Source organism: Oryctolagus cuniculus, chromosome 1 (genome assembly GCF_964237555.1).
Source record: "Oryctolagus cuniculus chromosome 1, mOryCun1.1, whole genome shotgun sequence".
NCBI lineage: Eukaryota > Metazoa > Chordata > Mammalia > Lagomorpha > Leporidae > Oryctolagus > Oryctolagus cuniculus.
The window spans coordinates 117,787,267-117,853,088 of NC_091432.1; the positions used below are offsets into that span (position 1 = coordinate 117,787,267).

General features: G+C 42.9%; 1 protein-coding gene, 1 long non-coding RNA gene and 1 pseudogene across 2 annotated transcripts; 2 read left to right on the top strand and 1 right to left on the bottom strand.

Annotated features, from left to right (window-relative positions):
• Window positions 1-482: 482 nt before the first annotated feature.
• LOC100353399 (olfactory receptor 8A1) lies at window positions 483-1,473 on the top strand. Its single transcript, XM_002708756.3, has one exon. It carries the CDS (start codon window positions 483-485, stop codon window positions 1,410-1,412), a length of 930 nt encoding a protein of 309 aa, XP_002708802.2. The 3' UTR covers window positions 1,413-1,473.
• Window positions 1,474-20,502: 19,029 nt separating this feature from the next.
• LOC138843531 (uncharacterized) lies at window positions 20,503-35,354 on the bottom strand. The gene is made up of 2 exons (XR_011378342.1): window positions 34,821-35,354; window positions 20,503-28,451 (listed from the first exon to the last, which is right to left on the bottom strand). It is a non-coding gene; the product is annotated as an uncharacterized lncRNA (long non-coding RNA).
• A 14,371-nt stretch (window positions 35,355-49,725) lies between these two features.
• Window positions 49,726-50,786, top strand: LOC138843532 (tropomyosin beta chain pseudogene; annotated as a pseudogene).
• The last annotated feature ends 15,036 nt before the right edge of the window (window positions 50,787-65,822 follow it).

Consider the following 65,822-nt stretch of genomic DNA (forward strand, 5'->3'; position numbering starts at 1 on the left):
TCCCAGGCCACAGCAGAGAGCTGGACTGGAAGAGGAGCAACCAGGACATAACCAGCGCTCCATCCAGGACTAGAACCCGTGGTGCTGGCAACGCAGGCAGAGGATTAGCCTAGTGAGCCACGGCGCCGGCCTATATTTAAATTTATCAAGATGTCTTATCTATACAACTACCTATTACTAATTTTTACAACCTTCAGATATAGAAATTGACTTGTCACTCAATGATACAGCTTGTAACTAACATATATGCCCTGGTACTGCACTAATTTGAGATAGAATATCTAATTGTCATAATCAGGAATTATGCATATTTAGGAATTATGTAAATGATGGGAAATTTTCTGAGGAATTGTCCATCTCCAACAAAACTACAAAACTGAAGTTTACTAGATATCAGGTAGAGGTTCTAAATTCCTCAAGAAGTTCAAGACTTTCACAGGGTTCGACTCTCCCATCCCCACAGGGCTACCAGCTAGAGGAGAATGGCTGCAGGAAATCACTCTGCAGTGACGGAGTTCATTCTTGGGGGACTAACAAGCCGCCAAGACCTCCAGATCCCCCTCTTTCTCCTCTTCCTAGGGATCTACGTGGTCACCATGGTGGGCAACCTGGGCATGATCACTCTGATTGGCCTCAACTCTCAGCTTCACACCCCCATGTACTATTTCCTCAGCCATCTGGCCCTCGTGGATCTCTGCTACTCCTCTGTCATTACACCCAAGATGCTGGTGAACTTCGTGTCAGAGGAGAACATCATCTCCTATGCTGGGTGCATGTCCCAGCTCTACTTCTTCCTTGTTTTTGTCATTGCTGAGTGCTACATGCTCACGGTGATGGCCTACGACCGCTATGTGGCCATCTGCCACCCCTTGCTTTACACCATCATCATGTCTCACCCTGTCTGCTCCCTGCTGGTGGCTGCAGTCTACATCATGGGATTCATCGGCTCAACAATAGAGACTGGTCTTATATTAAACCTGTCCTATTGTGAGGCCCTCATCAGTCACTACTTCTGTGACATCCTCCCTCTCATGAAGCTCTCCTGCTCTAGCACCTATGATGTCGAGATGGCAGTCTTCCTTCTGGCTGGATTTGACATCATACTCACCAGTTTAACTGTCCTTGTTTCCTATGCCTTCATCCTGTCCAGCATCCTCAGCATCAGCACCACAGAGGGCAGGTCCAAAGCCTTCAACACCTGCAGCTCCCACCTGGCAGCTGTGGGGCTGTTCTATGGATCGACTGCCTTCATGTACTTAAAGCCATCCACAGCCAGCTCCCTGGCCCAGGAGAACGTGGCCTCTGTGTTCTACACCACAGTGATCCCCATGCTGAACCCCCTGATCTACAGCCTGAGGAACAAGGAGGTAAAGGCTGCCGTGCAGAGAACACTGAGGAGAAAACTGTATTGATGCAAATGCTATTGCTCTTTCTCACTTTGAAAATAAACACTAGAGGGAAGTCCTCTGAACACCAAGCTAACCATAAAAGAGAAACTACTACTTCTTCAAATGATTGGGAGATTGGCTTCTGCCTTCATTCTACCCTCTTCTCCCTTCCCTGCACTCATTTCTCTTTGAAACTAGCCAATTTCAACTTTGTGGTTTTCCTTCATTTGGGAACCATTTCTCCTATCAAGTCCTTTGGTAATTTTTTACTCTCTTAATTGTAATTGGACATCATTTTTTAGACTTTCAACATTGAATTCTAGAGCCATTCCTAGTTCTCAGATTTTATACACAGATAGCATCTCTCAACTAAATCCTTACTTATTACACTGGGAATGCATAAAACAAGGAGGTGAATTTAAAAGTCATCAAGAAGTGACATACAGTCCCTTTCTCATCCAGACATCTTCCTCTCCTGTCTGCTCTCTGCTTATTCATGCCCAAGAATGCCTACAGAATCCATTTATGTAATTTTCTTAGTCGTAGTATTAATAATGATAGCGACTGTGAGACTAATTGGAGATCCTCTGAAAATAATCTGGCACTTCTCTCATGCACATTTTAGAATCTTTTCTTTATGTTTTACTGTGGAAAGTTTGACTACAATGTGTTGTGGTGAAGATCTTTTCTGGTCATGCCTGTTAGGACTTCTATGTGCTTTCTCTACTTGGACGTCTCTTTCTTTCTCCAAATTGGGCAAGTTTTCTGTAATTATTTCACTAAACAGGCCATCTAGTCCATTCCCTCTTTCCACCCCTTCAGGAACTCCTAAGACCTGTATGTTGGGACTTTTGATAGTACCCCATAAATCTCCAACATTCCAACACTGTTTTTAGCTTTTCTATTTTCCTCTTGGGGTTTTTTTTTTTCTGTCTGACTGAAAGATTTCCAAAGATTGTCTTCTAGTTCAGATATTCTTTCTTCTGCCTCATTAAGTCTGCTGTTAAGGCTTTACATAGCATTTTTATCTGATCTATTGAATTCTTCATCTCTAATATTTCATTTTGACTTCTCTTTAAAATCTCAATTTCAGGAGAAAAATTTTCATTCATGTCATGTATGGTTTTCTTTAGTTCGTGGATTTGCTTCTGGTTGCTTTTGAATAATCCTATCATTAATTTTTTGTATTCCTTTTCCGACATTGCCTCAGTCTTCTCATCTTCTCATTCTAACATTGAAATGTTGTTGTGTTCCTTCGGGGCGGGGGGGTGTTATAATGTCTTCTTTATTCTTGTCTCTTGAATTTCTGCATTTATTTGTAGTTACTTGTGGAGGTTTTTTTCCCTCTGATGGCTTTTATCTTTGAGCTGTTCCTCTGTGGTTTAGTGGAATGTCTGCACTTTCAGTGAATACCAAGAGATGTGTGGTAGGTGTGGCCAGAGAGCTCTGGTCAGTGCTCCAGGATAGGGCGAGTATCCAGGGTAGCACCCAAGTTGGGAATGGTAGATCTCCTCTTGTTAACAGAAGGAAGGGAATGGTCACCTGTGTTGGTGTGATCACCCCCTCATCTCCTCTCCTCCAAACTTAGCAATGCCGAATGTTAGCCTCCAGTGTGTTCAACACTCATCCATGCCACAATATGAACTGCACAGTGCTCACTGTGAACACAGTTCCCCCTGTAATGACCTGCCCCCAGGCAGCCAAGTGAAATAAGCCAGTCCCAAAAAGATATCATAAGTTTTCTCTGATCCAAGGTAACTGATAGAGTACATAAAATGTAAAATATTGGAGTGAAATGGATAATTTGAGATTTGAAGATTGTTTACAGCTCATGTCTCTTCCATTGAGGAACAGTGTTTTTTTTTTCTTCATACTCTTTTACTTAGGGTAGGGTTAACTAGATAATCATTAAGTAAACTGTAAAAATTAAGAGTGGGAATGTGAGAGAGAGGAGGAAGAAGGGTTGGGGTGGGTGGGAGGGAGGCTGGGTGAGGGGCAGGGGAGTATCACTATGTTCCTAAATCTGTATATGTGAAATACATGAAACTTGTATAACTTAATTTTTTTAAAAAAGAAGAAAAACACCTGGAACATTACAAGCATACATCACTGTATAGTTATTCTCAACACCATCATCATCTCCACCATCATCCTTACCATATTATAATTCTTCTAAGTATATAAGTTTTTATATCTTTGTTGAGTATATGATACAAAGAGTAAATGAGTGAAAAAAAATTTTAAATAGTAATGATAGAAACTAATGCGATTTTGGACCCTTAATCTAAGCCATAAAACTGTTCTAAATGCTTTCTATCCTTCATTAATTGTATATCACTACTGATAGGTACTATTCCAATCTCATTGAACATATAGGAATTTGGCTTAATAACTCGCTCAGAGTAACACAGCTGATAAGTGAACAACACTATAACTCAAACCCTAGTCTCCGTGACCAAACCCTCATTCCCAGGCAGATCATGAAGATTTGTTACCCTCTGTTGCACATCTCTGCAGCATCTTTGCCCTGCCTAAATAACTGATCTACACCAACCCCACTCAGTAAATTCAACTGCCAAAGAATACAATTTCTCCTACCACCTGCTCCAACCACATCAAGGATATATGTTTTAGATGAAGGAACCTGATACAGTGTCACTTATAGCTATTATAGCTATTTTTGGCATAACATTATACCAATTAATGATTTAATATGAGAAACAGATAACTTGTTTTCTTTTGGAAGAGATTTATTTTAAAGCTTTTATTTAATGAATGCATATTTCATAGGTACAATTTTATGAATATAGTGGTTCTTTCGCCCTATACCTGCTTTCCCAACCTCACTCCTGTCCCACCTCCTACTCCCTCTGCCATTCCATTCTTCATTCTGATTCATTTTTGTTTAACTTTATATACAGAGGACCAACTCTATGCTAAGTAATAATTTCAACAGTTTGCACCCATACACACACACAACATATAAAGTACAGTTTGAGAACAAGTTTTTGCAGTTAATTCTCATAATATAACTCATTAAGGACAGAGGTCCTACATGGGGAGTAAGTGCACAGTGACACTCTCATTTATGACATCAGTGATCACCCGAGGCTCTTGCCATGAGCTGCCAAGGCTATGGAAGCCTTTTGTGACCACAGACTCCATCGGTATTTGGACAAGGCCATAAGCAAAGCGGAAGTTCTCTCCTCCCTTCAGAGAAAAGTACATCCTTCTTTGACGGCCCCTTCTTTCCACTGGGTTTACAGAGATCTAGGAAGAGATTTAATGCAGGGATTTATAGACTTAGAGTTTTGTAATTGACTGGAGAAGGGGTAAGGGAATGCCCATGTGACTGCAATAGACAGAAACCTGCATGCCAGGATGCTCCTGCTACCTCTGTCACTGCTGCCACTACAGAAGGGCCTTCTCACACCCCTGAACATCGTAAGCAAACCAAAAAACCATAGGCTAAGCATCACCCAGACCTACTGCATTACTGGCTGGGCCCAGCAATCTGCACTTTAACAACCCCTCAGCTGGCACTGATTAAACTGAAGAGCAAGAACCTTCTCACTCCCACCTTCCAAATATCACACAAGTGCATTTATTGGTGAAAATTAGTTGACACACAGAGTTCTACCTGGATATGTAGAAAGCATACTTTCTACCCATGTAATCTGGTTAGAAGCAAAATGGAATAGATATTGAGACGGCCGTTTCCAACTGGCTCCTTTACTCATTTAGGCCTGACCTTTCTCTACCTCTACAGATCTTCTCTAATTAGCATAAAGTATAGAAAAATATTTTTAAAGGTGGAAAAACATTGAAAAAATTAAAAAGTAAATTGTGACTATACAAAAGCTACAATTTTTGCTCAGTAACAAACAACAGAAATAGAGTTAATAGAAAAATAATAGATTGAGCAAATATATCCTAACAGCATATATAATAAACTCCAGCAAATCACAAGAAAAAGACATCGGCATCGACAGAAAAAAAAATGGGCAAGATCCATAGAACATTCAATTTGCAGGAAAGAAAACCTGATATACTACTGAGCATGTGAAGAGGTACTCAGACAGACTACTAAGTATAGAAGTGCAAATTTAAACAGTGACATATCTTTTTACAGCTCTAAGATTGGCAAACGTTAGAAAGCTAGATGGCACTGTGTGCTAGTGAGAGGTGGGGATTTGGGAACCTACATGCACTGCAGCTCTTCTGGAGAGCGCAAGGCTTTCCTTGGGAAAGATAAGAACATGCATCCACAGGACCTATCAATTCCATCCCATTCCCTCAGGACCTTAGGGGGGACATTCTCTATAGCACTATTTTCAGTGATGAGAAATTAGAGACAAGATTGAGAAAGTAAACAGATTGCTGAGGGAAAGATTAAGAAAATCACGTGGAACAAGAAGGCTGACTAGAGGTGCCTGGCACACTTCCCTTCACCACAAAGCACTAAAGGAAGAGAATACAACAGGTATTTCAGTGTAGTGTTTGAGGCAGAGCCCTGCAGTGCAGTGGGGATGGAGGAGTGGCATTGTGCGCACAGAGACACACGACCACATAAAGAAGGGAATTAAGCACACAGTATCTCCTGCCCATCTCTGGAGAGCAACTCTGAACCAAGAGTCGTGAAAAAGGTTAACAGGAGACCCCCTCCCCTACCACAGGCTGTCCCAGCTCACACCATCAACCCCTGAAGCATCAGCTGTTGGAGGAGCCTGCAGCTTCCCACAGGCCCTGTGCCCAAGTTTGGAAGTACAGGATTACCTGACTGCTGCACTGACCTGGAAAAACAGTCCAGCCCACGTGTGCTCTCCCCAACCCAAGATCCTGCTGCACAACACCATCTTGAGACTGAGCAGCTGCCCCCAGCAGCTCCACCAGCCCAGCCCTGTGAACCAGCTTCATGGCGCCACCCACACTCACCCAGCCCCAGAAGACACCTGGCAGCCCTCTCTGAGTAGGTAAGATCCCAGAGGCACTGGGAATCAGTTGAGATTCTCCTTCTATCCTCTCTCTGCCCCATCCACCCTGGGCCCTGGAAGCAGTCACTTGACGCTGTCTTCCCGTAAGTTATACCAGGCTAGCCCACCTACCCACATTCAGCTCCAGGAAGCAGCCAGACAGGCATTCCTGAGCAGCTCAGCCCACAGAAGATTAGGTAGACATTCTCACTCAAGGTCCTCAGGCCCAGAAATAGCCAGCAGCCTGCCCAAGCAACTCAAGAAGCAAAATGGTTGCCACCTACCCACCCTCAACACTGAGAAGCAGATAAGCACCTTGTCCTGAGATGCTCAGTCTACTGAAAGCCCTGGGTAGGTTAGTGCTCCCCAACCCTGCTGTTGCCCCAAGAAGCAGCAGGGCTGCCTCTTACCATAAGCTCAGTCCATAGAGGTCCTGAGATGAAATGAGGTAGCCTTTAAGGTAGCCTTATCCACTCACTCTCAGCCCCAGGAGGCAGCTGGACAGCTCACCATAAAAAAGTCAGTCCCCATGGGCCCTAAAAAAGTCATTTTCACAGCACTCAGACACTGATATTGCCCCATATAGGCTCACTGGTGTGGCCTAGCCACTATATGGCCCTCAAGACACTGACTGGCACCCTGACCCACTAGAATTCACATCCCTCTCCACACAACCCCTGAAACTGATGGGTACCACATTTCTGTTGCTTCACCTAACAGAGCAGCTCTACTCCCATATGACCCAAGAAAAATCATGAGTACCATTCACCCACAGATGAGAGCACCATACCCGGAGTGTACAGTGAACCTGCATTCCACCGTAAGGCAGCATCCCAGCTGGTAGTGAAATCCCACAACCTCTGCCTTCTAGGCCATGGACATACTTGCAGACACTTACAGACTGAGGAAGCCACATGAATACATTACTAAAGCAACCCGCTGGAGCCAAAGGCAAGACAGGCTATCCAAATGACACCTTGGGATACATCACTAGGAGAAACTCTTTTACGATGAAAAACCACCCTATAAAATCGGCAAAGGCAGGCTGGCATTGTGGGTTAAACTGCTGCTTGCCATGCTGGTGTCCCTCACTGCATTGTGTTTGAGTCCCAGTACTCTGATTCCAATCCAGCTCCCTGCTGATGAGCCAGGGAAGGCAGCAGAAGATTTTCTGAGTCCTTGGGCCCCTGCCATCCACATGGAGGACCTGAATAGAGTATCAGGCTCCTGGTTTCAGCCTGGACCAGCCCCAGCCATTGTGGCCATTTGAAGAGTGAACAAATAGGTGGAACATATTTCTCTCTGTCTCTCCCTCCCTTTCTCCCTCCCTCCCTCCTCTTCCTCCCTCCATCTCCCTCTCTCTCTCTCTCATCTCCCTCTCTATTATTCTAACTTTGAGCTAAAACAAGTAATTCTTAAAATAAAGTAAAATTGGTAGAGGCAACTGATCCACTGATCCACTAGATGCGCAAATATCAATGCAGGGACAGGAGAAGTATAACAGAAAAAAAAAGGTAACACAATGCCTCTAAAGGAACATAAAAACTCTCTAGCTATAGATCCAAAAAAAGAGAAAGTGATTATTGATTAATTGCTTGACAAATAATTATCTAAGGAAATATTTGACAAACAATCATTTTAAGGAAATCTGATGAGGCACAAGAGAGTACAGACAGAAAATTCAATAAAATCAAGAAGACAGTTCATAACATGAATGAAAAATCCAGTAGAGATAGAGATTATAAAAAATAAAAATACATAAAGATTGGAGCTAAAGATAAATCCATCAATCATGGATGGGACGATAGTATTGGAGAGAAATTTGTTGATATGTATGCAAAAAACAAGATTCAGAATTTTATCAGGGCTACACAGGAGGTTATCTAAAAGTGCTCATTTTCTGTCATCACTGAAAATTTGTAAGCTTGGAGCAGCAATAAAATTCTTCCTGAATAGAACAAAAAAACTCAATACATTAAATAAAAAGTACAATTGAGAGCCTCAACAGCAGCAGAAAAAATAATTTTTGAGCTTTAATTCAGAGTCTTTGAAATAACTGTTGGACAACAACAAAAAATCAAAGCCTACAAAACTTATTGGATACATTTATGGACAAATATTTGTATCGTGGGTGTTTCAGAAGGAGAAGACAAAAAGCAAAGGCAAAGAAAGACTATTCAATGAAATAATAACTGAAAACTTCCAAATCTTGGAATGAAATGAACACTCAGGTCCAGAACCTTAAAGGATCCCTAACAGAGTCAACCAAAAAGAGATTTTCTCTAAGGCATATTAAAGTCAAACCATTAAAAGTACCAAATGAAGAAAGAATTTAAAAACAACAAGCAAAGAAAATCAAACCACCTATAGGAGAATAACCATTCAACGAACAGCAAACTTCTCACAGAAACTGCACAGGCCAGAAGAGAATAGGATAATATATTCAAAGTTCTTAGAGAAAAACAACTGACCAGCAAAGCTAAGCTTCAGAAATAAAGGAAAATAGCGGCTAGTGCTGTGGCATAGCGGGTAAAGCCACCGCCTGCAGTGCCAGCATCCCATGTGGGTGCCAGTTCAAGTCCCAGCTGCTGTACTTCTGATCCAGCTCTCTGCTATGGCCGGGAAAGCAGCAGAAGATGGCCCAAGTCCTTGGGCCCGTGCACCCATGTGGGAGACCTGGAAGAAACTCCTGGCTCCTGGCTTCAGATTAGCACAGCTCCAGCTATTGCGGCCATCTGGGGAGTGAACCAGTGGATGGAAGAACTCTCTCACTCTCTCTCTCTCTCTCTCTCTCTGCCTCTCTTTCTCTCTCTGTGTAACTATGACCTATAAATAAATAAATAAATCTTTTTTTAAAAAAGGAAATGAAGGAAAATAAATTTTTCCAAGACAAGAAAAACTGATGGAATTCATCATCACTAGACTTCCTCTATAAGAAATTCATAAGGAAGTCCCTCTTTGAAAGCCAAAGGATGGAGGCAGGTGCTGTGGCATAGCGGGTAAAGCCGTCGCCTGCAATGCTGGCATCCCACATATGTGCTGGTCAGGTCCCATATGCTCCACTTTCAGTCCAGCTTTCTGCTATGACCCGAGAAAGCAGTAGAAGATGGCCCAAATCCTTGGGGCCCCTGCACCCATGTGGGAGACCAGAGGAAGTTCCTGGCTCCTGGCTCCTGGCTTTGGATCGGCACAGCTCCAGCCATTTTGGCCGACTGGGAGGTGAACCAGAAGATGGAAGTCTCTCTCTCTCTCTCTTTCTCTCTCTCTCTCTCTCTCTCTCTCTCTCTGCCTCTGCCTCTTTGTAACTCTGCTTTTCAAATAAATAAATAAATCTCTTTTTTTTTTTAAAAAAGCCAAAGGATGACAATTACCACCATGAAGGCATATGAAAATACAAAACTCACTTGTGGAGCAGACACACAAATGAGGAAGAGAATCGTGCTTTAACAAGATAGCAAATCACCAAACCACAAAGATTAAAAAAGAGTTAGGGAGAAGCAAGAATAAAAGATACACAAAATTACCAAGGGAAAAAAATAAACAAAATGGCATGAGTATGTTTCTGGTTATCAATCACAAGCTCATATGTACAGGTGATTAAATTACCCAATTAAAAGATATAGACTAGGCCACTGCCGTGGCTCACTAGGCTAATCCTCCGCCTTGTGGCACCGGCACACCGGGTTCTAGTCCCCGTCGGGGCGCCGGATTCTGTCCCGGTTGCCCCTCTTCCAGGCCAGCTCTCTGCTATGGCCAGGGAGTACAGTGGAGGATGGCCCAAGTACTTGGGCCCTGCACCCCATGGGAGACCAGGAGAAACACCTGGCTCCTGCCATTGGATCAGCGCAGTGCACCGGCCGCAGCGGCCATTGGAGGGTGAACCAACGGCAAAGGAAGACCTTTCTCTCTGTCTCTCTTTCACTGTCCACTCTGCCTGTCAAAAAAATAATAATAATAATAAAAAGAAAGAAAAGATATAGACTGGCTGAATGGATTTTTTAAAAATACCTAGTGATATGTTGCATACAAGTAACCTCTTCATTGGGAAAGAGATATAGAGTGAAGGAGAATATGGGGGAAAAACATATACCAGGCAAATGAAAACCAAAAAAAGGAGTAGCTCCACTTACATTAGATAAAATAGACTTCAAAAGCTATAAAAAGAGACAAACAAGGTCACTATATACATTAGATGGTTCAATTAAACAAAAGGAAATAACAATTATAAATATATATGCACCTATCAGTGAAGCACCAACTTATATAAAGCAAACATTATTAGATCTAAAAGGAGAAATAGACTCTAATACAATAATAGTTGTGGGTTCAGCACTCCACTTTAACCAATGGATAAATCATCCTAACAAAAAAATCAATAAGGAAACATAGAGTTAAATATATATTATAGATCAGAGATCAGCATTGTGGCCTTGCAGGCAAAGCTGCCACCTGCAATGCTGATTTACCATATGGGCACCAGTTCAGTTCCTGGATGCTCCACTTGCAATCCAGCTCCCCGCTAATGGCCTGGGGAAAACAGCAGCAGATGACCCAAGTTTTTTTGCCCCTGCTACCAATGTGGAAGACCCAAATGGAGCTCCTGGCTTCTGGCTAAGGCCACTTGGAGAGTGAACCAACAGATGGAAGACCTCTCTCTCACTGTCTCTCCCTCTTTCTCTGTAACACTGACTTTCAAATAAACAAATCTGTAAGATATATATATACACACATATATATAAGCTATACATATAATATATAAGCATATATATATCAAAGAAACCTCACAGACATTTACGAAGTATTTCATCCAACAGCTGCATAGTATGCATTCTTATCAGATTAATATTCTCAAGGATAGACCATATATTAAATCATCAAGAAAGTATCAACAAATTTTTTAAAGAATGAAATCATAGCATGTATCTTTTCTGACCATGATAGGATAAAAATATAAATTAACAACAAAAGAAACTTTAGAAAATGTACAAATAAGTGGAAATCAAAGAACATTTTCTTAAACTATCAATGAGTCAAAGAAATCAAGAGATTTAAAAGTTCCTTGGAAAAAAAAAAGTTCCTTGAAGCAAGTGAAAAAGAAAGCATATTATACCAAAACCTATGGGTTAAACCAAAACAGTGCTAAGAGATAAGTTGAGAGCAGTAAGTGCTCACATAAAAATAGAAAGATTTAAAAAGAAAAAAAAAAAGATGCAATCCAAGGAACTAGAAAAGCAAGTTATGCAGCTCAAGGAACTAGAAAAGAAAGAATTAGCTAAACCCAAAATTAGTAGCAGGAGAGAAATAACAATAATCAGAGTGGGAATAAAATGAGATAGGGAATAAAAAACACAGGTTCAGACGTTGTGGCACAGTAGGCCAAGCCACCATTGGGATGGTAACATCCCCTATCAGAGTGCTTGGTTCAAGGCCTGGCTACTGCATGCTTTTATCCAGCCTCCTGCTAATGTGCCTGGGAGGTATGTATGATATCCTAAGTACTTAGGTTCCTACCACCTACATGGAAGACCTAGATGGAGTTCATTGTTTCCGACTTTGGCCTGGCTTCATCCCTGCTGTTGCAGGCATCTGAGGAGTGAAACAGTGGGTGAAAGATTCTCTCTCTGAATTTTTTATCAAGCCTTTCTTTTTCATTGGAGACTGTTACTGAAGCATCATGTTCCTTTAGAGGAGTCCTGTTGCCTTGATTTTTCTTCCTTCTTCTGTTCCTGGGTTCATATTTGTGCACCTGGGTAAAATGTCTCTACCACTTTTAAAGCTTGATTTTCATGATAGAAGGACTTTTCCTGAAGGTGTGTCTCAGATATCAGTTTGGGAGGCTACTTTGGCTTCAGTCCCAGTTGGATGTTTGTAGAATAGTCTCCTTCTATCTTCTGCTGTGGTCAGTGGTAGTGCTGCTGGTGCTCTGAGAATCTCTGGGGCCCCGTGGGGTCGCTTTGGTCTCTGAAATGCAGTCCCCCAGTTACCACACAAGGGAGTAGCCAGAGACAGAGAAGCAGTACTGGGGCTGGGAGCAATCCAGTGTGCAAACTCCCAACCACCCCCCATGAGAGGAGCAGGAGTCTCGGGATTGGCGCCGATGCTCAAAGTGAGCTGGCAGGTGTAGTCCTGAGTGTGCACACAGTCCTGAGTGCCACTGATGGACAGCCAAGACAGGGACCATGGGAGCCCTGCCAGGTAATGCCCCAAGAGATGAGGGTGGAGGGTCAAAGTGAGAGAATGAGTACCACATTTGAAAGAGCAGGTGCCCCTACTTCCAGGTTCCTGGGGGCAGGATTCCTGTGCTATATTCTGCATCCCCTGTCCCTTGTAATGCAAAGCTCTGTGTGGCCTAAATTACAGTCACCCTTGCTCTGCTGAACCTAGTTGGATTTATGAGGCTGCAGGTTGTTTTTTTGTTTGTTTGTTTGTTTTGACAGGCAGAGTGGACAGTGAGAGAGAGAGACACAGAGAAAGGTCTTCCTTTGCTGTTGGTTCACCCTCCAGTGGCCGAGCTGCGGCCCGCGCATTGCGCTGATCCGAAGGCAGGAGCCAGGTGCTTCTCCTGGTCTCCCATGGGGTGCAGGGCCCAAGCACTTGGGCCATCTTCCACTGCACTCCCTGGCCACAGCAGAGAGCTGGCCTGGAAAAAGGGCAACCGGGACAGAATCCGGTGCCCCGACCGGGACTAGAACCCGGTGTGCCGGCGCCGAAAGGCGGAGAATTAGCCTACTGAGCCAGGGCGCCGGCCTGAGGCTGCAGTTCTTTTTCAATAGCGTTGTGGAATGTCAGTGGGACCCCAGGTGTGGCTTCCATTCCACAGGGCAATATGCATTCTGGTAGTCACTCTTTTCTCAAAATGACATCCCATTGCCACATTCTGTGCACTGGAGATTGGAAGTGATACAACGTGAGTTCCATCTCTAAGTCAGTGACCACCAGTTCTCCAGGTATCTCTCCTGATTGGGTTCCTAGACTGTGGTGACTGAATTCTGCCCATAGCTAGGTTTATCTGCCTAACACTTTCATGTACATGGAATATGAGGCTCTCCTTTTTACCCCTTCTCCTGCAAGGATTCTTCTTGTCCATGGGGGCAGGGCCTCAGTTGCCAGGAGTCTTTGTTCTTCATTTTATGTTGTCATCCCAGGTCTCTGAGTCCTATCAAGTTACCATTATTCTCTTTTTTCATGTTATTTTTTAAATGTTCTTTATGTATATATTTTTAAAGATCTATTTTAATTTTTTGAAAGAGTTACAGAGAGAGATAAAGACAGAGAGAGGTCTTCCATCTGCTAGTTCACTCCCCAAATGGCCACAATGGCTGGAGCTGAGCTGATCTGAAGCCAAGAGCCAGGTGCTTCATCAGAGTCTCCCACATGGGTGCAGGGGACCAAGAACTTGGGCCATCTTCCATTGCTTTTACAGGCCATAGCAGGGAGCTGGATCAGAAATGGAGAAGCCAGGGCTTGAACCAGCATCCATATGGGATGCTGACACTGCAGGCCAGGGCTTTAACCACTGCGCCAGAGAGCCAGCCTCTACCATTATTCTCTTATTTTCTGATACTCTTCCTCAATTACTCATCTAAAAGTGCAGCTATTTGTTGGGTTTTTTTGTTGTTGTTCTCTGTGGAGGAAGAGTTAAACACTTAATACCTCTATCCAGCCATTTTTTAGTGCATGATTTATATATTTTAAAGTTACATGCACACAAACCAAAAAAAAATTCAGGAATAAAAAACATAACATAAAGTACATACTAAATATGGTGTAATGGTTATAAAGAGACATGAGATGTATAGGAGTAGAGAGTAGGGGAACAGGAAACAGAAAACAAAAATAGATCATATTCTGAGCCACAAAACAAACATTAACAAGTATAAAAGAACAGAAATCATACAGTGTCTGCCTTCCGACAACATGAGACTAAACTTGAAGTCAATTTCTAAGCAACACATGAGTGGAAGAAGTCCCAGGAAAAATTTTAAAACATTCTGAACCAAGTAAAAATAAAAACACAACTTAGCAAAATGTGTAGGATGAGCAAAAGCAGGGAGAAATTTATAGCACTGAATGCAAATATTAGAAAAGAAGAAGGATAAAAACAATCATCCAACTTTTGAAGTGAGGAAATTAGAAAAGTAAGAGTAAATAATATCCTTGGGCTGGCATTTTGGCATTTCAGGCTAAGCCTCTGCCCTCTACACTGGCATCCCATACAGGCACCAGTTTGAGATCTGGGGCTCCACTTTCAATCCAGCCCCCTGCTAATGCGCCTGGGAAAGCAGCAGAAGACGGCCCAAGGGCTTGGGCTCCTGCACCCAAGTGAGAGACTGGGAAGAAGCTCTTGGCTCCTGGCTTCAGCCTTGCCCAGCCCTGGCTGTTGCAGCCATCTAGGGAGTGAACCAGCAGATGGAAGATCAATCAATTGATCAATCAATCTCTCTCTCTCTCTCTCTCTCTTCCTCCCTCCTACCTTCCTTCCCCTCCTCTCTAACTCTGCCTTTGAAATAAATTTTAAAAATCTTTAAAAAGGCAAATTATACCCAAAATAAGCAGAAGAAACAGAATAATAAATTTTAGAAAGCACCACTTGTTTATTTTTGCTTTAGTTGCCTGCACTTTTAGTGTCCTACCCAAAAAACTCAAAGCTAAGATGAATGTAAGATATTTTACAGTTCCAGGTCTTCATTTAGATCTTTAACTCATTTTAAGTTAATTTTTTGTGCCTAGTGTGAGATAAGGGCCTCATTGTATTTTTTTTTTTTTTTTTGACAGGCAGAGTGGACAGTGAGAGAGAGAGACACAGAGAAAGGTCTTCCTTTTTGCCGTTGGTTCACCCTCCAATGGCCTCCACGGCCGGCGCACTGCGGCCAGCACACCGCGTTGATCCGATGGCAGGAGCCAGGTACTTATCCTGGTCTCCCATGGGGTGCAGGGCCCAAGCACTTGGGCCATCCTCCACTGCACTCCCTGGCCATAGCAGAGAGCTGGCCTGGAAGAGGGGCAACCGGGACAGAATCCGGCGCCCCGACCGGGACTAGAACCCGATGTGCCGGCGCTGCAGGCGGAGGATTAGCCTAATGAGCCACGGCGCCGGCTATATTCTTTTGATGTAGTGTTTTCCCCAACATAATTTATTAAAGAAAGTATTCTTTCCCCATCATGTCTTCTTCCTGCCCTTGTTGAAAATTAGTTGATAGTCCATGCTTGGATTTATTTCTGGGCACTCCATTCTGTTTCTTGGTAAGTGTATCTCTTTACATGACCATGCTATACAGTTTTGATTATGATAAATTTATTTAGATTTTCAGATCAGGTACTGTGATGCCTCCAGCTTGGTTCTCTTTAAAAAAAAAGGTTTATTTTTATTTAAAAGGCAAAGTGACAGACAGAAGGAGAGAAAGAAAGGAAGATATCTTCCATTCACTGATTCACTCCCCAAATGGCCACAATAGCTGGGGCTGGGGCAGGCCAAAGCCAGGAGCCAAGAACTCTATCCAAGTCTCCCATGTGGGTGGCAGGGGCCCAAGCACCTGAGCCATTCTCTCTGCCTTCCCAGGTGTATTAGCAGGGATCTGGATCAGAAGCAGAGAAGCTAGGGTTCTAATGAGTGCTCTGTGATGTCAGCATCGCAAGTGGAAGCTTAACCCACTTCAGAATGCCAGCCTGAACTTTGTTCTCTTTGCCTAAGATTGCTTCTGCTTTTTTAGCATCTTTAATGAGTCCACATGGATTTTAAGGCTTTTTTTCCTATTTCTGTAAAGAATAGAATAGGTATTTCCATAAGGGTTACATTGGATTTATATGTTGCTTTAATAGTATTAGTACTTTCACATTACTGTAACTAAATAGCTGAGGAAGCTCATTTTATAAAGACAAGAGGTTTATTTAGTTCACAGCTTTGGAGGTTCAAAGTCAAAATGACGTAATGCAGGCTCTTTGGCAAGGACCACACCTTGACATCACTTCACAGCATGGAGAGTAACAGCAGAGTGCATGTGGGAACAAGCAAGTTAATACATCTCAAACCAAGAGCAAAGACAAAGTGAGGCCAAACTCTGGCTCTTATAACAGCCATTCACAACCATTTCATGAAGACTACCAAGATGTGCCATGAGAACTACCTTCTGAGGGCACACCCCCACTGACCTAAAAACCTCCCACCAGGCCCTAACTCCCACAAGTTCCACTGCCTCCCAGTAGGACCACCCTGGACACCAGAACCTTTGGGGACACTCAAACCACATCCAAACCATAGTAGGGAATATGGACATTGTAACAATATCAATTCTTTCAAAACAAAAACACAGAATATCTTTCCATTTTTTGTGTCTTCTTCAACTTCTAATATCAGTGTTTCAAGGTTTTTTTGTGTATAATCTTTCAATTCTTTCCTTAAATTTATTTTTAGCATTTTATTTCGTTAACACTGTTAGAAATGAATTCTTTTTCCTTTATTTCTTTTTCGAATAGTTTGCTATTAGTGTATATAAATAATACTGATATCTGTGTCCTCCAACTTTTCTGGGAATTTGTTTATTACTTTTACTAGTTTTGTAAAGATAGTCAACAAAATGGAAAGGCAATCTATAATTAAGTGAAAATAATTACAAATTATGTATCTGACAGGGGATTAATTTCCAAAATATATAAGGAATTCAGACAACTCAACAATTAAACACCTGATCAAAAATGGGCAAGGTACCTTAATGGACATTTCTCCAAAGAAGACATAAAAATGGCCAACGTGTATATGAAAAGGTGCCCAGCATCACTAATAATCAAGGAAATTAGCAGGAAATATTAAAGAGATATTACCTCATACATGCTAAGATTGCTTTTATCAAAAGGCAAGAGATATGTGCTGGCAAGAGTGTGAAAGAGAACCCTTGAACACTGTGAGAATGTAGGCTGGTGCAGCTTCTGTGAAAAATGGTATAAAAATTTCTTTAAAATTTAAAAATAGAACCACCTGTGACCCTGTAATCAATACCCTATAAAGATACTCACTTCATGTTAATAGCAACATTGTTCACAGTAGACAAAATATGTAAACTAGCTAAGTGTATACCAATCAATGAGTGAGGTATATAGATATATTTGTCTTATTCCATCTGCCAAACAAAGAAGATTCTACCACTTGAGGCAACATCAAAGAACCTAGAAAACATAATTAAGTTAGGCTAAATTAAATAAATCAGACACAAAAAAATTATGTATTATTTCACTTACATGTGGAATCTTTCCATTAAAAAGATCAAATAGATAGAGGAGTTAGAATGGAGGCACGGGAAAATGGAAGTTGTCAGAGGGCACAGAGTGTCAGTTACATGTTTGCTGATGACAGGATTATCTATTTGGAAAATCCAGAACTGATTTTTTAAAACTAGAACTAATAACTAAATACAGTAAAGTTGCAAGACACAAGGTTAATACACGAAAATCGATGATTTCTCTATTTCCCAACAAAGAACATAAACAATTTTGAATTAAAAATTCAATACTATTTTCATTAGCATCCCTAAAAGATGAAATACTTAGCTACAAATATAACAAAATATTTCCAAGCTCTATAGAGGGAAAACTACAAAACTCTAATGAAAGAAGTAGAAAGAAAACTAAACAGAAAGCTCTTTCTTGTTCATTAACAAGATGACTTAACATAGTCAAGATGTCAATTCTTCCCAATTTGGTCTATAGGTGAAATGCAATCCCAATCAAAATCTCAGCATGTTGTTTTGTAGATATCAACAAGTTGATTCTAATACATGGATAAGAAAAAAAGAATAGCCAACACAACATTGAAGGAAAAGAACAAAAGCAGAAGACTAAAACTATAGCTTTTTTATTTGTATAAGGTGAACAAATTTCATTTATTTTATATATACAGATTTAAGAGCATGGTGATACTTCCCACCCCACCTTCCCTGCTGCCCATCCTCTCACCAACCCCTCCTTCCTTTCTTATTTTTTCTTTTAATTTTTACAAAGATATATTTTCAGTTTATTTTATAATCATGTTTAACCCCCGCTAAGCACAGAAATCAACAAATAATAAGCAACAAATAGTAAGCAACAAAAAGAAAGTTCCTCAACAGTGGAGACAAGAGCTATAAACAATAATCAGGCTGGCGCCGCGGCTCACTAGGCTAATCCTCTGCCTGCAGTGCCGGCACACCGGGTTCTAGTCCTGGTCAGGGCGCTGGATTCTGTCCCGGTTGCCCCTCTTCCAGGCCAGCTCTCTGCTATGGCCAGGGAGTGCAGTGGAGGATGGCCCAAGTGCCTGGGCCCTGCACCCCATGGGAGACCAGGAGAAGCACCTGGCTCCTGCCTTCAGATAGGCGCGGTGTGCCAGCTGCAGCGCGCCGGCCGCGCCGGCCATTGGAGGGTGAACCAACAGCAAAGGAAGACCTTTCTCTCTGTCTCTCTCTCTCACTGTCCACTCTGCCTGTCAAAAAAAAAAATAAAAAAAAATCAGATCTCAGAATGAAACTGACACTTCTACACACAAAAACTTCCTGTGAAGCAGCAGTCTTCAAGAAGAGTGTTATTGTTCAAAGCACAGACAAATAGATCAGTGGAACAGAAGAGAGTCAAGAAATAGACCCACATAAATATAGTCAACTGATCTTTGAAAAAGGAGCAAAGGCAATACATTGCAGAAAATACCATCATTTCAGCAAATGATGCTAGGACGCTGAACATCTACAGGCAGAAATACGAATCTAAATACAGACCTTACACTCTCTGTAAAATGTAACTCAAAATTGACCACAAACTTCAATGTAAAATGCAACGCTATCATTCTTCTAGAATATAACATGAAAAAAATTTACATGACTTAGGGTTTGGCAATAATCTTTTATATACACCAAAGGCACATTCCATGAAAGCATTGGTAAGCTGGACTTCAGTAGAATTAAAAATCTCTGCTATGCTCTAGCCTCAGAATCAGCCCTTAAGGCATTCAGATCTGGCTAAAAAGCCCATGAGAGTTTCTTAAGCATGGAAAGCCAAGACACTGTGGCAAAAAAATGACCTATATGAAAGATCTCTGTGAGTGAAACCCCAGTGGAAAAAAGAGACCATCAAAGAAGGAGGTACCTTTCTCTGAAGGGAAGAGAGAACTTCTACTGACTACGGCCTTGTCTAAATAAGGTCAGAGTCTGTGAACTCAAGAGGCTTCCATAGCCTTGGCAGCTCATGACAAGAGCTTCGGGTGATCACTGACATCATAAATAAGAGTTTCAATTGTTAAATTAACAACGGGACTCACTGTGCACCTGCTCCCCATGTAGGATCTCTGTCCTTAATGTGTTGTACTATGAGAATTAACAGTAAAACTAGTCTTCAAACAGTACTTTATACTTTGTGTGTCTGCGTGGGTGCAATCTGTTGAATCTTAGTATAGAGTTGATCTTCTGTATATAAAGTTAATTAAAAATGAATCTTAATGAAGAATGGATGGCAGAGGGAGTAGGAGATTGTATGGTTTGCCAGTGGGAGGGTGGTTATGGGGAAAAAACCGCTATAATCCAAAAGTTGTACTTATGAAATTTATATCTATTAAATAAAAGTTTTCTGTTTAAAAATCTCTGCTATGAATAATAAACTGTCAGGAGAATAAAAAGAGAAGAAACAGACTGTGAGAAAACATTCATAGATGACATATCTGATAAAAGATTATTATCTAAAATAATTGAGTACAAAGAATTATTGAAACTCAATGATTGAAAAACAAACTACAAACAATCCAATTACACTGATGCCTTATAAATCAAGACAAGGGAATATTATTTGGTGCTAAAAAGAAATGAGATATTAGGATTGACATTATGACGTAACAGGTTAAGCCATTGCCTGTGACCCTGGCATCCCATATGGGTGCTGGTTCAAATTCTGGCTGCTCCACTTCCAATCCAGCTCCCTGATAATGTGCCTGGGAAAGTAGCTGAAGATGCCTCAACTCTTGGGCCCCTGCACCAACATAGGAAACTCTGAAGAAGCTCCTTGGTACTGGCTTTGGACTAGCCCAGTTCCAGCCATTGCAGCCATCTGGAAGTGAATAAGCAGATGGAAGATCAATTTCTCTCTCTTTCTCTCTCTCCTCTCCTCTCTCTCCTCACTCTCTCTCTCTCTCCTTTCTGTCTCTCTCCTCTCTCTCTCTCCTCGCTCTTTCTCTCCTCTCTCTTTCTCTCTCTGTAAAATTCTGCCTTTCAAATAAAACAAATCTTTAAAAAGAAATGAGATGTCAAGCATGAAAAGACATGAAGGAAACTTAAATACATATTACTAAGTTTAAAAATTCATCTGTAAGGATTACATACTGTATAATTCCAACTTTGACATGCTAGAAAAGGCAAAACTATGAGGACAGTTAAAAAAAATCACTGGTTTGACAATAAGTAGGAGGGGGAAGAAATGGTGGTGCACAGAGGAATTCTTAGAGCAGTGAAAACACTCTGAAACACTACAGGTACTATAATGGCAGATGCATGTCATTTATACATTTGCCCAAATCCCTACAAAGTACAACACCAATAGTAATATCTAATGTAAACTATTGGCTGTAGATGATAATGATGTATCCAGGTAAACTCATCAGTTTTAACAAATGTCTTACTCTGTTGGGGAATTTTAATGATGGAGGGATGGGTATGGTAGCACAGTTAGTTAAGCTGTCTCTTGGGATGCCCACATCCCATTTCAGAGTGTCTGGTACTGAGTCCTGCCTCTGCTTCCAATCTAGTTTCTTGTTAATGTACCTGAGAGGCAGAAGATGATAGCCCAACTACTTGGGTTCCTGTCACACATGTGGGAAACCTAAATGGAGTTTCAGACTCCTGACTTCAGTCTGGAAGTTATTGGAGAGTGAACTAGCAGATGGAAGATATATCAACCTCTCTTTCTGTCACTTCCTCTCTCTCTCTCTCTGTCATTCTGTTTTGTCAGGAAAATAAATACATTAAACTTCTTTTTTCAAATAATGGTGAAGGTTATACCTGTGTAGGGGCAGGGAATATGCAGGAAATCTCTGTATCTTCTGCTCAGTTATGCCATGAACATAAAACTGCTCTAAAACATAAAGTCTACTTTTGGAAAAGAAGAAACAGAAATACAGAGATAAAAACTCCTTTTCCTAGACCAACCTACGGGTATATTCAGATCAACACACCTGATGAGCCGTTGGTCACAGCTAATGACCACAGTATTGAATAGGGAGATAGACAGGAAGGCCCATATTTAACATTTATGGGCCCTAGGAATAAAACCACCTAAATATTTAAAGTTCATAAGTAAAGCTAGCAAAACATTAAGTATTTTCCTTATTCTTACCTTGACAACTATACCTTCATAACAAGATAGAAGGCTGGGCTATAATTTGGAAAATCCAGAATTCTAAGAGTCCCACGCTCCAATGTGGTACTGAGAAAGAGCTCTCCCTGGCCCTCAACATCCTTCCCACAGTGACATATGACCCCTCCACTTCCCTCTCCTCTTTCTGTCCCAATCCACATGGAGTTTAAGATACACATGTATGGACACACCTCAAGTCCACCCATACTCACTGCAAACAGGCCCTCCTTCTCCTCCCATACCAGGCCATTCCTCTGATCTAGGTGTGAACACCAGCAGTGTGATCTGCATTTAGGACACTGGCCTGGTGAGAAGCTTTATAAGCAGGTCCAGCATATGTAGGCAGGAAATCTGATATTACCAGTACTACAAAAGAATGCAGAGACTCTAGCTGGACACATCCACTTGGAATCATAAACCTCATGGGGAGGGACAGAACCAGAGGAGGGCTGAGGACAGAGGCACCTCTTATCAGGTCTAAGAAGGGCACTAGAAAGGGAGGTGACTTGTGTCCACGTTTGCCCTGACCATAGTTGTTTTTCCCATGTCTCTCGACTGGCAATCCAATAGCTGAAATAAATTGCATTTGTTGGCCCTCATATTATGCTTACAAAACATTTTACACTTGATATCAATCAATGCTCACAATCTTGTAAGATCATCTATCCATATGCTGTTTTTATTTTTTTAAGAATTATTTATTTATTTGAAATCCAGAGTTACAATGGGAGAGGAAGAGACAGAGAGAGAGAGAGAGGAGAGAGAGATCTTCCATCCACTGGTTCACTCCCCAAATGGCCTCAATGACCAGGGCTGGACCAGGCCAAAGCCCAGGAGCTTCTTCCAGGTCTCCCACACAGGTGCAGGAGCCCTAGCACTTGGGACATCTTCATTGCTTTCCCAGGCACATTAGCAGGGAGCTGGATCAGAAGTGGGGCAGCCAGGGCATAAACTGGCACCCCTATGGGATGCTAGTGCTATAGATGGTGGCTTACCTATTGTGCCACAGTGCCAGTCCTTATGCTATTTTATACTTTATCCTATTTTATGCTTTATCCTATTTTTACAAATATTAAAAAATAGGACTGAGTGGATTTTTAAAACATGTGATGTAGGGTCCAGTACTGTAGAGCAATAGGATATGTGCAGCGCTGGCATCGCAAATGGGCGCCAGTTCTAGAAGCTGCTCCTCTTCCCATCCAGCTCTCTGCTGTGGCCTGGGAAAGCAGTAGAAGATGACCCAAGTGCTTGGGCCCCTGCACCCACATGGGAGACTCGTGGCTCCTGGCTTCAGATTGGCCCAGCTCCAGCCATCACAGCCATCTGGGTAGTGAAGCAACAGATGGAAGACCTTTCTCTCTGTCTCTCCCTCTCAGTGTCTGTAAATCTACCTGTCAAATAAATAAATAAATTTTTTAAATGTGAGGCAAACAAAGACCACCGGTTATTTATTCAGAGTTTGCTAAACCAACGGAGTCAGCCACCAATGACTGATTTGGTAGAGGAGTGAGAAAGCTTTTAGTAAAAAAAAATCTGTTCTGACCCAAGTTGTTGGCATTGGGAAGCTGAAAGAGGGCTAACTGGAAGCAGGGCTTATTTATTTTTTATTTAGTCTTTCATTCATTCATTTGAAAGCTCTTAGAGAGACAGGCAGACAGACACACAGAGATATCCATCCACTGATTCACTTCCCAAATGTCCACAATAGCAAGGGCTGAGACAGGCCAAAGACCGCAGCCAGGAATTCAACCTATGTCTCCCATGAGAGTGGCAGTGATCCAACCGCTTGAATCATCACTTGCTGCTTCCCAGGATGTGCATTAGCAAGAAGCTAGAATTGTAGCAGAACCAGGACTCAAACCCAGGATATGGATTGCAGGAATCCCAAGCAGCATCTTAACTCCTGCACCAAACACCTGCCTGTCGCTCCCCCTCTTCGTGGAGGAACGACACTAAACCCTGCCTAGGTTTCCTATCCGAGTCACGGCACCATTATGCCTCCTAGGCTTCATATCCGAGTCACGGCACCATTATGTCGCTCCCCCTCTTCGTGGAGGAACGACACTGGACCCTGCGCTGTTCTTTTGTCTGCTCAGCCCTCCCCGGGTTTGCTGCTGGTTCTTCCCGGGTTGGCTACCGTCCCTTCCACCTCCGTGGAAGGGCAGTTTCCCCCTGCCACTTTCCCCACTTCCACGGGGGAGCAGCACACCGCCGGCCGGCTCTCTCGGGGGCTGCTCAGGTGTTCCTTCAGATAGATGTTCCTCGTGCATGTTGTCTCTCTCCTCCTTTATAGTCCTCTTCCACCAATCCCAACTCTGCTACCCACACGCCGAGTACGCTGCTCTCTTCCAATCAGGAGCAGGATCAGCTCCTGCAGGTCATCACTCAAGTTGATGAGAGGCAGCTGCATAGAAGTTGTTACTCCCTTCTCAGCGCCATATTGTGGCAGAGCAGATGCATAGAATAAGTCTTAATTCCAGTAACAGTCTAGTCCAAGTTGCTCCCCACACCTGCCCTGAAGCCAGGCATTTTATGTGATTGGTCTGGGAAGCATATGTGGGTTTCTCTGATTGGTCTCAAGTTGGAAAAAACTGCACAGAGACAACAAAAACATAAATATATGGAAGCTGCCAGTCAATGACTATGTGCTGACCATTCAGGGCCAATTGTGGCAGAGGTTATGGTTTGACTACCCACCCTGGTTGCTGCAGGAGTTGGGGGTAGGTATTCAGGTTTCATATATGGTCTGACCATTATCCAGTTGTATATTCAGTCTCTCCAGAGTCACATAATGAAAAACTGTAACTACCATCCACCTGGTATTCTAATTACAGCTTTCAGAGTTCACGCTCTTTCCAGTTCTGCATCTGCATGCATTCAGAACTGTCTGTGAAGGACGTAATACAGTTGTGGTTAAAACAGATCAGACAACATCCAGAGCAGGCACACAGGAAGCACAAAATACAAATAAGTTTTGAAACAGGAGCCACAGACCAGATCTAAAGTACTCATTGGGAAAGAAATCAAATGTAGGCATACCAGTCTCACACAAAATCACAGTGGTGCCATTCTTGTTCCAAACCATAAAACGAGAGCCTTCAATACATTTAAGCAAAGGCCACTCAAAGTCCACACAAATTACATGGACTTCCCAGCCCCACAGCCCTCTCGTTCACCATCACCCTGCTGAAAGTTCCATTTTAGTGAGACCTTAGCACAAAGCAAGGGGTCTCCACCAACTCAAGGGTCAGCTCAGGGAAAACAGCCTGGCACCAGTAGAAGCTGGACCCACCCCCCTCCAGCAAAGACCTACGCAAGGTCAGGCCTCCTTCTCATTACCAAGGACTTGGCTAGTTATTTAAAGAACCATCTCCTATTCTCAGCATAGATAACTGCATGGAGTTGGAGAGGCAAACAAGCCCAAATCTGATCTTAGTCAGTGAGGGAAAACAATGGCTCAGCCACAGGAGTGGGGCTGTGGAAGTACCTATGGGACTCCGCAAGCTCACAATGATTAAGCAAAATATGAAAAAACGTATTCTCCAGACACACTCCAAGTTCATTTTCCTTCCATCATCCCCTAGCCTCGCTACAGTCACGTTGGAACCTCCTCACCTTGTCTCAAGACATACCACAGGGCAGCAAGGTTATTTGTTCAGTGTTGAATGGAAGCAGAGGCCCTGTGCTCTGTACCGGGGATACACATCATAGAGAAAACCCAAAGGAATGGGGCAGAGAAATCTCCAGGACTGAGTCTGGGTCACTTGGTCCAATCATCCCTCCACACTCAGAGTCAACTTTTTTCCAAATACGAATATATTGGGCTTATCTCAGGGAAAAGGACCTTTTTGCTTTTTCTACCTCAGCTCTGGAGGTTTGCACAAGTACACAACAATGAACAAGAAGATCATGGAAAAGAAGGAAATATTTCTGTTTTTAAGATAACTATTAAAGCATTTATTTATTCACTGACAACTGGAAACATTGTGGTTGAAACAGCCTTTTCAATGTTTATGATCAGAAAAAGACTTTCCTCACTATAGTACATGGAAACTCATGGATAAACAATATTAAATAGGGCTGGCACTGCGGCTCACTAGGCTAATCCAGCACCGGCACCCCGGGTTCTAGTCCCGGGTGGGGTGCCAGATTCTGTCCCGGTTGCTCCTCTTCCAGTCCGGCTCTCTGCTGTGGCCCAGGAAGGCAGTGGAAGATGGCCCAAGTGCTTAGGCCCTGCACCTGCATGGGAGACCAGGAGGAAGCGCCTGGCTCCTGGCTTCAGATCGGTGCAGCATGCCAGCCGTGGCGGCCATTTGGGGGGTGAACCAATGGAAGGAAGACCTTTCTCTCTGTCTATATCTCTCGCTGTAACTCTGCCTGTCAAAAAAAATAATATTAAAGCAACTTTTTATTGCATGGAATGGTTGTGGGAAAGGAAGAGATATTGCTGTGAGGGCAAAAAAAAAAAAAAAAAAAAAAGGTGAAATGACACAAATCAAATCTGAGTAGGGGCCAGTGCTGACATAGGGGTGTCTGCCAGTTCTTGGAATTCTAGAGCCTGGATTTTCACATATGAGGGGCAAGAGCAGCCTGGGCTACCCAGGAGAGATGGACAGGACTAGAGGCCATGTCAGCTCCCCACTGCTCTCATAAACCCAAGAGGGTAAGACTCTGAGTGAACCAGAAAGACTTCTCCTGGTTTCAGTCCTGGCTCTGGATGGAACAGGGGTCTTGTGAGGAGGTGCAAAAAATGTTCTCTTCTGAGAATCCCGAACCACACCCACCCTCACATGTTATGCACAGGGAATTCATGCTCTCTATGACTTGTAAAACCCATGCCAAAAATGTATTTTAAAGAGGTCTTAGAGGTCATTACTTGCAATGAATTAGAAGCATGGAGAGTGCTCCGCAGTGGGGTAGAGTTCTCTGAAAGCATCTGCTGGGGAAGCCGAACTGAGTTTCCTGGGTCAGGAAGAGCAGCTCTTAGGAAGCGGGACCCAGAGACCTGAAGCACGAGGAGGTGCACCTGACATTGTCTTCCCAGACCAGAACCTCCTTCTCGGACAGAAGAATCTGCCCTAACTCAAGCTGTAGCTGAAATATCCTCCATTGGTGTTGCTGTGGATTCGTTCTGAGAGGAGGAGCGTGGTGGGGGCAAGAGGTATAGGATCACCACACAGACCCCAGGAGTCGGGTGAGAGCAGGCCTGAGGTGAGCAGCCCGCAGACTCATTTATTTCAGTTGGTACAGCAGCTTAAATAGCCAAGGCAGCCAGTCTGGTCAAGGGGCAGTTTATGCCCTAACCAATCACAGCCTGTTGCCAGGCAGTACCCGAAGTCATCCAATCACAGCCTGTTGCCAGGCAGGCTCCATTGCCATGTGGTTTCCAAAGCCATCCAATCACAGCCTTTTGCCAAGCAGGCTCTGTTGCCAGATGGGTTTTGAAGCCATTCCTGAGTAAATGATGCTCACTTGCCAGCAGCCATCTTGGCATGGTCTTCTCCTTCCACCACATTTCCCCCTTTTCGTTTATTTTTGAGCAACGGGAGGCATGATTCTTGGCCATACCATTGTTGACCCTGTTTCCATATGGACTCCGTACGTGGCTGTGCCTGTCTTAGGTGTCCCCCAGGGGATCTTACCCATTATTGACTAACCAGCGCTCAAAATGGGAGACCACAGGAGTGCTTGCTCAGATGGGGGTAGGAATGAAGAACAATGGTAATCAGGAATGACGTGACTGCACGCAGGCTGTGGGCCATTCGAGTGGCTGACCAGAGCTAGTGGGGTATAAAGCAGTAGCGGATGTGGCTATGGGTAGTTCCTCAGGGTATAACGATAGGGCAGGTGCATCCGCTAATGAGGCAGACTCTCAGTCTTGTTCAGCTGGTTCTGGTTGGCTGTCAGTGGCAGGCTTGATGTTTCTAGCTGGTACCCAAATGGGCTGTCCTGCATTCTCTGGAAAGACACAAGCATATCCTCGACCCTTGGTTAGCAGAAGCCTTTTTACAGGCATTGGAGTCCAGGGCCTGAATTCTGCATCCGCTCCTACATTAATGGCAAACATACAGATGGGATGGGGTCTAGCGGCTGTCCTGAGAGCCTGGGGTGCCCAAGGACTTCCACAAATGTGGGGATCCTCACTGGGTGCGGATGGGATGACCTCGCATGGGTTATTGCTTCGAGGTCGTCTAAGTTCATCCCACGGATATTTGGGGGGGGGGGGGTGGCTGACTAGGCACTGCTGCGTTGTCTGCTGTCATGTCATTTTCACTGTTGGAGCTCTCTCTCCCTAAGTCATCAACTGTTGCCTATGAGGCAGAGGCCTGGAGTGACAGGCTCTTATCACTCACAGATTCATTATGTTTGGTAATCTGTGTGGGATTCTGAGAGGGGGATATCTTTCCCATGTTTGAGCACTTAAGAGTGGCGTGCCACACCAACTCTAGCCAAAGGAAATACACAGCACAGCACTGCTGCCATAACAAAGCGAATTCCTAACACCTTAGTGGCTGATGGCATTATGCAGGGGGTTCCCTACATTAGATGAACAGACAGTGGTGCATCAGATCGTACCTATGTCCTGTGCTTAGTACGGGACTTCCTTGATTCGTTAGGTCAAGGCCGTATGCCCACACAGTGTCTCTGGAGCGTCACCTCTCTCGAGTGAGGGAAGATGGCTTGGTTCCGAATTCTGGGGTGATCAGTCCCTTATGTGAATTCACCAGGCGAACTGAAAGTAAAAGGAGGAGCCAAGAAGCGGCATTACCACACCTTGGTACCTAGTAAAGCCAAATGCTTGCTCCCTGGCCTCAAGCAGGGACAACCATCAATCTCAGCTTAACAGCCACACCCGCACAGAACTTCACTCCTGAGCAAGCAGTACAGAGAGGCAAGTTCATTTCAGGTGTGTAGCTGACAAAACAAGAATGACAACTTCCGGGAGCCAGTGTACGTGTGGTGGGCTCTGGTGGGACCAGTGTCAATGGCTGGTGGCCAGTACAACTCAACCCAGTACATTCTTTTCTTGGAGCCTGAGCTGTGTCCTAGGCTCCTGGCTCACCCTGGGACCTAGCTATGTCACAAATCTGGCTTCCTAGGCTTCTCTAAAATTCTGTGGATTACTCCATATCTTTCCATTAAATTCCCTTTTAGCAGGAGTTTGGCAGATTATGTTTTTCACAGATAAGTTCTATCATTGATTATCACAGAAACCAGCCAGATGGAGAGCTGGGGAAGCCAGAGAGGGTGGGAGGCAGCTGGTCCCCGGCTCCGTGGGGCTCTACACACAAATGACAGGCCAGAAACCCCTCCACCACCCTCTGGAATGTGAAAACAGCCCTTCTCTCTTGCTCCCACACAATACACCAGTTGTATTTATACTTGTTTTCTCCTTCCAGATTTGTTGGGTATTGGGCAAGAAAAAAAAGTATACAATCAGTTTAGATTCTAGAGATTATTCTTCTTTTTAAGATTTATTTATTTATTTATTTATTTGAAAGACAGATTGACAGAAAGAAAGAGAGACAGAGAGAGAGAGGGAGAGAAAGAGAGAGTTTGATTATCTTCCATCCACTGGTTCACTCCCCAACTACCCAAATGGTTGCAATAGCCAGAGTTAGGCCAGGCCAAAGCCAGGATCCAGGAACACCCTCCAGATCTCCCACATAGGTGGCGGGGGCCCACATGCTTGAGCCATCTTCCGCATCCTTCCCAGGCACATTAGTAGGAAGCTGGCTTGGAAGCAGAGCAGACAGGACTAGAACCAGTGCCCTGATGCTGGATGCCAGAATCACAGGCAATGGCTTAATATGCTGCACCACAGTGCCAGCCCAAAATTCTCATTCTTATGGAGATCAAAATCTTTCAGAAAGAGGTTGTGGAAGTCTTGTCTTACAAGACTTACAAGTCTTACAATTTGTCTTGTAAGAGTTATATTTTAAAAGGATAAATGCTCTAACATCAATAAACGCTCTAGAACAACTAAAACCACTTTCACAGATAGATATCTATAGATGTATTGATGAAGTTAAGATAATTTAATAAATTCCCAGAACTGTTGCCCAAATTGAATAAAACAAATGACTCTATTGATTAATGGTTTAACACATAGTATAGTTAGCACTTATATTTTGCACAGTCACTTTTACAGCAGAGCTCTTTCAAGCAATACCAACTTGCACATGTGTACACATACACACACACACGTCTACTGTCTGTTAGACTTTCTTAACAGTAGATCATTGCCCATTTTGTAAGATTTGTTTTATAGACTCATGTTTTAAATGATTATAGCTTATAATTTAAGCTGTATCTTTGCTTTTATGGCAGATAATTGGCTATACATTTATTTAAATTTTACTCAAATCCTTGCTCAGAAACCATGTTCTATTTTTTGGCACCAATGCTGTGGAAGTTTATATTCAATTTTTATGACAGGCTAAGAACCCACTGCTATGAATCCCAAATAGTAAGTGACAGAGAAACAGCAAAAGACGGGTGAGGACTCTCCCAGGAACAATAAAACAGAGAAAAGACATGGAGACCCAGAAAACCCTTGTATATATTTAAGGAAGAGTAGACAATATTATAGTTAACTCACTGGTAGACAGAAGCATGAAACAGGAGTGGAAGAGTTGTCAATTTTATGTGTCAGTTTGCATCATGTTATGTGGAAGTATGGCCTTGGTATTGTCTTGTTTGAAGATTAAGTAGAAGGAAATGTGCTTGGATGCCAAATGAACAGGAGTAGGCTGGGGTGGCTAATCTCATGGCCAGTCTGCCTAGGCTGTGCTGTGCAGTTGTTAGGTCAAACACTTGTCTAGATGGTGCTGTGAACATATTGTGCAGATGTGATTGGGGCTGGTGCTGTGGCATAGTAGGCTAAGCCTATGTCTGCGGTGCCGGCATCCCCTATGGGCACCAGTTCATGTCCCAGTTGCTCCTCTTCTGATCCAGCTCACTGCTTATGGCCTAGAAAGACAGTGGAGGTGGCCAAAGTGCTTGGGCCTCTGCACCCACATGGGAGACCTAGAAGAAGCTCCTGGCTCTTGGCATTGGATTGGCCCAGCTCTGGCCATTGTGGTGTTTGGGGAATGAACCAGCAGATGCAAGACTTCTCTCTGTGTCTATAGCTCTGCCTCTCAAATAAATAAATAAAATCTTTATAGGCCAGCGCCACGGCTCAATAGGCTAATCCTCCGCCTGCGGCACCAGCACCCCGGGTTCTAGTCCCAGTCGGGGCACCAGATTCTCCAGTTCATGTCCCAGTTGCTCTCTTCCATGCCAGCTCTCTGCTGTGGCCAGGGAGTGCAGTGGAGGATGGCCCAAGTTCTTGGGCCCTGCACCCCATGGGAGACCAGGAGAAGCACCTGGCTCCTGCCTTTGGATCAGCACGGTGCGCCGGCCACAGCACACCGGCTGCGGCGGCCATTGGAGGGTGAACCAACGGCAAAGGAAGACCTTTCTCTCTGCCTCTCCTCTCACTGTCCACTCTGCCTGTCAAAAAAAAATCTTTATAAAAAAAAGGTGACTAACATGTTTGAGAAGTTGACCTTAAGTAAAGTAGATCAGCCACTTTTTAAAGATTTATTTATTTATTTATTTATTTGAAAAGCAGAATGACAGAGAGAGGGAGAGTTGGGGGGGGGGGGCAGAGAGAGAGAAAGCAAGCACTCTTTGAGGCCAACATGTGGTGCAGTGGGTTAAGTCAATACCTGCAACACTGGTATCCCCTATGAGCACAGAATGCAGTCCTGGCTACCCCACTTCTGATCCAGATCCTTTCTAGTATGCCTGGGAAATCAGTGGAAGATGGCTCAAATCCTTGAGCCCCTGCCATCCATGTGGGAGATCCAGACAAAGTTCCTGGCTTCTGGTTTCAGCCTGGCCCAACCCTGGCTGTTGTGGTCATTTGGTGAGTGAACCAATGGATGGAAGATCTGTGTGTGTGTGTGTGTGTGTGTGTGTGTCCCTCTCTCTGTAACTCTGCCTTTAAAATAAATAAATAAATCTTCAAAGAAAGAGAAGAACTCTTCCTTCCACTGGTTCTCTCTGCCAAATGCTTGCAACAGCCAGGGCTGTGCCGGCCAAATCCAGGAACCAGGAACTCCTTCATGGTCTCCCACGTGGATGGCAGGGGTCCAAGTACTTGAGCCATAACCCACTGCCTTCTCTGGCACATCAGCAGGAAGCTTAATTGGAAGTAGAGTAGCAGGGTCTCCAACTATCACTCTGATACAGTATACTATTGTTGCAGGCAGTGACTTAACCCACAGTGCCATAATGCTAGACCCTAGGTTATCCTCTTTAATGCGATATACATCATTGAAGCAGCTGCAGGCCAAGCACAAAGAAGTTTCCCAGAAAAGAAAGCAAGACACTGCCTCAAGACAATGAGATACTGTCCTGCCAATTTCCATCTGCCTTTATGCCCTCCAGGCCTAAGATCCAAAACTACATCAGCTCTTACCTGAATTCCCGAATACCCACTTGCCCTACAAAAATCAGACTTGCCCACCTCCACAACGTACCAATTCCTCAAAACAAATCTACCTATAGATATATACAAGAACACTTCCAAAGGTCCAGAGAAAAATGGAATTAAGATACAAGAGTATTATATAAGATACAGGGATACTTCAAAAAGTTTGTAGTAAAATGCAATTGAAAGATAGGAGGGGCTGGGGCCAGCGCTATGACATAGCATGTAAAGCCGCTGCCTGCAGGAGCTGGATCAGAAGTGAAGCGGCTGGGACTTGAACTGGAGCTCTGATATGAGGTGCTGGCATTATAAGGGGTGGCTTACTTCTTGAGAGTATTTAAAAGTTCAAGGAATATCCTATTAGTAACACAGTACTGAACTATATTTAGTGAAACTTTACATGTGAGTATTGCACACCTAAGAGAGGAACTCACTGCAGGCAAATAATCCCTCTTTCAGTAAATCAGATAAATCCTGTGCTCATATGATGGGTACTGATTCCTTGCGCCCTAGGGTGGTGGAGACTGGGAGGAACCATTTCTCTGTGTCCTTATCCTCTCCCTACTCGTTCCCTGGGAGAACACTGACTGGTGACTACTGAGGCTGGGAGTCAGCACTGGGTAAGTATGGCCAAGCCCCCTGTGCATTCTTGTTTTAGAACCGGCCTATTTCCTGTACAATGTAGATATACTTGAGTCCTAAAGAGAAACCCAGAGAAGGCTCTGTTGGGCACTCTCCTAGAGTTCCTACAGAAAAGAAGTCACAGCATTTAGGTTTACACATGCAGCAAGTGTACAAGTTCACATCCCAGTCACTTTCACTTCAACATCAAAGGTAAGGGGAGGGGCCTACTCTGTCTCCCTCCACTTTCGGACCTGGGGCCCAGGGTTCAGGCTCACTGGGAATCCCTCTGTGGATCTCTACAAAGAGGATGAAGTCCAACAACACAATTTGTGCACCTGGAAATTGGGCAGAGTCTTAACACTCTGTGTGACAAAGTGCCTTTTCATGTCACCATCTTCAACGAAATTATATAGAATTATTCAAAGCCACTGAGCTGTTTTGTTGAATAACTGTAGACACTGCCTTGAGAGAACATATATTCATATAGAATATAGTGGGAAAAATGTTTACTTTGCCAGCGGTTCTGAGGTGCAAACTGGGACAAGCATTCTATGTGATTCTCAGAAAGACAGAAGCTCTCCACATGGACAAATAATTCTTTCACTCAGGGAATACTCGATGCATGCACACTTTCAGCAATTCTAGGTAAAATGGGGAGGAAAGAATGAATTATATCCAGTTGGGCAGGTTTTATTTTTTAAAGTTTCCCTGTGAAAATAGAATTTTTATTGAATTATATTTTTAGTGCTTGCTGGAGTTTCCTTTTTCAAATAAATATTACATGCGTAAATATACTGTGTATATTTATGTTTGTTTATATATACATTTTTACTTGTAGATTTCCTTCTATTAAAGAGAAATGGAAGATGGTGTAAAAATCAGCACAGCCTGAACATCCTCCACATCAGCTCAGGCAGGATGACTCCTTCTACTACTGCCACCTGGTGGCCTCCTGCCTAAAATTCAATACAGGAACATGCTCAGGAGCTCTCTCAAGCCCAGGGAGGCCCTGACAATTAGCAAGTTATAAAATGCATAGAAAAAAAAAACTCAGATTTGAGATACAAGTACACCTGCAGGTGAGTTTCACTGAGGTGCTGCCCATGAAGAGAGGGGGAAGGAATGATACAATTTATTTAAAATGATCACCTGCCGTCCAATGTAGATAGGAAAAGCAGACATAGACATATAATACATTCTAAAACTTTTTGCAAAAAAGAGACAGAAAGAGCATGGGTGGGGAGAGGATGGGGCATAATGAAGACATGGTTGTGACTGCACACTGAAGAAAGGAGTTATTATTTTAAAAAAGAATGCTGGGGGCCGGCGCTGCGGCGTAGCTGGTAAGGCCACCGCCTGCAGTGCCAGCTTCCCATATGGGCGCCAGTTCAAATCCCAGCTGCTCCTCTTCAGATCCAGCTCTCTGCTATGGCCTGGGAAAGAATCTTTACTTAACACAGAATTATTCTTAGGTATTTAAATCCAATTGAAAATTTATCCCTGTTAAAAAAATAATAAGACTGGAAATAAGAGAGGGAGGAGATGTACAGTTTGGCACATGTAGGACCTACCCCTAAGCGTAAAGCTAAAAACTTGCCATGGAACTCCAAATCCCATTAGGTTGGCAGGTACCAATGCCATCTTACTAGTTAAAATGATCAGTTTAAGTTCATAACTGATTATAAAGATAGGATTAAGTGTCAAAGGGATCACATAATTAAGACCAAGTGTCTGCTAATAATAACAGGTAGAATTAAAAAGGAGAGAAGGATACAACATGGAAAGCTGGCCACAAAACAGGCTCATAGAATGACAAATGCCCTAAACAGCACTGTGGCCTTAGAATCAGCCCTTAAGGCATTCAGATCTGGCTAAAAAGCTCATCAGAGCATTTCAGGCATGGAAAGCCAAGACACTGGCAAAAAATGACCTACATGAAAGATCTCTGTGAGTGAGATCCCAGCGGAAAGAACGGGTCATCAAAGAAGGAGGTACCTTTCTCTGAAGGGAGGAGAGAACTTCCACTTTGATTATGGCCTTGTCTAAATAAGGTCGGAGTTTGTGAACTCAAAAGGCTTCCATAGCCTTGGCAGCTCATGACAAGAGCCTCGGATGATCACTGACATCATAAATAAGAGTGTCAATTGTTAAATCAACAATAGGAGTCACTGTGCACCTGCTCCCCATGTAGGACCTCTGTCCTTAATGTGTCATACTATGAGAATTAACAGTAAAACTAGTCTTCAAACAGACTTTATACTTTGTGTGTGTCTGTGTGGGTGCAAACTGTTGAAATCTTCACTTAATATAGAGTTGATCTTCTGTATATAAAAATAATTAAAAATGAATCTTAATGAAGAATGGGATGGGAGAGGGAATAGAAGATGGGACAGTCTAGGGAAGGGAGGGCAGGTACGGAGGAAAGAACCACTATAATCTAAAAGTTGTATTTATGAAATTTATTAAACAAAAGCTTTCTATAAAAAAAAAGAAAGAAAATGGTCCCAGTCCTTGGGCCCCTGCACCCATGTGAGAGACTGGAGGAAGCTCCCGGCTCCTGGCTTCAGATCAGTGCAGCTCCAGCCGTTGCAGTCATTTGGGGAGTGAACCAGCAGATGGAAGACCTCTCTCTCTCTCTCTCTCTGCCTCTGCCTCTCCGAAACTCTGCCTTCCAAATAAATAAATAAATAAATCTTAAAAATATATACTGACAATACCAGGAAAAAAAATGCGATTTTGCAGGTTTGAAATACATGAGTGGATGGCAGGAGGTAGAAACTAGAGCACATGACACAGCATTTGACCAAATTCAATACCCAGGCATCATTTTTAATCAGTGAATGAAATACAAACTGGTAGACGTTTTTAAGATAAATTTGCAAACATTCTTCATAGAAAATATTGGATGTGCTGCCATTAAATCCTAAACCCAGACCGGCAATGTGGCTGAGTGGTTTAAGCCACTACCTGCAATGCTAGGCATCCCATATGGGTGTCAGTTCGAGTCCTGGCTACTCCACTTCTGATCCAACTCTCTGTTAGTGAGCCTTGGAAAGCAGAGGAAGATGGCCCAAGTGTTTGGGTCCCTGCATCCACATGGAAGATCCAGATGAAGTTCCTGGTTCTTGGCTTAGGCCTGGCTCAGCCCTGGCCATTGAAGCCATTTGGGGAGTGAACCAACAAATGAAAGATTCTCTCTCTCTCTCTCTCTCTCTCTCTCTCTCTCTCTCTCTCTCTTTCTCTTTCCCCTCTCTCTCTTTCTGTGTATGTGTGTGTAAATCTTTCAAATAAATAAATAAATCTTACCAAAAAAAGACCTAAACCACACATGATGTCCACTATATCTTCTATTACTTAATATCATAACCAAAGGAAATACAATTAGAAAAGAGAAAAAAAATTAGAGGCAGAAAAATCAGAAGGTTTTACTATTTTTATGTGCAGACAATATGAGTATACATCTGAAAACTCCCAAAGAATCAATGAAAAAATACTAAAAACATAAGCAGTTAAATTGCAGGAATAAAACTAGAAATCAAAATATTTCATGTTCAAACAATAACCTGTAATAACATATAATAGCAGACTATATTACAAAAGATAAGTAAAATAAAATTCCTAAGCAAAATTGTACAAAACCTATATGGTTTAAAAGTATCAATACACTTAAAGGACACAAAAGGAGCTGGAACAAATGGGAAGACATGCCATGTTCTCCCATGGTAGGACACAATACCAAAATACATCAGTTCTAAGTTTGTTTGAAAATGTAACATGATCTCAGTAGAAACAGCATCTGAGTTTTTTTCCTCTGGAAGAAGACAAACTAATTATAAAACTTAAGTGAAAGAACAATTAAGCAAAAATAGCATGGAAAATCCTGGTTGAGGGAGGAAGACGGGGGACACAACATGCAGCAGCTAACCCTAACAGATACGAAAATAACACAAAGCTTCCATAATTAAAACAGGCTGTTAACACACAGATAGAATTGAAGAGCCCTGGAATAGAATATAAAACTCATCTATGGGGCCGGCATTGTGGCATAGCGGGTTAAGCCTCTGCCTGCAGTGCCGGCATCCCATATGGGCGCCAGTTTGAGACCCAGCTGCTCTACTCCCAATCCAGCTCTTTATGGCCTGGGAAAGCAGTAGAAGATGGCCCAAGTCCTTGGGCTCCTGCACCAGTGTGGGAGATCCAGAAGAAACTCCTGGCTCCTGGCTTCAGATTGGCATAGTTCCGGCCAGTGCAGCCAGTTGGGGAGTGAACCAGCGGATGGAAGACCTCTCTCTCTCTTGGTCTCTCCTTCTCTCTCTGTGTAACTCTGACTTTCAAATAAATAAATAATATTTTTTAAAAAAACTCATTATATGAGCCCAAAAGAAGCTGAAAATTTAATAGTTGATGAGGGTAACAATAGGGAACCAATAGGGACAGAATAAGCTGTCATTTCTTAGTGGTGAGAGAACAATGGTGTAGCTTAATGAAAAATAATAAACTTAGATCTATTTCTCACACCATAAACCATGAATGTCAACTGCTCCCAAATGTAAAAACTAAAAACCATATACATTCAGGGAAGAAAATGAAGAATAGATGAAGCTATTTATAACCTGAAAGCAAAAACTATTTGGCAATCTATCATTTAAAATCCATAGGCTGTAAGTAACATATTAATAAATGTTACTGCATTTTTAAAACCATTTTGTACATAGAAAACAAAAGATAATTCTGAAATGGGAAAAATCTATATGGTGTTTCTGTCTTAAGACAAAAAAAACTATCTTTAATATAGAAAGCTTCTAGAATTTGAGAATTAAAAAATCTACAACCCAATAAAATGGGTCAGAGATAAACAGATTTCAAAGAAAATAGTAATCTTAATGTTCTTAAACACCTGAAAAGATGTTCAACTTCTTTCATCCAAGAAATACACATGCAAAAAGGACCACTGAGACAACTTCCAATCATGATGGAAGAATGGGGCCAGTCTCGCCCTCCAGCTTAATTTAGACACACACACACACACACACAGCTGATGAAATAATTCTTTTCAGACTTTGGCAAGAGGCAGCAGAAAGCTGCAATTTCAGATAAAAAGTAAAATGAATGTGATTTTCTGCTGAGAGGCAATCTCCAAACTGGGAGGCAGAGATCAGGAGGCAAAAGGACTTAATGGTCTCATGGAACTGAGGAGATGAAGAATGGTGTTGAGGGGAGCCATGGCAGCTAGAACCTGGAGGGCACAAGATGGAGAGAGAAGGGAGCTTACGAAAGAAGAATCCACTCGTCTGCATAGAGGTCTCCATGAGATATTGTCTTTCTTAAGACTGATTCATCGAGGGGTCGGCACCGTGGTGTGGTAAGTTAAGCATCCACCTGCGGGCTCAGGCATCCCATATAGGTGCTGGTTAGAGTCCTGGCTATTCCCCTTCCCATCCAGCTCCCTGCTATGGCCTGGGAAAGCAGTAGAAGATGGCCCAAGTGCTTCAGCTCCTGAACCCACATATGAACTGGAAGAAGCTCCTAGCTCCTGGCTTCAGACTGGCTCAACCCCAGCCATTGCAGCCTTTTGGGGAATGAACCAGCAGACATTAGACTTCTCTGTTTGTCTCTAACCTCTCTCTGTAACTACACCTCTCAATTAATAAGTAAGTCTTTAAAAAAAAAAGATTGATTGATTAGTTGATTGAAAATAGAGAGAGAAAGATCCTCCACTTGCTGGTTCACTCCACAAATGGCCACAGTAACCAAGTCCAGACTGAAGCCAAGAGCCCAGAACTCCATCCAGATCTGGTCTCCCATGTTGGTGGCAGGGGAAGAGTACTTGGACCATCATTCACTGCCTTCCCAAGTGCATTAGCAAGGAGCTGGACCAGAAGCAAAGCAGCCAGGACTTCATCTAGCACTCCAATACAGCATTCTGGCATCACAAGTAGTGGCTTAATCTGTTGCACCACAACACACACCTAAAGACTTTGTTTTGATTCCAAATCTGTATACAATTAAATCCTGTAAGTCCAGATTTTTTTAAAATGTACGTGATAGAAATGCTAATTACCTGATTGGGTCACTACACATTATACACACATATCAAAATATCATACTGTACCCCATAAATATGTACAATTGTTATGTGTCATTTTTACATTTTGAAGAAGAGAATTCCAGGAGTGTAGCAAATCTTTCACTGAGTTCCCTTAGCTGAGAGATAAATATTTTTTATAACTAAACACAATAATATTCTCCCAAAACTGTTATATTGGCTTGTTTAAGAGAAAAAAGTTCTAAATGTAGAAGTATTTTAATAAATTTTTTATTGGGACCAGCATTGTGGTGCAATGAGTTAAGCATCATTTGCAATGCCAGCATCGTATATCAGAACACTGGTTCAAGTTCTGACTGCTCCAATTCTGACCTAGCTCCTACTAAAATGTCTGCAAATGCAAGTGATGATGGCTAAAGCACTTGGGGCCCTGTCACTCACAAGGGACACCTGAATGTATTTCCTGGCTTCTGGCCTTCATCTGGCCCAGCCACGGCTGGTGTGGACATTTGGGGTAGTGAGCCAGCAGATGAAAACATCTCTCTCTTTCTCCCTCTCCCTCCCCTATGAAACAATATCAACATGTAAGAAGACTGCCATCAGGAAAAGAGAGGAAAGAGGAAATATTTTTTAAATAATAACTGAAATTTTTCCAAAGTAGGTGAAATCTATAGATCTAAGAAGCTCAATAAATCTGAAAGCAGCATAAATGCAAATAAAACCTTTTAAAGGTACATCATAACAAATCTCTGACTAGCAATAGGAAAGAGAAAATTTTTAAAGCAGCTACAGGTAACACATTACATAAAAAAAAAAAAACAACAACAATAAGACTGACTACAGACTTCTCATCAGAAATAATGTAAGACAGAAGATAATAGAAGGACATCTCTTTTTTTAAGATTTTATTTATTTATTTATTTATTTATTTGAAAGGTAGAGTTACAGACAGAGGGAGAGACAGAGAGAAAGGTCTTCCATTCATTGGTTCACCTCCCAAAAAGCTGCAATGACCAGAATTGGACCGATCAGAAGCCAGGAGCTTTTTCTAGGTCTCCCACATGTGTGCAGGGGCCCAAGCACTTGGGCTATCTTCTACTGCTTTCCCAGGTCATAGGAAGAAAGCCGGATCAGAAGAGGAGCAGCCAGGACATGAACCAGCACCCATATGGGATGCTGGTGCCACAGGCAGAGGCTTATTCTACTACACCACAGCACTGGTCCACCAGAAAGACATCTTTAACGTGCAGAAACAAAAATTGTCAATCAGGAATCTATATTCAGCAGAATATTTTTCAAAACTGAAAGTGAAATAAAGACTTCTTCAGCCACACAAAAACTTAAATGATCTGATATCAGCAGACTCCACTACAAGAAAGTTTACAAAAAGTTTTCTAGGCAGAGAGGTAAGCTTGTAAATGGTAACCTAAAATTGTAAATTTTGTAAACACAATGTGAACATTGAATAAAATAAAACCTGGAGATGTGGTATAAATGTAAACTTGGAGAGCATTTAAGTGTGTGGATAAATACTAAGAACATTTTTTCAAATTTTAATATTCTTAAAAATAAAGCAAGGAAAATTATAAATAGAGCAAAGGTAAGGAGTGCAATTTTTTTGTAACTCTTTACAGAGAGGGAGAGGCAGACACAGAAAGAAAGAGATCAATCTTTTATCTGCTGGTTCACTCTCCAAAATGGCCACAACAGCCAACGCCGGGCCAGGCTGAAGCCAGGAGCTTCATCCAGGTCTCCCATGTGGGTGCAGGGGCCCAAGCTCTTGAGTCATCCTTCACTGCTTTCCCAGGTACATTAGCAGGGAGCTGGATTAGAAGTGGAGCAGTCAGGTTTTGAACTGCTGCCTATATGAGATCTCGGCATGGCAGATGGTCATTTCTCCTGCTATGCCACAGTACCAGACCCCAGGAGTGCAATTTTAAGTAAAGTTGTAAGGTTCAGCTTCATTGTGAGTTGTACAAAGATTTTTAAAAGATGGTAAGTGGTGTGTACAGTTATAAGTACTATTGAGCAAATATGGCTCACTGAAATATCTCTCCCAGGCAATACCATTCATCATGCACCTCAGTACCATACCTGAACCCAAAGCACTGGCTATGGAGAAAATTCTGGACATATTGAGAGCTGAAAGAAGAAAAATATCTCTCTGAGAAATTTTAGAAATCTCAAGTCCTGGCCGGCACCGCCAGGATTACTTGGGTAATCCTCTGCCTGCGGCGCTGGCACTCTGGGTTCTAGTCCCAGTTGGGGCACCGGATTCTGTCCAAATTGCTCCTCTTCCAGTCCAGCTCTCTGCTGTGGCCCAGGAGTGCAGTGGAGGATGGCCCAAGTGCTTGGGCCCTGCACCCGCATCAGAGACCAGGAGGAAGCACCTGGCTCCTGGCTTCAGATCGGCGCACTGCACCAGCCGTAGCGGCCATTTAGGGGGTGAACCAACAGAAAGGAAGACCTTTCTCTCTGTCTCTCTGTCTCTCTCACTGTATAAATCTGCCTGTCAAAAAAAAAAAAAAGAAAGAAAGAAAAGAAATCTCAAGTCTCAAGTCCTATAATGAAGGTAACACAATTCTATTTTCCAGACATCCAGCCCTGACTGCTCTAAATTCCATTCACTGTGTAATTGGTTTCAGAAGAGGATTTCTTCAGGGACCAAAGCAGCTGGTATGTGACCACACACTCCACATTCCTTTTTATTTTTTATTAGGAATTTATATTTTATTGATATTATATACATAGTTACATTAAAAGTAATATATTTTAATGAAGAGAGACTTTTAGCCGAAAAAAATAAATCTTCTATTTGGGGAAATTCAAGCTTCAGCTAGCATATGGGTTATATATGTTTTTGGTCAGGGTAAGGAATGGTATTCTCTCGGTGAAGTCACAGCATCATAACACAAAGGCCAGAGCCTGTGTGCAAGGCCTGTTTATATCCAGGAGTATGCAGGTATGTACACACTTATAATTGAATGCTCATCTTCTTCTTTGGCCCATATGTAACCAAGGTACAGCAGTTAAAGGGCTTCATTTATAGATTTTCACTTGGAATGTTGACACATCCTCCAGTGTTGACGTTAATTAATCCCAACCCACTGCACAAAACTTACAAATGGAGAAAAACAACTCATTATGTCAAACTTCAAATAAGTCCCATAAGGGAACTTGCCTTGAGACTCAAAAGCCAGTAAGTCCACTGGGATTCATTAGAAGTTGACTTATCTCTAAAAACCTTTGAGGGTTCTTGACTGGATGCTGCAACACCAGGAAAGCTCCTCTGAGTTGATGTCACTTCAGAGACTGTTGCCAGGGAGGCCTCATTCCAAACGCATTTCAAAATTACTAGAGCACCTGCTCCATGTTTTTAAAATTTTGTTTTTATTTATTTTTACCTTACTGAGTAATATTCACAGAACATAAATTCACTATTCCATGCCTTTTTATAAAGTGTGCATCTGGTTTCTTTCAGTACATTCTCAATGCTGTCCAACCAGCAATACTATTTAGTTCCAGAACATTCCATCACCCCCCAAAAGAAACCTCTTACTCCCCACTGCCTCCTACCCATAACCAAGAGTGTTTGACCTAGGCAAGAGGGTGGGCACAGGCACAGGAGCAGAGAGTCTGAGCAGTTTACTGTCTTAGGCTTGTTTTTCAAAGGATGTTCCAGGAAAGCTTCTCTTCAACACTGCATTTAGACCAGGCCAGACACCACAAGAACAGGAAAGCTGCAAGAGACCACCTGAGTTGGATTTCTAAGCATACTGTGATGCATGAAGATGTGTGTTCTTAGAGCAGGAAGGGTCCCCCCCCCGCCTCCCTGTTTTCCACATCCTGGACACTTCCCTAACCCCTGCTACAAGTTTCTTCAGGGAAGTCTACCTTGCCACTGCCTCCTTTATTTGTCTCAAGTAAAGCTTTCCTTGGAGCAGCTCCCCCTGGAGGTTATGTGGTGACATCACAAGCAAACAGACCCCTTATTCCACTGACACTTCCAGTCCCTGGCTCTGTGTCTCATGAATGCACCTATTCAAGACACTTCATATAAACAGACTTACAAAATACGTGGCCTTTTGTATCTAACATAATGTTTTCAAGTTCCATCTGGGCTACAGCATATATCAGTACCTCATTCCTTTTTGTGGCTGAATAGTATTCCATTGCAGGATAATTACATGGATATACCACATTGTGTTTATACACTGATCAGTCATGGGAATTTGGATTGTTCCCACTCTTTGCCTATTATATACAACACTACTTGAAAGTCAGCCAAAGGTGAGAGCTTTGGGCCTTCTTGGGTCTTTTCTGAGCTGAATTCAGCCCTAGGCAAGCATATGGCCTTTGAGGTTCACCAGGAATATGTAGGTAATTTGCAAAATCTTTTATTTCCCAAAACATCTGTTCTCCAGTCTTTCTTCCCAGGCTTCTGGTGTAATCTATTGATTGTCTGAATTGTTTTCACTTGCTTCAGGCTGTGACTAACATGTTTACCCCCAAATATATTCAACAAGCCTCTTTTCACTCCCACCCAAGAAGCTACCTCAGTCCAGGGAAAGTTCTAGGTAAGCCCTTTAAGCTCTGAGAGGCCAAAACAACCTCAACTTTTATTAAAGATTTATCTTATTTATTTTGGAAATGAGGGTAACCAAGGGAAAGAGGGAGAAACAGAGAAAGAGACTGTCTATCCACTGGTTCACTCCTCAAATAGCCCCAACAGCCAGATCTGAACCTGGAACACCATCCAGGTCTCTTACACAGGTGGCAGGGATCCAAGTACTTGATCCCATCATCTGCTGCTTTCCCAGGCATTTTAGCAGGAATCTAGATTAGAAGTGGAGCAGGGGCTGGCACTGTAGCATAGTGGGTTAAAGCCCCAGCCTGCAGTGCCGGCATCGCATATGGGTGCCAATTTGAGTCCTGGCTGCTCCTCTTCCGATCCAGCTCTCTGCTATGGCCTGGAAAAGCAGTAAAAGATGGCCCAAGTCCTTGGGCACCTGCACCTGCATGGGAGACCTGCAAGAAGATCCTGGCTCCTGGCTTCAGATCAGCTCAGCTCTGGCTGTTTCAGTCCTTTGGGGGAGCGAACCAGCAGAATGGAAGATCTCTCTCTCTCTCTCTCTGGCTCCACCTCTCTCTGTAACTTTTTCAAATAAATAAAATAAATCTTAAAAAAAGAAGAAGCAGAGCAGCCAGGGCTCAAATCAGTGCTCCGACATGGGATGCCAGTGTCACAGTCAGCAGTTTAACTCACAGCGCTACATCACCAGTACCCACAACCTCAATTTTTAAAATATCTACAGATGATTGACTGGACAAAGAATCAGAGCATGCCATTCCAAAATATGCCAATTTGGTATACTGGTTAATTCGAACAGAGGGCACCTGACAAGCAGCAGGTACAGAAGGGGTAAGCTGAACTGTCCTTCTCTACCTCTGAAAAGCCACAAAAATCCTTTTGGAGAGGATGCTTTTCCTGTATCAAAACCAGATGACAACTTTCACCAGCTCAGAGAATCTACAAACAAACCTGACTCCATTCGTTTACTCCCATATGTTTGCCTTCCCACAGCTTCTCACCTCTGAAAGCATAAAATACTTTCCTTTTTCATTGTCAGTTCTCCAGCTTTATTGTTCTTTATGGAAGGCACCATCTCTATAAGCCCATGTTCTAAGCCACTGCTTGCAGTTACTTATTATTGAGGTTTCTCCCACGTGACCTGTATGGTGCCCATTAATAAACTGCCTGTTTTTCTCTTGTTAATCTGTCTGGTTATGAGAATCTACCCCAAATACAGACTTATGAAGGTTAAGGAGAAATTATATGCCTTCCATATGTATATACATATTTATATGAAACATTATTCAGCTTTTTAATAGAAGGAGATCGTGCCATTTGTAACCACATAGATAAACATGAACCTGCAGGACATCATGCTGAGTCAAACAAGCCAAGTGCAGAAAGACAAGCACAATACATGCGGAATCTTTAAAATGTTCACCACATAGAAACAGAATTGAATGGTGGTTACCAGAGGAGGGAGTGTGCAATAGGAAGACGTATGTCAAAGTTTACAAAGCCGCAGTGATATGGAATGAGTAAGTCTAGAAAGCTAATGTACAGCATAAAGACTAGAGCTAACAATGTTTAATTATATACAAGAAATTTTCTAACAGAGGAGACTTTAGGTACACTTACCACAACAAAGGAAGCATGGAACTATGGAAATGTTAAATTGATACTGTTTTAATCATTTCACTATATAGAAGAGTACTTCAAAAAGTTTGTGGAAAATGTGATTAAAAGACAAATTTATTTTGGTGCAAAAATTTTTGAAATCTATGCACATGAAGAGTTTGCAAAACATTTGTGGAAATGCATATTATGAAAACACTACATATAGCAAATTTCAAAAAAACATTTTGCACCAAAATAAACATATTTTAAGTCCATTTTCCAGGGCTGGTGTCATGGCGTAGAGGGTTAAACCACGACTTGCAACACTGGCATCCTATATGGGTGCCAGTTCAGATGCCTGCTGTTCCACTTCAGGTCCAGGTCCCTGACAGTGGCCTGGGAAAAGCAGTGAAAGATGGCCCAAATGCTTGGATCCTTGCCACCCATGTGGGAGACTTGGAGAAAGGTCCTGGCTCCTGGTTTTGGCCTGGCCCAGCCCCAGCTATTGTAGCCCTCTGGGGCTTGTGCCAACAGATGGAGGCGCTCTCTCTCGCTCTCGCTCTCTCTCTCTCTCTCTCTAACTCTGATTTTCAAATGAATAAATAGGGGCTGGTTCTGTGGTATAGCGGGTAAAGCCACTACCTGAAGCACCAACATCCCAAATGGGCACCAGTTCAAGTCCAGGTTGCCCCATTTCTGGTCGAGCTCCCTGATAATGTGTCTAGAATGCAGCACAGAATGGCCCAAGCAGGCTCTTGCATCCACATAAGAGACCCAAATGAGCTCCTGGCTCCTAGCTTCTGCCTGGTCCAGCCCCAGATGTTGTGGCCTTATAGGGGCTGAATAAGCAGATGGAAGACACCCTCCCCCTCTCTCTCTGTGGCTCTGCCTTTCCAGTGAATAAATAAATCTTTTTTTAAAAAAAAATACATAAATAAATCTTTCTTAAAAATCTGTTTTCCATGAGCTTTTTTTCTTGAAACTCCAAATCCCACAACCTTTGTTTACTATAAAGGTGAGCCACGACCCCTGGTGGTAGACTTGTCAGTAGGATTTCTGGTAGTGAAGCCTCCATGGCCTCCAAACATTCTGGATTTGTAGCTAGGCGTCAGCTAAAAGCAGGGCCCCATCATACTGGATGAGGATGTCTTTGACCTCCTTTCTGGAAGGAGATCCACATACTGCTGATAATGGACCACTGGGGCTTTGGAAATGGATTGGCAGCATAGATCTGGCCATGTAACAAGCATCCTTCACGTGAACACAGATGTCCACTCCAGCAAACGACTCCCATCCTAGTACAGTATGCATGGGTCAGTCACCCCCTGGGGCTGTCTGTGCAATGCACCAGAGCTGAGAGCCCACTTCTCAGCTCTGAAGACCTGCATGGGCCACAGCAGCCCTTTGGACTGCATGGCTGTGTGCAGAGACAAGAGCTCCTCACTGTGTCCCATCACAATCAGAAAAGCCCACAACTGTTTTTATAAGAAACAGAGATAGTCCACTGGTTCACTCCCCAAATGCCCTAATAGCAGGGGCTGGGTCAAGTCAGGAGCACAATCCAGGTCTCTCATGTTGTTGGTAGGAATCCAATTATTTGAGCTATAACTTCTGTCTCCCAGAATCTGCATTAGGAGCTGGAGCTGAGTATCAATCCTATGCACTATAATGTGGGGTTAAATACTACCCCTGCCATACACACCAACTTTTGGAAGTATCATCATATGTGTACCAAAAATCATGTTGGGGGCCATCGCTATGGCATAGTGGGCTACGCCTCCACCTGTGGCACTGGCATCCCATATATCTGCCGGTTCTAGTCCCAGCTGCTCCTCTTCCAATACAGCTCTGTGCTATGGCCTGGGAAAACAGTAGAAGATGGCCCAAGCCCTTGGGCCCTTGCACCTGCATGGGAGACCCAGAAGAAGCTCCTGGCTCCTGGCTTTGGATCAGCCCAGTTCTGGCTGTTGCGGCCATTAGGGGAGGGATCTAGTGGATGGAAGACCTTTCTCTGTCTCTGTCTCTCTCTGTGTCTGTAACTCCACTTATCAAATAAACAAATAAAATCTTTAAGAAAAAAGAAAGAAAATCATGTTGTACACCTTAAATCTTTACCATTAAAAAATGAATTTTCTTTTGAGAATAAGATCTGTTATGCTCCCTTCAGTACTGCGTGTTTGTGCCAGAAATGTGGGCTGCTATCTCCAAGGCTTCTGCCAACAAGCTAGGAACAGGAGATGCTTCCAGGATGAGTTAAAATGCCACTCGCTCCTTGCCGAGATGCGGCTTTATTTTCTTTATGTGTTCCTGTGGTTTCTGCATTTTTTTAATTAGTATCTAGAGTTCTAAGAAAAGTTGGTTCTGAAAGTTTCCCCAGTTCATTTATTGTTTTTGCAAGTGGAAGAAGGACTTTTAGAGTTTCTGATTCTGCCTTTCTTATTAAAGATTTGTTTTATTTACTTGAAAAAAGCAACAGAGAGAAGAAAGGAAAAGGAGAAGGAGACAGAAAGATAGAGAGATCTTCAGTCCATTGGTACACTCCCCAAATGGCCACAGTGACTAGGCCTGGGCCAGGACAAAGCTAGGAACCCGGAGCTCCATCCTGATCTCCCACATGGATGGCAGGGGCCCAAGTACTTGGACCATCTTCCATTGTCTTCTCAGGTGCATGAGCAGCGAGCTAGATCAGAAGCAGGCAGCTAGATCAGAAGCGGAACAGTCGAGAATCTACAGGTGTCATGATATGGGATGCTGGCATTGCAGGTGGCAGCTTAACCTGCTGTGCCACAATGCCAGCCCGTTACATTTTTGCTGACAACGCTGTAGAAGCGCCTCCCTTTGTTTTCACATATATCCACACTGAGAGACAAATTCTATGGCCCTAACAAGTATTCAGACAATAAACCTGAGAATCAGACTGCTCTCAATACAAAGCCTGGCTCTGCTCTTTCCCAGACAAATGAGAGCAGGAAATCTGCTTAACCTCTCTCCGGACTTCAAATCCCTTATCCTACGATGGGGACAACAATTGTACAACTCGAAGAGCTGTTATGAATAAATGGTGCCATTTATGGCACCATGATGTAAGAGATAAATATTATGGTGCAATGTGGATTTCCTTGTCTTTACTGCTACCACCCAGAGTTCACACATCTTACTATACGCAAGATGAAGGAACATGATTCGGGTAGGTATGGTTGTTAGGACAGGTGAAACAGAATGAAACCATGTACTTTACAAAGCAACACTGAAAATAAAATTACACTCAGTATATATAATATGCACTCACTTTAGAAAAAAAATAAAGTCACATGGGGGGCTGGCATTGTGGCATAGTGGGTTAAGCCACTGCTTGCGATGCCAACGTCCCATATCTGCACTGGTTCAAGTCCCAGATGCTCCATTTCCAATCCAGCTCTCTGCTAATGCACCTGGGAAAGCAGCAAAAAATGGCCCAAGTGCCTGTGTCTCTGCACCCACATGGAAGACCTGGAAGAAGCTCCTGGCTCCTGGTCGTTGGGAGCATTTGGGGAGTAAATCAGCAGATGGAAAGTATCTGTCCATCTCTCTCTCTGTAACACTTTGAAAGGAATAAATATATCTTTAAAAATAATAAATGAATTTTTAAATTTTAAATCCATAGAAAAATATCTGACACGAGAGATATCAAGTAGTTAAGAACAGTAATCATTGAAAAGAAGTATGATATTTTTAATTTCTCATTTTTTCTCATCTGTATTTGATTACATTTTTCTATACGAGCATATACTGCTTTTCTAATTTTTAGATAAATGATATCACTGTGTTTAGCTTGTTGAGTAACTGCCAAGCTTTCCAGCAATGGCTACACTAGTTTCATTGCCATTGGCAGTGAATGAGAGTTTCACCCTTGGAAATGTAATTGAATACACCCATTGTGGAAAACAATGTGGAAGCTGTTCAAAATATTAAAAATAGCACTACCAGGCCAGCGCCGCGGCTCACTAGGCTAATCCTCCGCCTCGCGGCACCGGCACACCGGGTTCTAGTCCCGGTCGGGGCACCGGATTCTGTCCCAGTTGCCCCTCTTCCAGGCCAGCTCTCTGCTGTGGCCAGGGAGTGCAGTGGAGGACGGCCCAAGTACTTGGGCCCTGCACCCCATGGGAGACCAGGAGAAGCACCTGGCTCCTGCCATCGGATCAACGCGGTGCGCTGGCCGCAGTGCGCCGGCCGCGGCGGCCATTGGGGGCTGAACCAACGGCAAAGGAAGACCTTGCTCTCTGTCTCTCTCTCTCTCACTGTCCACTCTGCCTGTCAAAAAAAAAAAAAATAGCACTACCAAATGATCCAGAAATTCCACTTCTGGGTATACAACCAAGGGAAATAAAATTAACATCTCAAAGAGGTACCTGCACTCCTATGTTTATTGCAGCGCCACTCACCATAGCCAAGACATGAGATCAACACAAGTGTCCATCAATGGATGAAGACATAAAGAGAATATGGTGTATATATAATATATACACAGTGAAGTACTATCAGACACTTTTTTAAAAATGTCATTTGCAAGAACCTGAATGAACCTGGAAAACATAAAGTGAAATAAGCTAGGGACATGAAGACAAATACCACGTGATCTCACTCATACGTGTACATTAATAAAGCTGACCTTAGAAAAAGAGCATAATGGAGTCCCGCTCGGTCCTCCTCGCCCGGTACCCGTGCGCCCGCTCTGCACAGTCAGCCCCGTCCACCCAGTCCTCACTGCCAGCCGGCCGGCCCGCCCCCCACCGCAGCCATGGACGCCATCAAGAAGAAGATGCAGATGCTGAAGCTGGACAAGGAGAACGCCATCGACCGCGCCGAGCAGGCCGAAGCCGACAAGAAGCAAGCTGAGGACCGCTGCAAGCAGCTGGAGGAGGAACAGCAGGCGCTCCAGAAGAAGCTGAAGGGGACTGAAGATGAGGTGGAGAAGTACTCGGAGTCGGTGAAAGACGCCCAGGAGAAACTGGAGCAGGCCGAGAAGAAGGCCACCGACGCCGAAGCAGATGTGGCCTCCCTGAACCACAGCATTCAGCTGGTAGAGGAGGAGCTGGACCGGGCGCAGGAGCGTCTGGCCACTGCCCTGCAGAAGCTGGAGGAGGCCGAGAAGGCTGCTGATGAGAGCGAGAGAGGCATGAAGGTCATCGAAAACCGGGCCATGAAGGATGAGGAGAAGATGGAGCTGCAGGAGATGCAGCTGAAGGAGGCCAAGCACATTACGGAGGACTCAGACCGCAAATACGAGGAGGTGGCCAGGAAGCTGGTCATCCTCGAGGGAGAGCTGGAGCGCTCAGAAGAGAGAGCTGAGGTGGCCGAGAGTCGAGCCAGGCAGCTGGAGGAGGAATTCCGAACCATGGACCAGGCCCTCAAGTCCCTGATGGCCTCAGAGGAGGAGTATTCCACCAAGGAGGACAAATACGAAAAGGAGATCAAGCTGCTGGAGGAGAAGCTGAAGGAGGCTGAGACCCGAGCGGAGTTTGCCGAAAGGTCTGTGGCCAAGTTGGAGAAGACCATCGACGACCTGGAAGAGACCTTGGCCAGCGCCAAGGAGGAGAACGTGGAGATTCACCAGACCCTGGACCAGACCCTGCTGGAACTCAACAACCTGTGAGGGCCGGCCCCGGCCAGGCTCTGGTCGCCACCTCAACGCAATAAAACCCGTGTTACAGACAAAAAAAAAAAAGAAAGAAAAGAAAAAGAAAAAGAGCAGAATGGTAGTTACCAGAGGCTGAGCAGTTAATGGGGACGAGAACTGGGGAGATGTTGGTAAAAAGGATGCATAATTACCATTAGATGGAAATGAGGGGGGGTTAAGAATAAGGAAATAGAGATAGAAAGTAGATAAGTGATAGTATGGAGGGAAGAAGGGTAGGGTAACAGCAGGGGGATTAGGAATAACTGCTAATAGTCAAGGAATTTCTTTGTAGGGTGAGTAAAAAAACTCTAAAATTTATCGTGGTGATGATTGCATGACACTGTAAAGATAGTAAAACCACTGGACTGTACATTCTAACCAGGTGCATTGTGAGATATGTGAATTACATCTCAATAAAGCTGTTTTCTCAAAGAAAAATTTATTTTCTATCTTTCTTATTATGGCTACCCTACTAAACATGAAGTGATGTCTCATTAAGGATTTCATTTGTAATCATCTGATAACCAGTGATGTTGAACTTCTTTTCATGTGCTTATCAAATATATTTATATTCTTTTGAGAAATTTCCATTCAAGCCCTTTCCCCATTTAATTGGAGTTTTTGTGTTTTATTATTGAATAATAAAAGTTCTTGTACTCTGTATACCAGTTGCTTTTGTGTGTGTGTGTGTGGTTTGTTTGTTTGTTTGGACAGGCAGAGTTAGACAGTGAGAGAGGGACAGAGAGAAAGGTCTTCCTTTCGTTGGTTTATCCCCCAAATGGCCACTACCACCGGCACACTGCGCCTATCTGAAGCCAGGAACCAGGTGCTTCCTCCTGGTCTCCCATGCGAGTGCAGGGCCCAAGCACTTGGCCATCCTCCACTGCCTTCCCGGGCCACAGCAGAGAGCTGGACTGGAAGAGGAGCAACCAGGACAGAACCAGCGCCCCAACCAGGACTAGAACCCGGGGTGCCGGCGCCGCAGGTGGAGGATTAGCCAAGTGAGCCATGGTGCCGGCCCTACCAGATGCTTTTGTAATTCTATCACAGAACACCTAAGACGAGGTAATTTATAAAGAACTGAAATCTATTTCTCGCAGTTCTGGAGGTTAGGAAGTGTAAGATCAAGGAAGCATAAAGAATCAGCCTTCTTATTGCATCCCTACATATGGAAGGCAGAAAGGGAAGAGATAGTTGCCCTCTTGTGTCCTCATTCGGCCAAACAGAAGAGAGAAAATCCACTTCTAAAAACCCTGTTTCTAGAGTAATTAATCAATTCATGAGGGCAGAGCCCTACAACCTAAACATCTTCCATTAGGTCCCAACTCCCAACACAGTTGCTTTGGGGATTAAGTTCCCAACCTGTGAATTGGAGTGGTAGAGGAGGTTACATTAAAACCACAGAAATTTCCAAATATTTTCTCCCATCCTGTAGGTTGTCTTTTCATTTCCTTGATAGCATCCTCTGAATGCACAAAAGCTTTTTAATTTTGAAAAAGCTTTACTGATCTTCTATTGTTTTTTTTCTCATACTTTTAGTATCATATCTAAAAATCCATGGCCAAATCCAAGATCATAAATTATCCCTATTTTCTTTTAAGAGTTTTATAGTTTTAAAAGTTTTTGCTGGGGCTGGTGTTGTGGCATAGCAGGCTAAGCTGCCACATCATATGACCACTGGTTCAAGTCTCAGATGCTCCACTTCCAATCCAGCTCTCTGGTAAAGCGCCTGGGAAAACAACAGAAGATGGACCACATACTTAGACCCCTGTACCCACGTGGGAGACCCAGATGGAGCTGCAGGCTCCTAGCCTGGGCCTGGCCTAGTCCTGGCTGCCGCTGCCATTTGGGGAGTGAACCAGCAGATAGAACATCTCTGTCTCTCCCTCTGTTTCTGTAACACTGCCTTTCAAATAAATAAGACTTAAAAAAAAAAAAAGAAAGAAAAGAAATTGCTTTTTAGAGACTAAAGTCCAACCCTGCCTTTGTGTCTTAAATGTCCCAAGATTCCTCCATCAGTCCTCCTGGGCATCAACATCCCTGCAAAGACTTTCTGCCTTGCCCACAGATTAACTATAAAAGTGGAAAAGCATGAACACTGATATGGGAATTGAAGAAGAAAAATGGTGAAGTAATGAAGCAATGAAAGTGGTGTAGTTTTTTGTAGGATAACAAGTGGCATAGGAAGAGAAGTCAAGGACAGGCTTCTTCAGACCCCACTACACAGGGTACAGAAAGGAAGGCATCCACTTCCCCATGTGAATAATGTTCTCTGGATCTGTAAGAGTGCTGTATTCTGCGGCTGGCACTGTGGTGCAGCGAATTAACACCTTGGCCTGAAGCACCAGCATCTCATATGGGTTCCAGTTCAAGTCCCAGCTGCTCCACTTCCAATCCTGCTCTCTGCTATGGCCTGGGAAAGCAGTAGAAGATGGCCCAAGTCTTGGGCCCCTGCACTCATGTGGGAGACCTGGAAGAAGTTCCTGGCTCCTGGCTTCAGATCAGCAAAGCTCCAGCCATTGCGGCCAGTTGGGGAGTGAACCAGCAGATAGAAGACCTCACTCTATGGCCAGCACCATGGCTCACTAGGCTAATCCTCCACCTGCAGCGCTGGCACTCAGGGTTCTGGTCCCAGTTGGGGTGCCGGTTCTGTCCTGCTTGCTCCTCTTCCAGTCCAGCTCTCTGCTGTGGCCTGGGAAGGCAGTGGAGGATGGCCCAAGTGCTTGGGCCCTGCACTCTCATGAGAAACCAGGAGGAAGCACCTGGCTCCTGGCTTAGGATCAGCATGGTGTACCGGCCGCAGCAGCTATTTGAGGGGTGAACCAACAGAAGGAAGACCTTTCTCTCTGTCTCTCTCTCTCACTGTCTAACTCTGCCTATCAAAAAAAAAAAAAATACCTCGCTCTCTCTGCCTTTCCTTCTCTCTCTGTGTGTAACTCTTTCAAATAAATAAATAAATATTTTTTAAAAAAAAGTGTTGTATTCTATTTCCACTCCCACCCTGACCTAGATGAATTTTCCTGAGCTCCTCTAAGAGCAGAAGTAGCAACAGATGTCATCCTTCTTTTCTTAGTCCCTTTACTTTACTGAGAACAAACTATATTCTGAGGCTGGTTTGCCCAAATTTTAAGCTACAAAATCCTCAGGTGATATAACCTAATCCTTCTCTAGCAGACCATCCTGCCTACAACCACAGATGCTGGCTTTTTAACAACCCTAGGGCTTAATACTACCAATCTGTTGGATTCAATTTCACACACAAAACAAACTAGTTATTGGGACAAAAGTGCTCGATCATACTTCCTTTCATATCTTCTTTCACCTACACACATGTATGTAAATTTTCATGTATACATAACAGGATATGAAAATATGTATTTTGGGGGGTGGGCACAATTCTTTGTTCTTTATTCTTTTCCTTCATCTTTTGTGATAGTGTGCCCATACCACAGACACAGAACATTCAGGCACCTACATCAGAACTTATGCACAGTCTCCTAATTTTCACATCTGTGTACATTAAAACTAAGTTAGTGGGACCTGCACTGTGGCACATAGGGTTAAAGCCCCCACCTGCAGCACTGGCATCCCATATGGGTGCCGGTTCGAGTCCCAGCTGCTCCACTTTCAATCCAGCTCCCTGCTAATGTGCCTGGGAAAGCAGCGGAGATGATCCAAGTCCTCAGGCACCTGTACCCACATGGGAGACCTGGAAGAAACTCCTGGCTCCTGGCTTCAGATCGGCTTAGCTCTGGCCATTGCGGCCATTTGGGGAGTGAACCAGCTGATGGCAAGATCTCTTCTCTCTCTCTCTCTACCTCCTCTCTGTAATTCTGTCTTTCAAATAAACAAAATAAATCTTTTAAAAAATAAAACCAACAGCCCTTAAGGCATGCGGATCCGGCTGAAAAGCCCATGAGAGTAAACCTAAATGAAAGATTTCCACGAGTGAGATCCCAGTGGAAAGAACGGGTCATCAAAGAAGGAGGTACCTTTCTCTGAAGGGAGGAGAGAACTTCCACTTTGACCATGGCCTTGTCTAAATATGATCAGAGTCGGTGAACTCAGGGGGCTTCCATAGCCTTGGCAGCTCATGACAAGAGCCTAGGGTGATTACTGATGCCATAAACAAGAGTGTCAATTTGTTAAGTCAACAACAGGAGTCACTGTGCACTTACTCCTCATGTAGGATCTTTGTCCTTAGTGTGCTTTACATTGAGATTTAATGCTATAACTAGTACTCAAACAGTATTTTTCACTTTATGTTTCTGCGTGGGAGCAAACTGTTGAAATCTTTACTTAATGTATGCTAAACTGATCTTCTGTATATAAAGAGAATCGAAAATGAATCTTGATGTGAATGGAAGGGGAGAGGGAGTGGGAAAGGGGAGGGTAGCGGGTGGGAGGGACGTTATGGGGGGGAAGCCATTCTAATCCATAAGCTGTACTTTGGAAATTTATATTCATTAAATAAAAGTTAAAAAAATAAAATAAAATAAAACCAAGTTAGTCAGGCTTCATTAATACTAACACATATGAGTTATCTGAAGGTAGGACCAGGGTACTTTACAACATTTGTGGGAAAATTAAATTGAAAGATTTTTAATTTGATGTAAAAAATTAAAATTCATGCATAATTTTTTATAACATGATTTGCCAGGACCTTTTTTGAAGATCCCTCATATCCACAGATTTTAAAAATGTTTGCACAAAAATGAGCATCTTTTCATTCCATTTCCATGAACTTCTCAAAGCACTCCCATACACTCTTTGAAATGGTTTCTCAGGAACCACTACATGATGTTTTCACCACATCTGCTCCCCTGTGACTTCACTGCTAACTAATGTCTCCTAAGTAAAAGGATACCTATTACATTAGAATATAGAGCTTCAAGACCAGAAAAAAAAAAATAAGGACAGTTTCCAGATGCCCAAGCATTTCTATAGCAACCAAGCATTTGAAAGAAAAAAGTAAGGTTTTCATACACATCCCATTTTATGCTTACAGCATATCCTGGGAATTGTTGCTATTCTCCTTCACTTTATAAAGACATGACTTGTCACTCACTAAGTAGTGCAACTACGACCACAACACACTATTCTCCCTGGATTAGGGATAATGTCCGCTTTATAGCATCATGATCTGGTAAAAAAAAAAAAACAACTATAGAATCCCCCTACATAAGTAGAGAGATTAGATTCCTGAAGCAAAAATCCAAGAAATAAAATGCAAAAATTTCTATTTCTAAATATGTCAAAAAGTTGTAAGCAGTAAACCTTCCCAGTCTTTTCCATGTTCTCTAATCACCTGATCTCCAGGACACTCCCTGACTGCTGTGACTCCTGACAAAAGTTGGCAGTAGTGAGATGAGTATATGGTTCAGGGGGGTGCTGATCTGGCCTTACCTCGCCTCCAATCTGGAGGCGAATAGCAGCAGAAAATTACAGTAACAGATTTCATTCTCACGCAACAAGTCAACCAGGAATCCAATCCTCCCTGTTCCAGGATCTCTTCGAGCAACATAGTGGGAAGCCCGATCTTGATCACTCTAATCTTTCTTCATTCTCAGCTTTGCATCTGCATGAGCTACTTCATCAGAAATGTATCACTTGTAGACCTCTTCAAATGCTCTACTCTTACCCCTAAATTACGGGTGGACTTTGTATTAGTGAAGAGCTTCATCTTTGAGGAAGGCATGTCACAGCTCTACTTCTTGCTTATATTTGTCATGGCTGAGTGACACGTGCTGACCAACAACTGCTGTCATCACATCTCATCAAGTCAACTCCCTACTGATTTTACTGTAGAAGGTGGAATCAGGTTGATTATGAGCTATCTGTCAGCCACTACTCTCAGCCACTGGTATGTACGACACTGATATGGCAACTTTCTTGATTTACTATTATAGTCAGTAGCCCTACAGTCCTTGTTTCCTATACTTCTGCTCTTCAGCACCCTCCATATCAGCTTTACAGACAGCAAATCGACAGCTTTCAGCAGCAGCTCTGGGATTTTACTTTGAGTTGATGCAGTGATGCTTCTGTCTTGTTCTCGCTCAGACTGCTCACTTCAGAAAAAGCCTGAGGGCCGGCACTACTGCACAGCAGGTAAAGCAGCTGTCTGCGGCTCGGCATTCCATATGGGTGCCGGTTCATGCCTTTACTGCTCCGCTTGCGATCCAGCTCTCTGCTACAGCCTGGCAAAGCAGTAGAAGATGGCCCAAGTGTTTGGGTCCCTGCACCATATGGGAGACCCGGAAGAAGTTCCTGGATCCTGGCTTCAGCCTGGCCCAGCGCTGGCTGTTGCAGCCATCTGGGGAATGACCCAGCAGATAGAAGATCTCGAGATTTCTCTCTCTCTCTCCTTCTCTCTTGCTCTCTCTCTCTTTCGACCCCTCTCTCTGTAACTCTTTCTAAACCAAATAAAATATTTTTATAAAGAAAAAGCCTAGGACCTTCTAGCAAGGATACTCAATCAGCCCTATGGAAAGGTCATGAAGTGAGGCCTCCTGCCACTCTGAGGCTTCTACCAAAAGCCACTTGAGTGAACTATCTGGGAGTTGAACCTTTCAGCTCCAATCAAGGCCTCAGATGACTGAAGCCATTCTCTTGAATGCAACCTGGTGAGCAACTCCGAGAGAAGCCCAGCTAAAGTGCTACCAAACTCCTCACTTACAGAAACTGGGAAACAATAAATATTTGCTTTAAATTAAGTTTGTAAGTAATTTGTTATACAGAAAGTCAATTTACATATGAATAAAGTTATTAGTTATCAAGAGAAATGCAAATTAAAATAACACAAAGTATCACATTAGACCAACAGGTGTGGGGAAGATGTTTTGGATATTTATAACAGCACTCAGGGGCCATACAAAATTATCAACTTAAAAATAAGCCTGCTAAAAATTTATTGAATTTCAAGTGCTGCCTGTGTTTGCCTTGGCAGGGCCAGACCACTGATTTTGCAGGACACACACAGCCCTCAGGGAGGATATTCCCCACTCCTGTGCCTAGGACCTAGAAAATCTGGTCCAGGATATATTTTGCAACTGAATTCTCTTGCAGGACCATAAGGGAAACTTTACATTATTTGAGGTTTAAGGAATAGAAGCAAAATGAATGTGCACCTAAAGATAAGTAAGTAAGTAAAACTAAGTATTTGTAACAATAGAAACAACAGATTAGCTGTGGACACAGCTACAGGGATTGATTTTAGAGATAGAGTGCTGAGTTTTAAAGTAAAGAACATGGCCAGCCAGCGCTGCAGCTCAATAAGCTAACCCTCCGCCTGTGGCGCCGGGTTCTAGTCCCGGTCGGGGCACCAGATTCTGTCCCGGTTGTCCCTCTTCCAGGCCAGCTCTCTGCTTTGGCCCAGGAGTGTAGTGGAGGATGGCCCAAGTCCTTGGGCCCTGCACCTGCATGGGAGATCAGGAGAAGCACCTGGCTCCTGGCTTTGGATCAGCGTGGTGCGCCGGCCATGGCGGCCATTGGAGGGTGACCCAACAGCAAAAGGAAGACCTTTCTCTCTGTCTCCCTCTCTCTCACTGTCTAACTCCGCCTGTCAAAAAAAAAAAAAAAGAAAAGAAAAGAAAGAAAGAACAGAATGAGATATAAAACAAAATGTCACTTGTGTAGGTTGAAATTATAATGCACAGACATTGAGTTAAGGTGCTGCATGTCATGGAAGACTAATGCTCCTATAACAGCAAACAGAAAATGTTGTGTTAACTACCAAAAATTTCATTTTATGGATATTGAGAAGCTATGGAAGAAATGAGGACTAGATGGGTTGACATTCCAAAGAGCATAGGATCCTTTTGAAGTAAAATAAAAGTCTCCAGAGATTGTTACCCCTGAAGAATCTTCTGCTTCTAGGAACCAATGCACCATGGATTTAGCTGCAAGCAGAGGGTGTCTGTAAGGGAGAAATGAACCATCCAAGCTTTTAATGGTTATCACTGGGCTTAGAGGGGAAGTTTGAGGGGCTTCAAACACAAGCCCAGTTTTCCTCACAGGACACTATTGAGTCCCGACATTGTGAGGATTGAGGACTAGAACATAAGCTTCTAAAATGCAAAGCACAATCTCCTACACCCTGTGGTGCCTGAGATGCAGGCTCCAGAAGGTGGGGACCACACGACGGTCACTCACATGCTCTCACTCAGCAAATCTTCCCTTCAAAATATCTGCCAATGTGTTGAAGCTAACTGCAGTAGGAAGCTAAAGAGCTATACAGAAATGCTCTGGTGAGGAAAACAGAACCTCACATAGGCTGGAGGTACAGACAACTCTTTCATATGCTGATTTCATTTCATGTAGGTAAATTCCCAGGAATGGGATGAGCTGGGTCATATGGTGCATTTATTTGCAGATTTCTGAGGAATCTCCATACTGTCTTCCATAATGGTTGTACTACATTACATTCTGACCAATGGTGGGTTAGGGTACCATTTTTCCCCACATCCTCAGCATTTATTGATTTTTGATTTTTGGATAATAGCCATTCTAACAGGTGAGGTGAAAGATTGTGGTTTTGATTTGCATGTCCCTGATGGCAAGTGATCCTGAGCATTTTTACATATGTCTATCGGTCATTTGTATTTCATCCTTTGAAAAATGTCTATTCATATACTTTGCCCATTTCTTAACTGGATTGTTTGTTTTGTTGTGGAGTTTCTTGAGTTCTTTATAGATTCTGGATATTAATCTTTTATCAGTTGCACAGCTTGCAAATATTTTCTCCCATTCTAGAAGTTGCCTCTTCACTTTGCTGAGTGTTTCTCTTGAGTCTTGTGGATTGGAAGCTTCTCAGTTTGTTGTAATCCCCTTTGTTAATTATGATTGCCTGTACTTCTGGGGTCTTTTCTAAGAAGTCTTTCCCTATGCCAATGTCCTGTAAGTTTCCCCAATGTTCTCTAGTAATCTGATGGTATCGGGTCATAGATTCAGGTCTCTGATCCATTCTGAGTGGACTTTTGTGTAAAGTGCAAAGTAGGGATCTTGTTACATACTTCTGCACGTGGAGATCCAGTTTTCCCAGTGCCATCTGTTGAAGAGACTGTCTTTGCTCCAGGGATTGATTTTTGCTCCTTACAAAGATAAGTTGGTTGTAGATGTTTGGATTGATTTCTGGCATTTCTATTGTGTTCCAATTGTGTACACTTCTGTTCTTGTTTAAGTATCAGGCTGTTTTGATGGGCCCAGTTGTAGGATGTCTTGAAATCAGGTCTTGTGATGCATCTGGCTTTGTTTTTGTAGTTTAAGGTTGCTTTAGCTACCCTTGTTTCCATATGAATTTTATCATCATTTTTTCTAGATCTGAGAAGAATGTCATTGGTATTTTGATTTGTATTGCACTGAATCTGTAAATTTTTGGGGGTAGAATGGACATTTTGATATTATTAATTCTTCCAATCCACAAACATGGACGGTTTATCCATTTTTGTATATTCTTCTATTTCTTTATTTGATGTTTTTAATTTTCATTGTAGAAATCTTTCATATCCTTAGTTAAATTTATTGCAAGGTATTTAAATTTTTGTAGCAAATTGTGAATGGCCTGATCTTTCAAGTTCCTTCTACACCCAATTTGTTTAAGGTTTTTAACATGAAAAGATGCTGTATTTTATCAAATGGTTTCTCTGCATCTATTGATATAATCATATAGGTTTTATTATTTAATTTGTTCATGTAATGTATCACATTTATTGAATCCTGTATGTTGAACCATCCCTTGATACCAGGGACAAATACCATGTGGTCCAGGAGAATGATCTTTCCGATGTGCTGTTGGATTCAATTAACTAGTACTTTGCTGAGTATTTCTGCATCTATGTTTATCAGTGATCATTGGTCTATAGTTCTCTTTCTTTGCCGTTTCTTTTCTGATTTTGGAATTGAGGTGATGCTGGCCTCATAAAAGGAGCCTGGGAGGATTCCTTCCCACTCAGTTGTTTTGAATATTTTGAGAAGAATTGGAATTAGTACTTCTTTGAAGATTTGGTAGAATTCATCAGTGAAGCTATCTGGTCCTGGACTTTTCTTTGTTATGAGGATCTTTATATTGATTCAATCTCTGTCTTGAGTATTGTCTAGTTAGGTTTTCTGTGTCTTCATGACTCAATCTTAGTAGATTGCATGTGTCCAAAAATCTCTCTATTTCTTCTATTTCCCAATTTGTTGGCAATACTGTTAGTAGCAATTCCTGATGGTTCCTTTTATTTCTGTGGTATCTGTTGTAACACCTCCATTTTCATCTCTGATGTTATTAATTTAGGTCTTATCCCCTTTTTGGTTAGTTGGGTCAATGGCATCTCAATTTTGCTTGTTTTTTCAAAAAACCTGCTCTTCATTTCACCAATCTTTTTTATTTTTGTTACAATTTTCTTCATTTCTTCTTTGATTTTAATTATTTCTTTCCTCCTACTAATTGTGGGTTTAGTTTATTAGATCCTTGAGATACATTGTTATATCATTTATTTGATGCCTAATTTCTTTTGGTATTTATTTATTTATTTATTTGAGAAACAGAGTTACAGAGAGAGAGGGAGAGACAGAGAAAGGTCTTCCATCCACTGGTTCACTCCCCAAATGACTTCAAGAGCCAGAGCTGGGCCCATCCAAAGCCAGGAGCATCTTCTGGGACTCCCCTGTGGGTACAGGGGCCCAAGTACTTGGGCCATCTTCCACTGCTTTTCCAAGCCATTAGCAGAGAGCTGGATTGGAAGGGGAGTAGCCAGAACTCAAACTGGCACCCAAATGGGATGCTGACACTGCAGGCAGATGCCTAATCTATTATGTCCTCCAATTTCTTGATGTAGGCACTAATTGCTAGAAACTTCCTTCTTAACACTGCTCTTCCTGTATCCTATAAGTTTTGTTATGTATATTATCATATTTATTCATTTTTAAGAATATTTATTGCTTTTTTATTTCTTCTATGATCCACTGTTTATTCAGAAGCATGTTGTTCAGCTTCCATGTGTTTGCATATTGTCTAGAAATTAAGTTGTTAATTTCAAGTCTGATTCCATTGTGGTCAGAAAAGATACATGGTGGAAAGAACAGGTCATCAAAGAAAGAGGTACCTTTCTCTGAAGGGAGGAGAGAACTTCCACTTTGACTATGACCTTGTCTAAATATGATCAGAGTTGGCAAACTCAAAAGGTTTCCATAGACTTGGCAACTCATGACTAGAGCCTAGGGTGATTACTGACGCCATAAACAAGAGTGTCAATTTGTTAAGTCAACAACAGGAGTGCACTTACTCCTCATATAGGATCTCTGTCAATGTGCTGTACATTGTGATTTAATGCTATAACGAGTACTCAAACAATATTTTTTACTTTGTGTTTCTGTGTGGGTGCAAACTGTTGAAATCTTTACTTAATATATACTAAATTAATCTTCTGTATATAAAAAGAATTGAAAATGAATCTTGATGTGAATGGAATGGGAGAGGGAGCGAGAGAGGGGAGGGTTGTGGGTGGGAGGGAAGTTATGGGGGGGAGCCATTGTAATCCATAAGCTGTACTTTGGAAATTTATATTCATTAAATAAAAGTTTAAAAAAAGAAAATAAAAGATACATGGTACAATCTCAATTTTTTAAATTTTTTTGAGATTTGCTTTATGTTCTAGCAGTCCTTAGTGTAGATTAGTTCTGCTGCTTATTTGCTGGTTTGCTGTCTAATTGACCTATTGATGAAAGTGGGGTCCTGAAGTCCTCCATCATTATTGTATCAGAGTCTTTGTATCCCTTTAGTTCCATTAACATTTGTTTTAAATAGCCAAGTGCTCTGGAATTAGGTGCATATACATTTACTATAGTCACATCTTCTTTTTGAATTTATCTCTTAATAATTACATAATGCCCTTCTTTGTCTCTTTTAACAGTTTTTGTGTTAAAGTTCATTTTGTCTGATATTAGGATGGCTACTCCTGCTCTTTTCTGCTTTCCATTAGCATGGAATATCTTTCTCCATTCTTCTACTTTCAATCTGTGAGTATCTTTGTTAGTGAGATGTGTTTCTTGTAGGTGTCAAATAGGTGGGTCTTGTTTTTAATCCATGCAACCAGTTTGTATCTTTTAGTTGAAGAATGTAGGCCATTTACATTCAATATTATTGTTGATAAGCAATGATTTGATCCTACCATTTTTCCATACATATTCCTATTGTTTGCTTTGGATTTCCTTTGAACTTTTACTAGATTTTCTGCCTTCACACACTTTCATAATGATGACTACTGTTCTCTGGTTCTACATCCTTAAGCATCATTTGTAATGCTGGATGAGTAGGGACAGATAATTTCAATTTCTGTTTGCTTTAGAAGGGCTTTATTTCACCTTCGTTCATAAATGAGATATTTGTTGAGTACAGTATTCTGGGTTGACAGTTTTTTTCTTTTAGGACTTGGACTATGTCTCTCCATTCTCTAATTGGAGATCCTCTGAAGGTAATCTGGTGTTTCTCTCGTGCACATGTTATAATCTTTTCTTTATGTTTTACTGTTGAAAGATTGACCTCAAGATGTCATGGAGAAGATCTTTTCTGGTCATGTCTATTAGGAATTCTATGTGCTTCCTGTACTTGGATGTCCCTTTCTTTCTCCAACTTAGGGACTTATTCTGTTATTATTTCACTGAATAGGCCTTCTAATCCATTCTCTCTTTCTCCACCTTAAGGAACTCCTGACATGTATGTTTGGCCATTTGATAGTAAACTATTAATCGCAAACACTATTTTCAGTTTTCCCAATTTTTTTAGCCTGAAATATTTCTAAGGATTTGTCTTCTAGCTCAGATATTCTTTCTTTTGCCTCAAAAAAATCTGTTGTTAAGGCTTTCCACTGTATTTTCTATTTAGCATAATGAATTCTTCATTTCTCATATTTTAGTTTGATTTCTTTTCAAAATCTCTCTCAGCAAAATTCTTCTTCCATGTCATGTATGAATTTATTTATCTCATGTATTTGTTTCTCCGTGTTTTTGAATAATGTTATGACCATTCTTTTTAATTCCTTTTCAGATATGTCATCAATCATTTTATCTTTACATTCTATTATTGAAGTGTTGTGTTCTTTGGGGGAGTCACATTTGTCTTCCTTTTTCATGTTTCTTGAAGTTCTGCATTTATTTTTTGGCATATGTTAACACACTTGTTGGTTTCCTCCTTTAATGGATTTTATCTTTGACTATGCCTCTGTGGCTTAGTAGAGTGTCTGTTCATTCAGTGGATATCCAGAGGCATGTGTTGGGTGGGTCTAGGAGCTCTGGTCAGTGTTCAAGGATGGGGCAAGAGTCCAGGGTGATATTCCAGTTGGCTGTAATAGATCTCCTCTGTGGTCAGCATGAGGAAGGGATGGTCATGTTGGCTGGTGAAATCACAGCCTAACCTCTCTGGCAAGGTGATCATTGCTGTCGCTCCCCGTCTTCGTGGAGGAGCAACACTGAACCCTGCGCTGTTCTTTCGTCTGCTCGGCCCTCCCCGGGTTTGCTGCTGGTTCTTCCCGGGTTGGCTACTGTCCCTTCCACCTCCGTGGAAGGGCAGTTCCCCCTGGCCGCATTCCCCACTTCCGCAGGGGAGCGGCACACCGCCGGCCGGTTCTCTCGGGGGGCTGCACAGGTGTTCCTTCAGCTAGATGTTCCTGGTGCATGCCGTCTCTCTCCTCCTTTATAGTCCTCCTCCGCCAATCCTAACTCGGCTGCCCACACGCCGAGTACGCTGCTCTCCAATCAGGAGCAAGTCCTACAGTTTATTGGTTGAACTGGAGGCAGCTGGGTAGAAGCTGTTTTCTCCTCTCCCAGCGCCATATTGTAGGAGAGCAGATGCATAGAATAAGTCTTAATTCCAGTAACAGTCTAGTCCGAGCTGCTCCCCACAGAGGAGAGCAGATGCATAGAATAAGTCTTAATTCCAGTAACTTAGTCTAGTCCGAGCTGCTCCCCACAATTGCCTGGGTTTAGCCTACAGGTGGCTAGCACAACCCATCCATGTAGGCAAATGAAACACTCAAAGTATCTATGCAATCCTCAGTGAAAGCACAGAACCCTCTGCAATGACCCATCCCAGACACTCAGGGAGCTCTGCACCTCTGAAGCCAGACACAGTGATTGCCCAGAGACCCAGCTACATCCCATGCCCTCTTGTGCAGTCAGAATTCCCATAGTATAGCTCACAAGACTTCCACAGTCACAGAATACAGAGGATCCACTCTCAGCCCTGCAAGCCTGCCCAGTACATGGAGAGAGCAGAAGCCTTCTCAGAGCCTGCTGCCTGTCAGTGCTCTGCCGTGGCAATTTGAGTGTAGATACATATGATACAGGGAGAGGTGGGGAGTGCCTCACATTCCTAAGTGGGTACCCAGCCTCCTGCCAATCCTCCAGGTCAGACTCAAAGTCCGTGGGGACTGCTGACATTTCCCTCTGATAAAATCTGCTAGTTGCACACACATGCACATGCACACGTGAGTCAACACAGCCTACACTTGCATTATTACGATGGCGCTTTCTTCCTGCTAGTCCTTCCATGCCCTTTTTGGAGGTTAGGGAGAAGTAAATGTGCTTCTCCCTTCACAGGGTTAGCTGAGCACCCTGCCCCACTGCTAGCACTCCAGACTAAAAGTCAGTGTGGTCGACAAGGTTCTCCCTCAGGCAGTATCACCAGTGACATGGGCTGCCACAGTCGATTCTCTCCTTACTTCCAGAAGGTGACATCTCCTTCAGCCCCCAGCCGCAGGAGTCACCAGTGGTGTTCTAGCTCACTGCTGCGTGCTTGTACTGTCTATGCTGCTCCACAGCATCTCTCTTCTTTCTGTAGAATTTCCGCTGCAAATCTCTCTCCACTCTCCTCTGTGAATGTACTTCCTCTGCTTTTCTTTTGTTGTTGTCCCACGGTCAAAATCAGCACATCTTTTCTCTATTCAGCCATCTTGGATTTGTATGAAAATTTTAGGTCTAAAGAAACATTGTAAACAAATTCAGAAGTATAGTTAGGTATGTGCATGCTGAAGTATTTAGGGAGATGTCTGTAATTTACTTTGAAATGTGTCCAAAAAGAGATAGACTGACGGATGGACAAACTAACAAACAGATGTATAACACAGC

Bases quoted from the DNA above. Each gene is read 5' to 3' on its own strand.
- LOC100353399 (XM_002708756.3), top strand. From the start codon at position 483: ATGGCTGCAGGAAATCACTCTGCAGTGACGGAGTTCATTCTTGGGGGA.